Source organism: Heteronotia binoei, chromosome 4 (genome assembly GCF_032191835.1).
Source record: "Heteronotia binoei isolate CCM8104 ecotype False Entrance Well chromosome 4, APGP_CSIRO_Hbin_v1, whole genome shotgun sequence".
Classification (NCBI taxonomy): Eukaryota; Metazoa; Chordata; class Lepidosauria; order Squamata; family Gekkonidae; genus Heteronotia; species Heteronotia binoei.
The window spans coordinates 84,733,814-84,805,902 of NC_083226.1; positions in this window are offsets into that span (position 1 = coordinate 84,733,814).

Below are 72,089 nucleotides of genomic sequence, written 5' to 3' on the forward strand. Positions count from 1 at the left end.
TGCATCTTAAAGAGTCAGAGTGCTTTAGTCTGGTTAGTTTTGGACCAGGATCTGTGAGACCCATGTTTGAATAGCCATGCTGCCATTCTGGCTGACTTTGGGCCTGTCACACACTTCAGCCTAATCTATCTCACAGGGTTGTTGTGAGAATAAAATGGAGTGTAGAAGAAAAGAACTATGTAAACTGTTTTGAGCCCCTACTGGGGAGAAAGCAAGTATATAAATGAATTTAAGTAAATAAATAAATAATCTTCTTGAATATCTTACTGTGCCTTACTTAGGGATGAAATTAAGCAAAAGCATGATTTTGTTTGTATTTCAGAAAAATACAGACACAAAGTGCTTTTTAAACTAGCTTTTTTGCACACTGGAGGACTGACACCTTTTCCCACAGTGTGCTTATTGATTTTCTTTTGGAGTGACATTAATAAGGAAATATTGGTTTCAAATTGGCTGAAGATCTCTGGTCAAAGGAGCCTATTATTGCTAAAGGAAAGGAGTAAGGAAATACAAGAAATGGAAGAAGTAGGCCTAGTGTTACTTTGATGCTATTTAGCAGGATTTGAGAAGGAGTTGGGACTTCTGCTGCTGTTTTGGCTAATCTTGTTAAGAAATATCATTCTGCTTTGTTATATTGTTGATTGCTGGTTCAAAAGAAGAGCTAGCTGGAACGTTTGTTCCACAAGCCAAGGGTGGGGTGTGGGATGAGAGGGGATAACATTCAGGAGGATGTGGACCTAGAGAACAAAGTGAGAGAACACAGAACTATCAAAGCAAGAGCCTGAGGGAGATTCAACTGCTGTGTCAGATGGGGCATGTCAAATATAAAATGGCCCTCTTTGAGGTGGTAGGAAGAAAGCAAGTGAGAGGGAGGGCTGGAGGAAGTATGCAATATGACACCTGCAATATATACAGGTAGAGGCCCCAACAGCTGGTTTCTTAGCCCTTTTTCAGCTTTCCATCTGGCCTAAGAATCCCAGAAAGCTTGACATGAAAGGTTATATATATACTCACAACAGGCTTAATTTTTTTTTGATTCATGACACTTCAGGACTGAAAAACAACCTAAGTAATACAAGAGCTAAATTAATTGCCTCAGAATGAGCTGAAAGCTTTTGTGCATGATTCCTAAAAATATTTAATGAGCAAAAGAAAATAACAGGTCACACTGACATGATTTAGGGTTACTGTCACCTAGTTGGCCACACAGCAGGGGAAACTCCTTTACAAAAATAAACTTGCCATAATTACCAAGGAAGTGACACCAAGCAAGTAAATAGCAGCCTATTTTAAACCCATATACAAAGTAATTGTGTTTTCCAGGTTCAGTACAAAACAGAGCTTCTTTGTCCCCCAAGTTGGAATGAAGAGTTGGACATTCCTACCTGGCCCCCCCAAACCATGAGTGACCAGCACTTGCCTACACAACAAACAGGGTGGGAGGGAGGACCAATCTCAGCCTGGAGACTGAGGTAGGGGGCAGATGGAGCTGCTGCTATCACAGCAAGCCCCGTCCCTTCAAAAGCGCACACAATGGGTTGCAAAAGTCCCAGGGAGGCAAAGACGTTCCAGCAGCATAGCAGCGTGCTGCTGGCTGCTAGAAACAAATTGCCCCCCAAGTTGGAATGAAGAGTCGGACACAAGGTATTGGTATAACTAAGGGCCACTTTATTAAGTATAATAATAAATGGCAAGGGCAACCAGAACTGTGGCCTGGTCAGGGCCAGGGGTCTCAACAACCGCTCCCCTGCCATTAGCAGGCGAGAGACCCAGCTCCCCAGCCGGAGGCTGCTAGAAACGAATTATCTTCAGTGACTATGTTCCAGTAAGAATGGCAGAATATGAAGCTTCCTCCATACTGGGGCTGCAGAAATACAAAAGTTCTGACAGTCAAACTTGAACTTCCAGGCAGGATGAAAGACACAAGGGGGTTCTTGTACCTGCAAATCCTGACATGATAATATAATCTGCATCTTCAACCACTAACTTTCTAGTGTAGATGGGGTTTCTACAAGAACCTATAGAAACATTTAACAGCTCATAATGAAGATGCCTTGGCAAATTTGGAGATGGAGAGAGGGGGAACCTCTTATATGCTTGTTTATGAGCTTTGGAAAGTCTGTTTCTCCTCCTGCTATTCCTCCCTGCCTAGCTGAGGCAGAACCTGCTCAGCCAGAAATGAAGCTGGCAATGCAGACAGTGACCTGTGCGCAGTACCAAGCTGTGAAAGAAGCATCACTGAAAAGCCAGTTTATAAATTAATGGGTGAGTTTCACAGCCTGCTAGTTAAAGAGGAAGCCATTTTAGATAAACCAATGGATTATGCTGGCATGCCAACTCTAGACTGAAATTCTTGGAGATTTGGAGGCAGCACCTGGAGAAGGTCGAGTTTCAAGAAGGGAGGGATGAGAAGTTGCTGTTTCCTTTAGGGGACTGATCCTTGTAGTCTGGAGATCACTTGTAATTCTTGTAAATTACTTAATTTACTGTTTGGGTCAAAATATCACTTAATTTCAAGCCCTAAACCACAAGTTTTGCAGACCCACACTGAAAATATCCTTCAGGACCCATACTGTTTTCTTATGGTTTTCCCATATCTGATTTAACATGTTGCTCATGAAGACTGCTAGTTCTTTGAGGTAAAGTGCCACAGCGAGCAATATCCATAACTATGTGCCAATTGCATTCAATAATCTTCTTGATGGACAGAGACCTGAAAGAATAGTCAAATGCACATGTGATCCGTTCAGACTGGTTTCTGGATTTAACTGACAACAATTCCCTCCTATTCATGGCATTCACTTTTTCTTTAGCTTTGGCAATGAGGTGATCTGGGTAACCCCATTGCCTAAATTAATTAGTCAAAGTCTGGCATTCCTTCCAATAGTCCATTTCTGCAGTGTTATTATGTTCGATTTGTAAAAATTATCTGAATGTTAAGTTGTTACTTAAATGCGGAGGATGGCATGAAGAGTAATGTAAATAAGCATTTCTAGCCACACTTTTCCTTTGATTCCTGATGGCTAAGGTATCATTTACTGTGCAATATACTACGGTGTCTAAAAAAGTTAGGGAATGTCTGTCTTGCTGATATGTAAATCTTCTATTCTCTCTGTGGTAACTGATCTAAATTCACTATCTATGTCAAAAACTGTACATAGGATGTTCCAAGCAATCTCCTTGGCCATATCCAATGGAAACAAAATTTTGTTTGTTTGTCAGTACCCCAGGATGGCAGGCTGTCAGATATTTTAATGGAGTACTGAAGGTACTCCATAACTTCATATCCTAGGTCAGACCCTGGCTTTAAAATCCTCACCTAGAGCCCTATAAGTTGTTTCAGAACATCTCTTCAAATCATTAATTTTCTTCTAAAGAGAAGAAACCTCCTTAAGCTTAACTTTAAGCATTCGTAGTGTGTATTCATTAGAAACAGATGTTTACTAATCAAAATCTAATCCAAACTACATCCATTCATAAATTTATGTTCCTACTCGGAACATGAATAACAGGATTATTTCTGGTATTCAGGAGATGCAGTAAGCATTCTGATCCATTATGCCTTGCTGTCTGGTTTCATTTTCTAGTACTGGGTGAGATCACACAAGAGATTTGGCCCAACCTAGCCGCACCTCGCCTCCAGATTTAATGTGCAGGATGACACGTCTATATCTGCTCCTGTGTCCCAAACATATGTACCTCATCTTAAAATAAAAATAAATAAATAAATAAATAAATATTTTTTTTATTTATACCCCGTCCTCCCCGCCGAGGCTGACTCAGGGCGGCTTACAGGACATGGCAAAAGCCATGTTAAAACAATAAAACAAGATAATACAGTTAAGTACGATTAACAATTAAGCATTTAAATAATCTAAAAACAGTCTAAAAGAATATAATTTAATATTTTAGGATGGTCTGGGACCAGATTAAATAGCTACTGGGAATTTCCCAGCAATATACTGAGGGGAGGGGAATCTTTTAAAACCTTATATCTGAAGGACTGCTCCCCCTCTCCCCCCAATCACCATCATGTGAGTAGAGCATTAATCTGTTCAAAATTGCTTATCACTAAGCTTTGCTTCTAATATATTGGAAGCATCTCTGTATTGGTCTAGCACCCCTATCAGATTTCTGGCAATTCCAGCTTTCATTTGTGAAGGGAAAACATTTCTAGTCCTCATAGATGAAAAGATAAGATTCTCTCCTCTGGACCAGACATGTACTTCTAGTATAGCTAGAACTATAAATATGTCATGTAAGCCACTATGTTACTGTGACCTGGGGATGTCAGTCTTGTGTACACATTGCAAACAGAACTTCCTTTGCCTGATACTTCCTGCTACTTAAAATGCAGGAACGTTGAGTAGAGGCAAGAAGGCCTTTTCCTCCAAATCACTGCATGCATGATTTCTTCTTTAGTATCTATCTATCTATCTTACAGCCCTAAATATTCCTTTCCCATCTTCTCCCTGTAAGCAAGTAGGTCCCAAACTAATGTAGCTTTTTCCTCAAAGAACTCTGGTGTTTTAGCTGTTTTAATATGGATCACTGCTGCTGGGGAGGTTTTTTTGTCTTCTGTGACTGGCTTCTTCTACCCTTTTAATACTTTCAACAAACTAAATTTGCTTTATATGTACAGTCCTTTCCCCAAAAATACAATGCACAACTAGGTCTAAGAATTGGTATGTTTTGCCTGCAATATAGTAAACTCATATTTTATTTCAAAGATACCAGTGGACTGTAATAACTTGAAGCAAACTTTATTAGCAGCGTTCATTCTGTCCAAACAGCCCAGGCACCTAGACTACACCAGAACAACCAGAGGATCCCTCAAGAAATAACAAGACACACTATAAGACAAGATATTGAACCTGAGCTTAAGAAGAAAGAAAATGGGCCAGTTTTGGGTTGGTGCTGCTGCTTATGTCATCATTATCACTTTCCCTGCTAAACTGCATGTACAAACAATTGTTTAGGAAGACAAATTATCTGACAAGACAGAAAGTTTTTTCCATTCATCTACTTAAATGAGTTCAATTTTTTATTTATTTATTTATTTATTTAATTCCATTTATATCCTGTCCTCCCCACCGAAGTGGGCTCAAGGAATGTGTGTCACTGATACCTGTTGCCTCATTATCGAGGCATGCTAAGTAAGAAGTCTCTGTGTCTTTTGCCAATAACTACATATCAGAGTTACTGGAATTTCCTGGCTACACTTCCTCTTGAGCTGGAGCATCTTGTGTAGTGAAAGAACTTACAATAAGCAACTATTTAATACTGAGAAGGCACAGGTAAGATCACAAAACTGTACTTTGTTCTTAACATGACCTTAGTTTGTTCCAGAGCACGGCTTAGAGACTGCTGCTGCAAGATGTTTTAGATGTTGTTCATACTAAAGTTATTTTTAAGCATCTCCTCATTTGGTTAGTCTTTACAGTGGACCCAGAAATATTATATAATGAGGGACAGAATAAGTAGTGTGCTAGACTAAGCTGAAGGCCACACCTTTGAGAGGCTCTGAAACACCAGTTACTTTAGTCACTATCCCTATAGACAGAAGCCTGGCACACATGACAGTTGCCATGTGTTCACTGAATCCACAGGGAGGAAAAACAGGAAGGAGTACACTGGTCTCAGGGAGGCAAATGACCAGGTAATCTTGTGGAGCCAGGTGTTTATCCAGTCAGCAATCCTGCTCCTCCACCCCAGTTCAGTCTTCCACCCCAGTCATCGAGTGCATCAAACTTAATTCTTTGTGTGTTGTATTTCTTGGCCAGTTATAGTAAGTGCTCTAACTCAGAATTCTCCTTTTGGTCCAGCTTGAAACTGAGGTCCACCACAATTCTGCTATGCACTACTCACCCCCCCTCCCAGTCTGAAAAACTGCCCCTTGGAGTCCAAGTTTTCTAACATCCATCCTTAGGTATCTGACTGCTATCCAAGGACAATGCTAGCCTACCACCAGGGACAGCGTGCCTCAGTAGACCAGGTACAGAACCACCTAGTGCACCACCTCGCATCTGGGTGGGCCACACACTCTGCCACCCCAGTGCTCCTTCCCCACTATGCTCACCCTTGCTGCCACCCGCCAGGAGTGCTGCAGTCTGTGGGCAGGCAACGGGGAAGGGGTACCGGGGGCAGCATGGGAAAGCAGGTTCCAAGGAGCACAATTGCAGCAAGGGAAGGCAGGCTCCAAGGAGCACAAGTGCTGTTCCACCTATTCTTCCCAGGAAGGCAAGATCAGTAGGGCAGCATGGTGGTGAGTACATTCCTCAGAGCCTGCCTTCCCTTACAAGGGAAGGCAGGCTCCAAGGAGCACATGTGCCACTTTGTTTGCTTTCACCTTCCTGGGTCTGCGTAGACCTGGGAAGGTGAGAGTGATGTGGTGGCATGTGTGCTCCTCGGACCCTGCCTTCTCTTGAACCTGATTCCAATAACACAGAGGTTTCCCATTTGCACAATTGAAGATGCCCAGATAACTGTCAAGCGCGCTATTTTCTGTAATGTGATTTTCTTTCAGACAAAGAGCAGGTTACCAGCTCTCTTCTGCTCCCCCCTTATTTACAACCATTGGGCAAGTAATAAATCAATCTGGCCCAAGGATGTTTATGCTACAGCCTGGCTGGTAGTACTTTCAAGTTGCCTCTCCCACAGGTTCACACAGACAACTCTTATCTTCCAGAATAGGAGAATGGAAGATGTTTCTAATAGCCTAAATTCCTTAATAATAAAATAGATAGATGTTTAGCAACCTTTGAACCCGTGACTCAATGATGCATCTGTATGGTAACCTTAGGCTCCAAACTGAAGGGGGCTGCCAAGAGATGGTACGTAAGCTTGTATGAAACCTGGTAGCAGCTTTCCTACGAGCACTACTGACACAGTACGAAGATCCCTTGCAAGAGACCTGAGCAGTGACCACTCTGAGGGACCTATAAAGGGGTTCAAAGCCATGAGAGAGTATGTAGTCGAATTTCGGGCCAATGCGGCCAAAGTTCGAAGGTGGAATGAGCAGATGAAGATCTAGCAGTTCCAGAGGGGCCTGAATGCCAGCGTGCTGGATTGAGCCCTCCAACAGGTTCGCCCTACCATGCTAGTAGGGTGGGTGCAACTGGCAGGAAAGGTGAAAACCAACATGAAGAGAGTGGCTCTCCAGCATCAACAGTAGCAAGGGAATAAGGGGGAATGTGAGTCTCGGCCGAGGGCAAAACCAGAAGGGCGGAAGGCAGGTCAGTCTGGGGGAACAGCTAAACCATCCACCCCTAGACACTGCTTTCAGTGCGGTGACCCCAACCACATGGTGGCCAATTGCCCGGAGTGGCCTCAAGCCCTTCCCCCTCACCCCAAAGACCAGTGCACCCAAAGCAAAGAAGGTGGAGGGACAAGCAAAAGAACCAGCTAAGGGCAGCTCAGCATCCACAACCCCACAGGAGGAGAAAATCATTGTCGTTGACAAATTGGGAGAAGATGCCTGGGAAGACGAGTTGGCAGGAAACGAGAGCGACCTGCATTGAGAGGTGCTGAGCAGCAGGCTGTGGAACTAATGGTGCCATTGAGGGTGAGAATTGCAGGGACTTTATTTTTCATCCCACTGACTTCACTGAACCTTAGACTTAAATGTTTTATACACGCTCGAGCACTACTAGATTCTGGGTGTACCAGAGACATAATCACACCCAAACTTGTGGAGGCTCTCAGACTCCCTACGAGTCCACTGCAGCATCCCATACAATTTGAACAGATGTATGGGACACTAATGAAGGGGGAACCTTGCACAGAGCAAACCCAAGGGGTGCCAGTGGGGATAGAAGACCACTGGGACACGGAGATTTTTGTTGTGGCCCCTTCCTCGTCATTTGACATTGTCCTGGGAGTGGGATGATTGGCCAAACATGATCCCAACATAAAGTGGAGAGACCAAAATATAGACTTTAGAGATGGAGGGTGCGAGCCTCGTCAATGGAACGTAGAGTGGGGCCCGGAACTACCCCCTTTAAATGAAAAACTATGTCTCACTATAGAAGAGGTGAGATCAATTCCAAAAGAGTATCAAGACTTAAAACAAGTGTTCAGTGAAGAAGAAACCAATGAGCTTCCGCCCCATCGAGATACTGACTGTGCTATAGAACTGATTCTGGGGCAGAGCCTCCCCCGAGCTAAACTATACTCTATGGGGTGGGCTGAGAAAGCGGAACTTTGCAAGTTTCTAGACAAAAAGCTAAAGTGTGGGTTCATCAGACCGGCTATGGCCCCACTCACTGCCCCCATGCTGTTTAGGAGGAAGAAGGACGGGGGGCTCCGGATATGTACGGATTTTAGGGAGATCAACGCTATTTCGACATTGAATGCATATCCCATTTCCCTAATATATTGAGCATCGTATTGGAGGGAAAGATTTTCCCCAAGCTGGACCTAAGAGGCGCTTACTTCCAGGTACGCATAAAAGAGGGGGATGAATGGAAGATGCCATTTAACATGCTGATGGGACAGTTGGAATACTTAGTCATGCTATTTGGGTTGCAAGGGGCCCTGGGAGTTTTCTTGAACTTTATAAAGTTTTCATGAACTTTATAAAGTACTGCGAAGCATTTGTACCGAGGGGTAGTGGTGTACCTGGATGATATAATTATTTATTCCAAGGACCTCCCCTCACATGTGAAATTAGCAACCCTCTATGAGCACCAACTGAATGCAAAACTATCCAAGTGTGAGTTCCATAAGACAGAATTACCTAGGCTACCGAGTGTCGGGGAGGGGTTTGGCAATGGACCCAGCCCAAATACAAGCCATGCTAGATTGGAAACCCCCAAGGACACGTAGACAGCTCCAATCCTTCATCGGATTTGCAAATTTTTATTGTAATTTTATACAAGGGTTCGCACACACCATGCTCCCCCTGACAGACCTCCTTAAAACGAAAGGGAGAGGTCCTGAGGCCAAGTGGCCAGAAGCAAAACTACATTGGACAGAAAACTGTCAAGAGGCATTCAACAAGTTAAAGAGGTTGTTCACCAGTGAACCCATCCTGATTCAACCCAATGAGTTAAATATGACGCCAGCGATGTCACCGTGGGGGCAACTCTCATGCAACCAGATGAGGGGGCATCCCTAAAACCATGTGCTTACATCTCTAAAAAGTTCTCCCAAGACCAGAGGAATTGGTTGGTGTGGGACAAGAAAGCATTTGCTGTGATGTTCACATTAAAGACATGGAGATCTTGGTTAGAAGGGGTGAGGGTCCCATTTGAGATATGGATTGACCATAAGAACCTAGAAGCCCTGACCGGTCTCAGGAAGCTAACTGAGAAGCAGATCCACTGGGCGGGATTCTTTGCTAAATTCGATTTCAAATTGATAATGGTTGATGCATTATCTTGACTTCCCCAGCACACTAGCCAAAGGGAGGAGGTGATCGATTCACTCATCTCCCCCAACCAATTGGGGGGTAGTAACTACCCGCTCACAAGCAAAGCTTGAAAAACAAGAAGAGAAGTGGGGGGGAGAAAGACTGATTAAAGAGGTGGAAAAAGAAGAAAACGTAGTACCCAAGGGGGTAAAGAAAGGGGAAGGGGGCTTCTGGTACAAGGACAATAAACTTTACATACCAGAGAGCCTCCAACAGGAAGTGCTCCAGTTTTGTCATGACAGCAAACTATCTGGGCACTTTGGATATGTCAAAACCCTGCATCTAGTGAATAGACAATTCTGGTGGCCATTTGTGAAAAGAGACATATCTAACTATGTTGCTTCATGCCCCATATGCTTAATGGCTAAGAGGAGAGGGGGAAAAAAATCCCGGGTTGTTACAGCCACTGGAAACAGTAACCAGACCGTGGTCGGTAGTGTCATTGGTGAGGGATTATCTTTCGGAGCCCAACGAGTCACAAGGCTCCTTTGGACTACTGGGTCGTGAAAGAGGCGGTCTGGCCAGCCCTCTCCTCTGTGGCCAAGGTGTTCCTCTCATGCCCACCAACAAGCGTGCAGAGCGAGCGCGTCTTTTCACATATGGACCCACATCGCAATTGCCTACAGCCCTGGACAATTGAGCAGTTGGTCTTCCTGAAGGTCAACTTGCCTCTGTTCGGCTCCCCAAACGTAGACTTTGAGAGTAAATAAAGTGAGCACCTACTTGTGCCTGCATCCTCTCTTGGTCCGCACATGGAAGGTGGTTGTAAAATGCTCTCCCACTAAACATAGACTAGAGTCCAAAGACAGCCCAAAAACTCACTCACAAATTGATTGGCAGTGCACCCCTCCATCCTTCATCCATCCCCAAACCAAAAGTGAATGCTGATTTAAAATCTGCAAAGCAATCCAAATTTTTCCAGTCCCCATCCACACATGCCTAATAATACTGAAAGGGTCATTGCAGCCCCGAACTGTAACCGACAGCACCCACAGGCCCAGCCAGGATAACCCAGTTTTTTTTTCAGGGGCAGGAGGAAGAAAGAGGGAGGTGCCAGTGATTATGACAGGCAGCCAGCAGCCATACCAATGCTGAGGTCCCTCTAATGAGATAGTGATAGCTGGTGTGTTGCTGTTGAGCTGAGGGTATAATGGGGTCATATATTTGGAGATATATGGCTATTCCGAATACCGGTATTCGGATATATACGGTATTCTGAATATTTTGGCCCCGTATATTTCCGCATCCGATTACTTCTGAATTTTTTTTTTTTTGCACACCCCTAGTTGCCCCTGTCAAAAACTGTACATAGGATGTTCCTGCATTTTGAAACATTCTGCATCTTGGAACATAAATCATGGATTAGGTAGAAAATTCCAGAAGCCCCACTTTCTGAACATTTTGATATTTTCAATCATCCAGCAGATTCAGTTAGATTTTTCTTTCTCTTTAAATATGAAAGCAAAGGACTAAATATGGATATGAGAAAATTATTACTGCAGAAGGTGACAGAATGGATTTTTCACCTCAACATGCTTTCCCCTGGTGGTTTAAATTCAACACAGATCTTGTTTTTGTAGTTGGTATATTGGCCATGTTTAATATTATGTAGAGAAATGGTAAATGTATCTTTAAGCCTTCATGATTGGTTACACCTGTTCAGACTTTTAACTGGAAGGCAGGTTTTGAGAATGTCTTTATGGTGAAAATTAGAGACGTATTGTCTGTGTTGGAATATCAAGTTGGCAGGTAGATATATATTTTTGTATTAGAGCAGATTTTTCTATAGTGTTCCTATTTTAATAACCTTTGGGTTATTCAGCATAACAGAAATCATGTGAGAGATTTGGCTTGGTGATCAAGCCTTCAGCGAAACATGGCTTTATTGAAGCTAGCAAGTCTGTCCTTATCTTGAACTGGCTGTTTGAACCGACTTCAGCTCTAACATATATATGGAATCACTGAGTGTTTCAATGTATGGACTTCCATATCAGAAATAGAGGTTTTGTAGAAGGGAGTGTAAAACAGAGTTTCTGTTCTCTTTGTGGTAACTGATGTGCTTGGATTGTAAACATTACCTTCCTTTGGTGGTGTGAGATTGAGTAAAGATAAATTTGTATATAAATACTGGTATATTCATTTCCTCAGACCTCCCTCTGGGCCCCCATGCACAAAGAAGCCCTCCCTCTCAGACATTCCCTTGGGAGGCCCACAGGGGAAGTGGCAGATGGGGTGGGGAGGGAGTGAGACAGGTAGGAGCATGAAATTCTGCCTGTGTAGCAGAAACCAAGCAGGAGAGACAAAGTTGGGGCACAACAAAGACTTTATGGAATCAAGTGGGATAACATCCTGTGTGGAACTTAGAAAGGCTTGCTGGGTGTGAGGCTCTACTCCAAGAGGAAAGCTGGAACAGCTGACTGAGGAGAGAGAGAGTGTGTGTGTTTGTGTGTGTGTGGGATACTTGGAAGCCTCTCTGTTGAATCTCCACCTGCAAAACAGAGAAACGGATCCATGGCATCCAGGAAAAAGTGCCATGCCAGCTGTTGCCACAAATGTCCTGTCCTGACAGACGGACACAACTCCCTCCCCCAGCACATGATGGAACCAACCAGCTCACACTCGCTTATCCTGGATTGCTTATAATCCATTAGCCACGGTAGGTGCAACTCATGGCTCTGTCTTGGCAAGGGAATGATTTAAAGGGACAGTTGCCAAATTACCTCACCACAAACACCAGAGCAGCTGCCAGACACCCCACCACTACATAAGAACATAAGAGAAGCCATGTTGGATCAGGCCAATGTCCCATCCAGTCCAACATTCTGTGTCACACAGTGACCAAATACACACACACACACACACTGTGGCTAATAGCCACTGTTGCCACAATTGTCCTCTCCTGACAGACGGACACAACTCCCTCCCCAAGCACATGATGGAACCAACCAGCTCACACTCGCTTGTCCTGGATTGCTTGTAATCCATCAGCCACGGTAGTTGCAACTCATGGCTCTGTCTTGGCAAGGGAATGATTTAAATCACTACCACCCTGTGCCCTGCTGAGGGTGGGAACCAGGCAAAGGACAGACCATCCCATGGAAAACTGTCTCATCCCTTGCCTGAGCTCACCACTGGACTTGAGTGCTAGAAATGGTTTCACACCATTCAGCCTTGAGCTAAGGGAGTGGGGAGGCAAGTTTGGGGTGAATGGTCACATGCAACTGCCTTTGTGCATTTGGGTTATTCAGCACTAGGTACCTGTTGGGTACCGGAAGTCAGATACCTGTTGGGACTCAGAAATGGGAGAAGTTAGCCACAGAATACAGACCTTGCTCTCCCCCTTGCATGTCAAAGTGCTCACCCTGTACTGTCTAAGAGCCCTCTCTGTGCATCACCCACCACTGAAGTCTCTCATCCCTCGCTCTAAGTCTGCATGGCAGAGAGCTCCAAGACAGAGTCCCGTGCCATGCACCTACCTAAAGAGTTGTGCGAGGCCTGAGTGAAACCTTTTGTAGGATAGGGCCCCCCAAGATTGGATGCTGGGATGAGGCTTGGCCAGTCCAGGGTGCAAGAAGATTGGTACAGCATGTAGTTGGCTCCATGAAGAGTTTCAAGGCTAATCCAGCAGCAGCAGAAGATTTAATTTTCTTGAACCATGGGTGCCAATGAGGTACACCAGCTTGTTCCTTGTCATAACTTTCCGCCTCTCATGGGGAGCATTTTCAGGCTGAAAAGTCTTAGGAAGCCAACTAACTCTGGCCATGCCCCCACACGGCCCCCACCTATGCCAGTTTGGCCATCTATGCCTCAGCTGTGCCAACATGCCCCTCCACCAGCAGCTGTGGGTGGCTGGGTGCTCCGGCACCCCTGCACTGACGTACGTCCAATTTGCACCAACATAACTGGACTTAGACTGGCATAACTGGAATTTAGGCCAGTGTAAGGGTTAGTTCACTTCCAGAGCACTTCCTCCCCTCAGATTGCCCTTTAAATTATGGACTGCCTTGTAAATTATATAGTAGCATCCAGTTTACAGCAAACTATACATAGTAGTATAAACCATCGTCCCTAATAATTTGTCCAAATAACTTTGTGAATAATTTTGTACAATGCTACTGCATTGCCTTTCAGAGTAGGCTGAGTTGGAAGAAAGCCATTTTTGCAGCTGCATTAACTTGCTTCTCCAGTATATGGCACTTAACTGGGTAAGCAAGGGTTGGTGGAACTCTTTCAGTGGTGGAGAGCATAGTGTCTTTCAAGCTCCCCATCTTCCCAACCAACATTGCTTTTGTTTTTTTCCAGAGTTTTGTTTCAGTTTGTTCAATCTTAGCCAATTTACTACAGCAGCTAGGCAATTCAGGATTTCTACCAGGGGATTTGGATAAGGATGCATTTGCAGTTGACAAAACGGCAAAACCACCTGCAGCACAACCTTCCTTGGCCCCAGCTTTTTGATATTTATTACTTGCACTGTGGATGGGATGTACTAATTCCTCTGCAGACTTTCTAATTAAATCTGCAGCAGCTTGAAGGAGAATTAATTAACACAACCCAAAATTCCCTTTGGGAATTTGTCAAGCTATGACCTTCTTCAGGAACTCAGCTGAACTCTATAGGGTCCAACAGATGTTACAAAATGGGAGAAATCATACTTATTATGGATAAGATCGTGAAGTCGTTCCCTCCCTTTTCAGAGTAAAAGTCAAAGATAAATATAACTGCATGTGGTTTTTAACAATAAAAGCATTTGGAGGTTCAAGAGGCACAATATGCTTTTTTGATTCTGTTTTAGGATTGCCTCTTTAAAATATGCATCCCTTTAAATATGCATAAAACATTTATATGCACAAAAACATATTTATTAAAGAATCCTGGGAAATTGTATGAAGAATACTGGTCCCCAACAACCAGGAATTATTGTCATCCTCACCAAACTAATTCCCAGGGGGCACGAGCCACATATTTAATATAGCCTAATAAATACATCATATGCAATGAAAGTATATATCATATGCAATGTAGCTGCAATATCTCTTGTTGGAATTGTTGCTTTCACTTAATATGAGGAAACCATATAAGTTTGTTTATTTAGAAAAGTTTCATACTATCTCTCCAGGGGAAGCTGCCAGAGGTGACTTACAAAATAAAACCTAATAAAAAAGACAAAACATTAAATGTTAATTGAAATGCAGTGTGGAAAATACAGGGGGGGAAACATGTTTTGTTACAAGCAACATCTGTGTCTGGAATGAAGGTATAATGAAATGCTAGCTTCAAACAATTTTTATTTTAAAACCTGCCATCTTAACATAAATAGCTTCTTTTGCAACAATTTTAAAATCAGTATTAGAGCTGAATGGTCAATGGGATGTCTATGCATAAAAACAGTGTGATGAATAGGACCCAAAGATGCAAATAGAAACAAATGATTATATGCCATCCATTTATTGTCTACTGACCATATTGGTTAGGCATAATGTGGTTTCATTGTTTAACTCTTTCTTATATTAGATCTTATCAGACAATGCAATGTTATTTAAATTGTAGAATTAAGCACACCAGTCAAGCTGAAGACTACCCATTAGCTAAACAAAAGAAAAGAAACTCCCACAAAGATACCTTAGAATCAAAATTTCAAAGAGGTTTTTTTTTAAAAAAAATTCATAGCTGAACCTTAATGATATTATTTATTTAGGAAATTTGTATGACAAGACTGAGTCATTGAGAGCAGCTCAGGATTTCATGGCATCCATCACAAACATGGCCCCACATATTGTGCAGAGCACACTGTTGATCAAGAATTTTTTTCTGTGCAGAAAGAATGTTATATGAGAGTGGAGGAATTGAAGTTGATTCCTTTGTCATGGACAGATCACTGTTTGCATGGGCTTAGCTTTATAAGGCTACCACAGCTCTGCAGGGGTAGAGGATTTGTTAAAATGATCTACCCCTTGGAACCAGATTGATCCAAATGTCTTTCTGATGGCTCTAGAGGATTCTCCTGTTGAGATGGTCAGTGCTCCTCTTGATGCTCTAGCTGATCTCTGTAATGAGGAACTTACCTGTTTAGGATTGGGGAGGGACAGTGGCTCAGTGGTAGAGCATCTGCTTGGGAAGCAGAAGGTCCCAGGTTCAATCCCCGGCATCTCCAAAAAAAGGGTCCAGGCAAATAGGTGTGAAAAACCTCAGCTTGAGACCCTGGAGAGCCGCTGCCAGTCTGAGAAGACAATACTGACTTTGATGGACCAAGGGTCTGATTCAGTAGAAGGCAGCTTCATATGTTCATTAGGATTGCCTCCACCCATGGGAACGGGGATCCCTCACCCGTCATTTCCCACCAACTCTCAGGAGAAAAATAAAATAAAATAAATGGTAATTGGCTGATGGTATGATGTTTTCTTGTGATGGCATGCCTTTCTGGAAACTGGCAGAAATTAACCATACTGTGTATGGTAACCATATATGCCTTGCCATTTTAACATTATAGCTAATATGAACCCACCATCACAGAAAATATTGTTGTATGCAACTGTCAGAAATTCTACATAAAAGTTTGTAGTCTTCAATGTAAAATTCAATCTAAGTGGGACCAGAACGTATCTGCATGTACCACAATGGCTGGAGTCTGTGTACATGTATCTCCTTTCCCTCTGATGTGGTTAAGGCCCTTAATTCAGTGTTCTCTAACAGTCTCTTTAAAGTGTTGCTCAATTGCAAACAGGCCTGACACTGCAAATTGTTTTTTTAACTAGACGGCCAATTGAACTTGGCTTGCTTGAGACTTGCTGAACAGACATCAAACAGAGCCACGAGCAGCTTAAACGTGCTTCAAAAAAAGCACATTAAGATCTCATGCCTTCCAGCAAATTATAAAATAAAAGCTATGGTAAATGAAATTATGAATTACAAATGCTGTGGTGAGACTTCAAGGGAACAAAACCAGGGCAATTTCCCTATGAATACAAGGTGAGCTGACTTTGGCTGAAGATGAGAAAAACACTGCAGTTTGGGGGGTGGCTGGTTTGGAAGGTGGCTGGCTTTACAGGGATACCTGTAGACATCATAGATAGTTTATAGTTTTCAGCCTATGACCATCCTGAAATTATTAATTCTCAGCAATTATCAGAACTATATTTTAAAAAGAATCAGTACACATCCAACTTTTTTGTAGTGGTTAAGTGTGCGGACTCTTATCTGGGAGAACCGGGTTTGATTCCCCACTCCTCCACTTACAGCTGCTGGAATAGCCTTGGGTCACCCATAGCTCTGGCAGAGGTTGTCCTTGAAAGGGCAGCTGCTGTGAGAGTCCTCTCAGCCCCACTAACCTCACAAGGTGTCTGTTCTGGGGGAGGAAGATAAAGGAAATTGTGAGTTGCTCTGAGATTCTGAGCTTCGGAGTGGAGGGCAGGATATAAATCCAATATATAATTATTATTATTATATGTGTCAATTCAGAATTTCAAGCCTTCCCTTCACCTTTTATTCAATTTTAGCAGATGCCCAGCTTCTCCATCCACAGCCTTCATTCCTCCTTTGATTCATGGTGTCCTATGCAAATTTTAGAAATGTCAAAAGGGAAATACAGGGGCTGAAAAAGGCCTAAACATACTAGACAATGTGTGTGAGAACTGCAATTAGAGTTTTTGTTGTTATTTAGCAACCCTATCTGTTAATAATAATAATAATAATAACTTTTTATTTGTATCCCGCCCTCCCCGCAAGCAGGCTCAGGGTGGCTCACATCACATAAATACAGTATACAATAAAACCATGTGCAATCAATTATAAATTCATATACAATTCAATATAAAATCATCCTTAAAAACCTTAAAATTACATTAGAGTTAAGATTATGGTGCTATAGTTAAAATCTTTCATAAATTCCAGTGATTAGAACATAAAACATAGGTCGTATCCAACAGGACTTTCTGGCTCGGCTTATGTGAAGGCTGTTTTAAAGAGGTAGGTCTTACAGGCCCTGCGGAATTGATCTAAGCATCGCAGGGCCCGTACCTCCTCCGGGAGTTGGTTCCACAGTAGGGGGGCCGCTACAGAGAAGGCCCGATCCCGGGTGGACTTCAATCTGGCCTCCTTTGGCCCAGGGATATTCAGCTGGTTTTTACCAGCTGACCTCAGCGCTCTATGGGGTTCATGCGGGGAGAGACGGTCCCTCAAGTAGGCAGGTCCTCGGCCATATAGGGCTTTAAAGGTAATAACCAGCACCTTGTAATGAACTCGGTATGCCACTGGCAGCCAGTGCAGTCCGCACAGCCCCGGCTGTATGTGCTCCCATCTTGGGAGCCCCAACAACAGCCTAGCCGCTGCGTTCTGCACCAGCTGCAGCCGTCGAGTTCGGCACAGGGGCAGCCCCATGTAGAGGGCGTTACAGTAGTCCAATCTCGAGGTGACCGTAGCATGGATCACCGTTGCTAGGTCCTGGCGCCCAAGGAAGGGGGCCAGCTGCTCTGAAGTTTGGTGAAGAAGAACTGGATATCAGGTTGCTCAGTCCTTCCACCCCAGGCTGTTTCTCGGCTATGAATTGCCTCTAAAGCTACAAACAGTTCTGGAGGGAGGGTGGGGAGTGAAGGTGCAATAGCATTACTACAGTTAATTACAAATCTCTCCCCTGCGCCCGAAAGGATATATCACATTTTGCCCAAGGATATCTCACATATTGTTTAGCTTACTGTTAAAAAGAACTAGCCTCAGAGAACTGGTGGGGGTGGGGGGAGAACTGTAAGAAGAAAAATATCTTGGGCTTTGGCGTCTGTGGCTCCAAGAATGTTCCTCCTAGTTTAGGCACTAACAGGACTGGATCTACATGTTTTTTGAGGGGGGGGATTAAAAAATGACCCCCCCTTATGGACCTATTCTATCTTATGGACCCATAGAATAGGATGGACTCCATACTTAATTTGGTGCCCCCCCCCGCCAGTGCCTAGGGCAATCACCCCCTTTGCTCTCCCCTAGATCCAGTCCTGGGGACTAATGCTGCCTTCCTGTGTGCACAGTCCTACCTGTTGATGTGTAAATATATAGATATATATATAGGCACTATATGAGCCTGGGGCTCTTTTTCCCAAATGAGGGTGGCCTTGCAAAGCAGTAATGGTTTGTTACACTGCTCAAGGAAGTGAGGGACTTAAAACAATACTTAGGACAAATATGAATGAAGACTTGGGTTGAAGTTGGATAACAGGTATGAACTATGATCATTTCCTCATACAAGACAGTGAGGGAATATGAGGAGAGAGTCCAGGAAGCTGGAGAATATTGGTCAATTATTAGTAGTGGAATTTCCTTTGAAGGCTCAGTAGAATGTTCGGGTTAGAAACCATGACTAGGTTTGGCCTTTAGAATCGCTTCTCTGGTTAGGTGTTCCCTTTTGTCTTAATGGACCAGACAAAAGCATCCATAAAAGAAGGAAGGTCTCCAGAACACAATCATCCTCAAGATACTTCTCAGAGTCAGTGGCAACGAAACAGGTGGAGCAATGTGATAACCAGTCAGCCTTGGTATTTTAAAGCATGCACCTTTTGGTTATTTGTTGCAGGACTAAATTTTAAAATCAATGGATTGATTTTAAAATATAATGCATGATTTATTACATTACCATCATGTGTAGGGAAGAGAAATATCATTACTGCTTGAAAAAGAAGCATCAGAAATGGTTCATATTTCAAATACAGTCTTTTTGTGCTGGTATCCTCTATATTCAGAATATCAAGCAAAGAAGAATTTCCTTGGAGTGTGTTGAACATATATGAACATATGAAGCTGCCTTTTACTGAATCAGACCTTTGGTCCATCAAAGTCAGTATTGTCTTCTCAGACTGGCAGCGTCTCTCCAGGGTCTCAAGCTGAGGTTTTTCACACCTATTTGCCTGGACCCTTTTTTGGAGATGCCAGGGATTGAACCTGGGACCTTCTGCTTCCCAAGCAGATGCTCTACCACTGAGCCACCATCCCTCCCCTGTGTGTTGCCAGTTTGCAAGACAAATGGAAAACTATCAACACCCCTCCTCAATGATAATACAAGGACAGATATTTAGTGGCCTGGTCATTTATTAAGAAAGGGGAAAAATATTTTAATCCAAACTGCTGCTAGTCAGAAATTACCCCATGCGTTAGCTGATTTTGACAGTTTTGTATAACAATGAAAACATGACCTTCTTAATTCTCACAATGCTGCTATGAGTAAGTATGTAAAAGGGAATCCCCCATATATGGAGATCTAACCACACATCCCATTTCATGTTCACTAAGAATGAAATCCTACTGTTTTTAATGTTGCTTTCCCCAAGGAACTGTTCATAGAATTACAACCTTAGAGTATGAACAATTTGCTCAGAGATTTCTAATAAACAGATATGAGAAGATGGGGACTGTTAGGGTACTAATGGAGTCAATGGGCAGGAGATGATGGCAGAGGTTATAAAAACAAAACAAAACAAATATCTGGAGTGAAACAGGTAGCTTTTGTAAGCCTGATGCCATCGAGTCTCCTCAAGCATCCTGTCACTTGCTGGCAGTTCTGATGGGAAGAGAGAGAAATTAGAAGGCTGTAAAGGATGGGTATCAGGCTGTTGGAGGACACCATACAACAGTCCCCAGCCTTTTTGAACCTGTGATCATCTTTGGAATTCTGACACAGGATGGTGGGCACAACTTCAAAATGGCTGCCACAAGGGGCAGAGCCAACCTCAAAATGGCTGTGGCAAGAAAGAAAGCCACACACACCAGGGAAGCCCAAGTACAAGGGAGAAGATGAATAATTCGTTTTTTTTTAAAAAAAAAAAGGAAAAGAGGAGTGAGAGAGAGGAGTGAAGTTTTTCAGTCCTTTCTCCCAATCTCCACTGCTCTTCCTACTTTCTTTCCACACTCTTCTTCCCTCCCCTTCCCTCAACACTGGCCACCACTTCTTCCTCCTCCATTTTTCTGTCCTTAGTTTTCTTGATGCCCTATTTTTCTTCTCCCCTTCCAATCCACTTCACTGCTTGGGGGAAAAGAAGAAGCTAGTTGTGAGAGGTGGTCACTGAACACCAGCAGTGTTTGGGCCTGCTTCTTCTTTCCCTTGTGATGGTGGCAGCACCTATTGCCAGAAGTCTCCCCCTCAAAGCCTACTGACAGATCTTAGGGGTTACCAAACTCTGATGTTGGGAGGGAGTCCCCAGCTGCCAGGCCACCCACCCATCCCAAATGTCAGTGGTACTTAGTTCCTGCTTCCCCCAGCCAACTGTTTTTCATCCTGGGGACATCAGTAGTAGGTGCTACTGCCCAGCAGTTCATTTTGTCCCTGTCCCTGCTAATGCCTCTCAGGGTGTTGGTAGGCAACCCCATGGTGGCAGCTGAGACATTGCAACATAAGTTCAGGGATTTTTCTGTATAGGGAAGTGCATTTGGATATATCCAGTCTGAATATATATGCTCCTTATTAGTATTTTCTAGATATATGTGGGTCTCCGATGGTATCTGGGATTTTCTGGGATACTGGGAAATGGGACCCCAAATAAACTCAGAAATATTCAGGAGTAATCAGTAATGTCGAGATCCAGTGTTTTAAGGCTCTTCGGACTGGGTCCCCCCCATTGAATTTTGCTGTATGTCTCTGTCAATGTCTTTTTGACAGGGCTTGGTATCAGCATGCCAGGTTCATTCGCCTTAGATTCTGTGCTTAGAAATTAATTCTATGAGACTTGCAAAATTGTGTTCTTTGCCCATGTTGGTTTGTATTAGGTTTGTGGTGGATTCTCCATTTCTACATTGCCTTGAATTCTTATGTTGCTTATTGCCTTGGATTCTCTTTTTGCACCTTTTGGTATCACAACCATGTTCTTATTCATTTTGCTTGACAGATTCTCTGGTTTGACATTGGGTTGGATTCTCAGGTTGTATGTTCATTGTGTTTGGCTTGCCACATCGTCCTGTACTTCCATTGGGATTCCCTGGTTCTGCGTTGGTTCATTCGGCTTGTTGGTCCTGTCTGCCTTGAGAGGCTTTTGGTCAGTAGTTGCTTTGTGTCTTTGGCTATTTTTTGCCCTGGGGAAAGCATGGAATTTATTTTCTCCCATAGGAAATAATGCAGAATGGCCAACAGTACCTTGTTCAGGGACCCATAGAATTGAGCTTATTGGTCCAATTCACTTGAGACCTGGGAGTTCTTAAATGGACAGGCACCAGCAGCTCCTCTGTAATTGTGGGGCAATTTGTTAAAAAGCCCCAACAACCCTCCAGCCATTCATGAAGGTTTCCCATAGGGAATAATGGAGCCAAATAATATTGGAATCCCACCACCCACCACAGATCCAAATACCAGACTGGTATTTTGAAGCCCCATAACTGAGAATATCATTATTTTCCAGTTCCCTGATATATGGATCTGGAAAATAGTGATTTATTTTAGGTGCCCATCCATGTTTCTATCAACCCCCACTTTTAAATTTTTAAAAAAGATTTCCCTGTAAACCTGGGGGTTCCTCTGGGTTTGCAGGAAATCCTTCTCCTCTGTACATGCTGCCATTGTACAGATTTTTAAAATCTTCATTCTGGAACCATATGCAGAATTAGATCTATGGATGGAAAGTCAGTTCAAACAGGAGCTGAATCACAGGGTTGAATTAGGAGCCAGAAAGGCAGGGAAAGCAGAATCAGGCAGGACGAGGTTTTTATAGACCATGGCAGACAATGCCAGGGAATAACTAGATAATCTATGGCAAATGTTCTGTCTTTAAAAATAAGGCAATAAATAAGTGTATAGGTTTATTTCAATGTTTGATTAGCTTTCCTGACACTTGCCATCTTACTTATTAATTCTTCAATATTTGTTTTAAAACCTAACCACTAGTGAGTTTTTCCATTTTTCTTGGCAAGTACAGGAAACATGTTTCCAGAATAGTATGTTTTATTATGAGATTTTGCAAGAAATATGTGTAATGTAAACTGCATAAGTGACATTTGCATCCTACAAACTAGAATATAGAAGGACAGTGCTTCAGTTAGTTTCTTTTCTTTGGAGGGACGGTGGCTCAGTGGTAGAGCATCTGCTTGGGAAGTAGAAGGTCCCAGGTTCAATCCCTGGCATCTCCAAAAAAGGGTCCAGGCAAATAGGTGTGAATAACCTCAGCTGGACCCTGGAGAGCCGCTGACAGTCTGAGAAGACAATACTGACTTTGATGGACAGAGGGTCTGATTCAGTATAAGGCAGCTTCATATGTTCAAAATATACATTGCCAAAAAGGAATCCAGAATGAGTTCAGCAGGTGCCTTTCTTTCTCTTTTGAGGTTTTCAAAATTAAAATAAACCAAGATGATGAGAATTAGGATTTCCCTTTTGTGTAGTGTGTGTGTATGGTCTTTCTATTAATAAGATTAATCATTTTTAACTGACATAATAAGATTGGTTCTGGCTGTTTAGTTTTCCAGACTGCAGAAAGAGAAAACCTCAAATAAAGATGTGATGTTAGAAAAAATTAATAATCATTTGAAGTGCCTTTTGAAATGCAATTTGTTTTAAAATGCCAGCTGATCTCACATCAGAGAATGGGTTGCTTTTAGGGCAGAATGTCTGGCCTTATTCTGTCTCCAGGTTTCTCTTAGCAGGATTGATTCTCAGGTGTAAAGGCTTCAGACATTCTTTTTTACCTTTATAGGACTGCACTCACAGTTTCCACAGTTCATGAGTTTTCCATGGGACTGATGTCTGAAGCAGAATAGGAAGATGAAGGCTGAATTAATTTCACAGATGGCTTTGAACTAAGTAGCCTCTTGGCTTCTGATTTATCTTGATAGGAGTGCCAGGGCTTTCCAGACCCTCTATACAATTCCAGACAAAGATTTTTTTCTGCCCCTCCTCATACCATATTAAGACCCTGAAAGATCAGAACAGATAGGCTGTTACTATTCTTCCTTTCCTCACTGTCCCCATAGCAACTTGGATTCTTGGAAGTTTCCTTCCTTCCTTGCTTGCTTCCTTCCTCAACCAACTTATAGGATGATCAAGGCAACAGACATCCAGAGGTGATTTTTGCCTCTGTGTATCAACCCTGGTATTCCTTGGTGGTCTCTCATCCAAATACTAACCATGGCCAACCCTGCTTAGCTTCTGAGATCTGACTAGATCAAGCCATCCCAGGCTATCTAGTAGCCACATGCTTTTTATTGAGTACATTTGATTTTTGAATTGATTATGTGACCCTTCTTTGCTATCTGGTTATAGCACTACAAGACCTGGAGTCATCCTATTTCTCTTGCTAGTTCAGTGTCCCCCACCTTTCTTGCACACAGGATTTTCACTTTGCAAATATGGTTAACTATTTTCTTGTTGATTATATAACTAAGTTTGTATAGCCCTCTAAAGCTATATTTCTACACATTGCAATATCACAGCACTGGAGTTAAATGAATTAATGCCATTCATGGAACAACCCAGCTGTAGCTCCTTGATTAAAACCAATTGATTCTGGAAGTTCTTACATGAAAGTACAACATGAGCTAATATCAAAAGCTATTATGTCAGGTTACAGGTGGGGAGTTATGTGTCTGAATGGTCTGAAATGAAGCACCAAAGTAGCATCAAAAGTTATGGTTCTGAAACCAATGTTGCAATATGCCACAGTGGTGCAACAAACACTATAGAGTAACCATCCTTGGATGAGACCCATAAATGGCTCTTGTCAGTGTAGGACTGGAGATAACTCATGTACCATTCTAGGAGCCTATCAGACCCCACAACACTATGCATTGTATCTATTGCATAGTCATAATAAGAACCCACAACACAGTAAGTTGCACTTGCATCACTTGCTGTGCAAACAATGCAACTCTGGTGTAAATATAAGTGTATCTGCAGGACAGAGATGTTGGAAAGGCTTTTACAAGGAACACTACCAACTGAAGGAGGTTCAGAGAGATGAGTCAAAGGAATAACTCTTTGATGAACTGAAGACACATTAATTTTATTCAGAACTTTGAACAAGTATGTGATCTTCAATTTTTTCTGCCCCATCAACATAACTGTAAAAGGTTTTTAAGACAGGAAATCTGGAGTAAGGTACACTCATCAACAACACAAAAGTTGTGCTGGGAAAAGTCTGAAAGCAGAACAAGTTCAAGAATGAGAACATACCATTTTTAATGCTCTCCAGCTGCCTCTCCTTCCTGGAATTTTGCTTTATACTTTCTGATACATCTCACCAAAGATGACTGTTGCCAGATTTTTTCCCCCTTTGGCAACCCTGCAGTTCCCATCTTTGAAGCAGTAAAGGACCCAGCAACATTTTTTCTTTTACTGGTATGAATACATGAGCAAGGACAGAGAGCAGCACAGTATAGGAATTAACTATCCTGTTATAATTGTGCTGGCTTGTAATTGGCATGCTATCTTTGAAGGAAAAACGGTTTCATTTTAGTACTTACAAGTCCTTCAGGCATGGCAAGCAGCAATATGAGACCCCACCATGAAGCAGATGATGGTCTGGGACATAAGCAAGGCTTCATGACAACACACTGATTACAGCCTTCCCATTTTTGATATTAGCTTCATAAATCCTTTGGCCATCAAACAGTTTCTGACAGCACTTTCAACTGCCAGTGAATCACACACATATATTGATCTAAGGAAGCAAGGTCTATATAAAACTTTGTTCTTGGATCTGTAAGCTGTTGGCAACCATCCATTTTTTTTTTTTTAAGATGATGGATTTGCAGCAATCTTTTCAGATTATTTACATTACATTAGGCTACATTTCCTTTGGAGACAGATCAAGATGGGTAGCTATGCTAGTTTGTCTGTAGCAGTAGAAAATAGTCTAGTAACACTTTAAAGACTAACAGCATTTGTGGCATGGTATGCACTTTTGTGAGTCACTGCTCACTTCTTCAGGTATCTGATGCTCATTTGAGAGAGTCATTCTCCTTCAGGGCACTACTTGCTCCAAAAATCTCTGGTATTGATTGTGTTGGTCTGGTATGAGATGCTGAGGAGAGGTTGGCTATCTGGTTGGTATACTGACCACTTAACCCACCACGAGATACCCTGCCATGCCAGCTGGAGGTGATGGCAGGCTGGGGCTTGGAGTTTCCTGGACTTATAGTGTTGGAGGATTTCAACATCCATGCTGATGCCATTGCCTTACCACAGGCTGTGGACCTGGTGTCCTCCATGGCAGCACTGGGATTCTCCCAGGTTGTATCTGGCCCCACACATCAAACAGGTCACACACTAGATTTTACCTTTGGCATGGGAATAGATGTGGATCTGATTACTATTGATGGAGTGCTGTGGTTGGACCACTTTGCCCTGAAGGCCAATCTGGGTATCCCTGCCCCTTCCTGCATAGGCAGAGAGCTGATTTAGGCTCACTCATAGAGGCTTATGACCCATTTGGGTTTCAGAATGTTCAACAGGATCTGATGCTCCATAGCAATTCACTAGATGAGCTGACAGAGGACCAGCATTGCTGTCTCTCAGAAGCCATTGGTGAGATTGCTCCCCGACATCCTCTTCACCCTCACTCCAAACTAGCATCTTGGTATACTATAATATAGTGGGCTCTTAGGCATTGAAGAGGCAAGGAGGAAGTGATAACAAGCTCTTTATTGAGTACAGCATGGTAGGTGGCTGCACTAATGAGACTGGTGAATGAGGCCCACTTGGCCAACTATATACAACACTGGGTTCCTGCGCTAGCACATTATTGGGTCATTCAAACCAGCAGGAGGCCTGTGATTGAAGCAGGGCAGTTTGAATTTGGATCCTACTGCCCATTGTTCCTAAGTCCTCAAGCTCAGTACTTCAGGCTCCAATGAGCCAGGCAGGAACACCACTGAGAACAACATGGACTCTCATACATGACATATACCAGCAACTTTGGAGGATTAAATGAGAGCTCAGGTGGCTAGAGCAGATTTGAAGATGAACTCACGATGAAGCCACAGGAACATAGGATGTTTATGAGATCCTATGAGATGGCAGTAAAGGCCATGAAAAAAGGAATATTATGTGTGCTCAACTAGCTCTCGCCCAGCACAATTATTTAAGGTAACTAGGACTTTAATTCAAAATGGCACTGAATTGGCAATTAGCTGTGAAGCTTTTGTGAGCTCTTTTGTGGATAAAATCTTGTCCCTCCACCAGGATCTGTCTGCCAACATTGATACAGTATGAGAACTGGAGGACTCAAAAAACTCTTAGTGCACAGAACCCATTTTTACTTCAGAAACGACTTATATATTTCAGAGATTTCTGAAACTCTAAGAACAGTCTATGATGTGACCTGCTATGTCAAGAAGTTTCAAGTTTCACCATAATGATTTCTAAGTATATGTGGGTATGATGCTTCCACACACAGACACAAACATTGCTTATAATGAGGCTGAATTGCAATCTTAATGGGTCACTCTACATGGATAGAAAGGCATCCTGTATTGCTCTTATGGCAGAAGCAAACCTTGTATAAAGGTTCTAAAACAGCTGTAATTGACACACCTGGCTTTATCTGTTTTATAATAAAGATGGTTCTGGAAAGGTCTTGTGCTGATGACATAGAAGGTCACATATTGTTAAAAATGTTTAAACTAACAGACAAGGATGTCTTATTACTTTTTACAATTCCAAACTGATATTTGGAAGCCACTGGAAAGAGGACAGATTTAGAAAAGCTTCACTGAAATAAAACCCAATTGTTATTAAAAATAGAATAACTATAGTTAATGGATAAAGAACAAAGTTTGTGTTGCTTAACTTTTCATTAAAACACTTTTTTCCCTTTGATTAAAACAAACAAGATGTATTGTATTGTCCAAGAAACAACTGGTAAAACCACTTTACAAATCCCTCAGTTCTCAATGTACAATAACAACAAAAAGGGCAATATAGAATGATAGCATGATTAGTAAAGGTAACAAGTACTGAAGACCCTATTCTTTCGCTGCTTGAAACTCCTGGAGACCCCATTCTTTCACTGCTTACTACTTGGTCTTCCTCTACCACCTCCAAGGGTCAGCCCACTGGCACAACCCCAACAACCACCATCAAATCCACTGTACCCCCATTTCCTTGTTGACAGCTTCTGTCCCCTGAATTAAACCTCTGCCCCCCCCCCCACCCCACAGAAGCCACTGTGGCTCTTGCAAGTGAACTCAGAAGGCATTTAAATGCTTTCCTAGCTCACTGGAGGGTATGCTATGCCAATGGATAAATGGACACAAATCTGACATCAGGAATTACAAAGCTGAGAAACCTGTAGGAGAACACTTCAACCTTGCAGGACATTCAATGAGTGACTGCAAAGTTGCTGCTTTACTACAAAGGAACTTCAAGAAGAGAATGAAAGGGGAAATTGCTGAATTACAAGTTGTTATGAAACTTGGAACAAACACCTCCCCAGGACTGAACAGGGATATTGGTTTTTTATCTCATTACATGTGCTAAACCCATTCTCATCAAGTAGAGCTATACATCCACTGTATTTCTCTTTTAGAATAGTGTATCACAGGGGTGGCCAACGGCAGCTCTCCAGATGTTTTTTGCCTACAACTCCCATCAGCCCCAGCCATTGGCCATGCTGGCTGGGGCTGATGGGAGTTGCAGGCAAAAAACATCTGGAGAGCTACCGTTGGCCACCCCTGGTGTATCAGAATAATGTCTTTTTTGTATTGACAAACTGGAATAAACTGGTTGTTTATCTCATTACATATGCTAAACCCATCTTCCACTGTCTTTTAATATATTCTTTTTTTATTGGCAAACAGGAATGATGTTTATAATGCTATGCTACATATTAAAAAGTAAATTAGGTGGACAGAAATGCCTCTAAGAAAAAGTTGTTCTCAGTTGAACCCAAGCCTGAGGAGAAATAGAGCAGTTTACAGACTCTTCATTTATTGCCTTGTGATGTGTGGATTCTCAACACCATTCTCCAACTCTGACATGCTTATTGCCTTCGCTGTCTTCTCACACTGAAACTATCCAGACCAAATGTATTATTATTTCAATTTGTTAATTTCACTATATTGCCATTGGATTTTAACTTTGTACTATTTTGCATGCTTAACCACTGCCCACCAGCTGTATGGAGCACTACTCACTATACTCTATTTCATTGTCTGACAAAGTGTGCATGCATACAAAAGCACAGTCTGAATAAAAATGTGTTGGTCTTAAAGGTGCTGCTGGCATCCAACTTTGCTCTATTGCTTCAGAGTAACAGGGATGCCCACTTGGATCTATGAGTAAAAGAGTTAAAGCTGAACATTAATTAGAAATTCTCACTTTTTGAATTTCAGTAAGTCCTCCCCCCCCCCCCCATTTGTGTATTCTTAAGGCTTTTAGGAAAGAAGAAATCTTGACTTCCTGTTCCGGCTTCAGTGCAGCGACATCGAGGGGAAATCGCAGCGCTTGCAATCCCTCTCGAATTGGCGGGTTGAGGGGTCTGAACACCCGGATACCCGAAGAGATTCCAGAAAAGGAATCTCAAAGCATGGGATGCAACAAAAGCCAGGACTTTCAGCGGCAGCGGAGCCCTGGGACTCCTTGTTTATCCTGAAACCTCACCTTTGCAATCATCATTTTGTGTGGCACCAGCTGTAGCTACCGGTAACAGAACTGCTTGATGTTAAAGCGTTTTGCTACTACAACCAGCAAAAACCTGCCTTGCAAGTAAGTCTCTCTTGCAATGTTACCTACCAGCTAAACTTTCACTATACCAAGTTTGACTGTTCAGTGCGAGGGGGAAGATCCCCCAGGCAAGATCGGCTTTCAAACTTAAAAGAACAAATTTGCAACAACTGTTATTATTTTAAATAAGAGAAATTGGAGTGAATATTTACTTATGGATTGATTTGGTACAAAATTAAACAACACAGTATTGGGACTTACAATACAATAATATTATGAGAAAAGGCTTGATGTGACTTTTTAATGTAATAAATTTGTCTTGTGATCTGTCTGGACTGATCTAACTTCTATTGGAACTCAGGAGAAGAAAATTTTTAATTGGAAACTTGGAAGAATTTGCTAATTGAGACTTTGAGTTGGATTTCTGGTCTTAATTGTTTTGCTATTGGATTGTTACATATTAAGAAGACGGCATCTCAAATTGAAGTGAATACCCAAAAGGATTTCATGGCCACCATCTTCTCTATTCAGCAGGAAATTGGCTCTTTAACAGAACTCATATCAGATCGTATGCAAAAGCTTCTGGACAAATGTGGTGAAATCAATAATATACAGGATTTGACATCTCAAGGTGTACAAGAGATATCTTACAAATAGGAAGAGGCTGATATACAAGCATCTGAGAAGGTATTGTGCAAAGGCAAAATGAAAGAGGTTCCTGATCTTTCATGGCAACAAGAGAAAGCACAATGCACCGAGATAAGGAAACAGAAAAGCGACGTCAACATGGCTTGCAAGTTTGCTGTAATACTAGTCAGGATTAGAAGGAAGAAATGTGTGGATTCTAGCAAAGTAAGACCCAAGAGAATGAAATCCTGGAAGGCTTTTAGGAAAAAGAGACTATGATTGTTCTTTAACGAGCATAATACTTTGGGACTTAGTTTTTGGAACTGGATTTTTAAGGCACCTTCAAAACTCAAAGCAGGACTATTTGGTTTTTATTTTTTTTAAATGGAATGGGAAATTTGTTTTGCCTTGATGTTGATTTTTTGTGAATCTTAAGTCACAATGAAGGTTTAGCAATTGTTGCTAAAAATGAAGGGTTTTAATGATGTTAATAACCTGCAAAACATTTTTAAACATACCCCAATGTAAGGTTAAAAAGTTATGTTGTTCATATGAGATTTGGAGTATCATGGCTAGATTATACACACACAAAGGTATGCACACATATACAAGAAGGTATGTGAAAGGGAATATAAGGAAAGGGTGTACATACCTTGATTATTTTTGCTCTTTTAGAATGGTTGTTGAGGAGGTGTTCTGGTGCTTATCCCCATGCATTGAGATTTCTGCCAATAAATTAATCCACTAAGAGCTTTTTCTTTGTGTTCCAGGAAAGTTAGTGCAAGGGTTCCCTTTTCTGTGTAGTGTGATGTTGTGGGAACAATTGGAAATGGCCGTTGTTTTTTGCTCTGCTTTGTGTAGTTGGAGATGAGTGCTGCTGTAAAAACAGCATTCCATTGTGATTTTTTTCCTTTCTCTCCTTCCTTTCTCATTTCCCCCCCCCCCTTTTAGGAAACTCTTTTTGCTCATTAAGAGAGCTAACATTTCAAGTAGGTGCCTAAAGTTATCTACATTTGCTAATAAGACATGCGAACTATAATTGTACCCAGCTAACTTAAAATCCTTTTATGTTTAATGAGATGCTTGTTTTATTTTCAATAGCCTTGAGATTCCTTAGTAACTTAGATACAGAAACACAGCTGCTGTTGCTCTAAACTGAAATCTCTCGGTAAATAAGCTTGTATTGAAGACCAGAATCTGAATTCTTTTTTTCCCTTCCTTTTTTTCTTTCTTTGGTTGTTCTATGTCGATTAAAGATACACAGATTTGGTTTTGTATGATTATAGACATGATAGATAAGAATCTAGAATTTGCCATTAAATAGTTTGTAAAACAGTAGGATTTTATAATAATATTAAAAGGTCATAAAAGACTTGTAGAATTTAAAGGTAATATCTACGTACTAATTTTGAATACTTGCAGGTATAACGAATCATACTTTTTTCTTTGTCTTTTTTAAATGTAGCAGTAACTGTAATCTACTCTTTTATTTTCTGTACCCTATCCCTGATCCTTTCCCCAATTCCCCAATATTTCCTGTAAGACTTAAATAAAACTTGTTAAAACGAGAAAGAAGGAATCTTATGCAACATATCAGTTAATGAGCAATTATAGTTCTAGGGAAATTAGGCTTAAACTGATTAGAAGAAAAAGAATTGCAGATTTATACCCTGCCCTGCTCTCTTAATCAGAGACTCAGAGTGGCTTACAATCTTCTTTATCTTCTCCCCCCACAACAGACAGCCTGTGAGGTGGGTGGGGCTGAGAGGACTCTCACAGAAGCTGTCCTTTCAAGGACAACCTCTGCGATAGCTATAGCTAACCCAAGGTCATTCCAGCAGATGCAAGTGGATTACTAGATCTCTTAGACATTAAAGGATCTGAACATGCTTTTCAAATACTCTTGCTCATTAAAAAAAGATTTCTTATAAGTTATTCCACAAGGACCTGGTATTAGAAGTATTGGTATTAGAAGAAGAAGATTTTTTCTAGTATATCAAAGATACTAAATATTCTCTCTTCTTTTTTTCATAATGGAAAAAGAAACAATTGACATGTCATTATGCAGTTTTGCAATGCTCATATCTGATGTGCTCAGAAGGAATTTTTAAAAAGTGCTATTAAGTTGAGATCAGATAGTAATGTAACATATGCAGAGTGAAACTAAATCTAATTTGATCATCAGATCAAATGGGATTAAATGGATCTTGTAGCAAAGAAGAGAAAAAATGCAACAGCTCTGATATACATTTTTAATGTGAGGTTAGATCTTGTCTTATTCTCCTTACTGCAGCTATGGTTTATTTTATTTAGACATTTATTTCCCATTTTTCTTCCAACATCCTCTGAAACTGGGAAGAAGATGCATATGTTTCAATTCTGCATGTGGCTGAACTCCCATCTTAGGTCAGCCGTAGATGCATTTATGCAGAAGTGCCTTTCTTTCCTTTATGCAGCTCATGTTTCGAACACAGAATCAGTAAATACTCTTTTTATACATGAACAGTTAAGTGCACATCAAAATATACAAATGCATAAAGCTAGGTCAGAAAAACAGAACCACTAATCTATGGTAGCCAGTGAAGAATCTGGAAAGTTTAACATAAGCTGCATCCACATATTGCAAAATATTGTTTCATTGTTGTGCTATAGTAATAATTCACTATTGCATTTTTCTTATGCAGAAAAAACAGTTGCAAATGATTGCAATAGCACAGCAATATCCAATGATGAGTAAACAAACTACTTTAAGATATTTGGTGGCCAGGAGATTGTCTCATGTATAAGAGTACTGCATCAACCTAGAAAAATATGACTTCATGATACATCTGGGTTTGTGTTTTTCTTTTATTTACAGTACTATGAACCATGTAGGGAGTAATGCTGGCATCCTGAGATCCTGAGTACAGAAATCCTGTATATTGCTAGCAGAATTTTTAACATTGCTGATTTTTGTTGTTCTATTCTCAATCTTCTCAACATGGTAGGGGATCTATCAGCCCCCTTCAGTGCTGTCCCCCTTAATCATAGATAGGTAATTGATTTTAGCCACTGGTGACTACCAAAAAGAGGCACAAATGGGACAGGACGCTGGGATGTGATTGGATCTCTAAAGCATTTTGAACTGGAAACTGTATCCACTGGGAACCCCAATATGGATCAGAACTATAGTATGAAGGAAGAAGTTTAATCCTTCTTCCCCCCAGGGTGATATTGTCAATTAAAACTCCCCCTGTGTCTGATTTTAGCTCAAGAAAGTGGGGAGGAGACAGTCAAAGAGCCCCCTCCAAGGGCTAATAGCAGTGCAGGTATACATTGGCTTTGATTTGTGAAACTGTGTAGAGGACACATACACGAGCATACTGTTTCCACTGGCTAACATAAAGGGTAAATGTTTAAGGTCAATGGTTCTCCTAATATAAGAACTTAAGAGGAGCCATGTTGGATCAGTCCAATGGCCCATCCAGTCCACCACTCTATCACACAGTGGACAAAACCCAGGTGCCATCAGGAGGTCCACATGTATGCTTATGATGCACAAATAAGCAGATCTTAAGCAATGGCCAAATGGTCATGAGGAAGAAGACCACAGATTTATACCCCACCCATCTCTCTGAATCAGAGTCTCAGAGTGGCTTACAATCTCCTTTATCTCCTTCCCCCACAACAGACATCCTGTGAGGTGGGTGGGGCTGAGAGACCTCTCCCCAAAAAGCTGCCTTTTCAAGGACAACTCTTGCGAGAGCTATGGTTGACCCAAGGCCATTCCAGCAGCTGCAAATGGAGAAGTGGGAATTCAAACCCGGTTCTCCCAGGTAAGAGTCTGCACACTTAACCGCTACACCAAACTGGCTTCTGGAGGAAGAGTGAAAACCAGGGCTTTTTTTGAGCAGGAATGCCCAGGAAAGCAGTTCCAGCTAGCTTGGTGTCAGGGTGTGTGGCCTAATAAATAAATAAAATAAATATACAAATAAATAAAAATAAAAATAAATAAAATATAAATAATATAAGTCTGGGGAATGTGCTGATGTATGCACTGTTAGAGGTACCATTTAGAAACCTGGAGCGTTGGCAGCAAATTTAACCAATTCACCTGTGTAATTTCCTTCAATAATTCTTGCACAGGTGATAGTGTATTATTCTCCTGAGTCTGGGAGCAGAAATGGGTCTTCTAGCTTAAATACTCTTCAAATTACCAAGTTGGTTCATTGGGATCACTTTAGCCCCTGAATAGCTAAAAGTGATTTGAAATTAATGAGCCTAGCATGACATATGGTCCTTTTGTTATTTAGCTAATTTAAAAGAATGGTGATAGAGGAACATTTGGGTTCATTGTCATTTCTGCTCTCATTACATTACCTCCTCATTGCATTAAGAGATCACTCTTTATCAAGGACTAATATGGGATTATATAAGGGATATATGGGACTATATAATATGGGGCTAATATAAGGACTATACATTCTTTTCAGCAAGACATAACTCTTTCTCAAGGACTAATATGTCATGGATTACAAAAAATTTGGGGTTGATAACAAAAAAAAATAGAGATTCTTCCTAAAATAGGTGCAGATCACAATCCAATAATATGGTCTGCAAAGTATACTAAAAAGACTTTGAGATGGCGGATAAATGATTTGCTGCAGAAAAAAGAGGTAGTAGAGTCTCTGGAGAAAGAGACCAAAGCTTTCTTCCAACTAAATGAAAATGATGATGTCCAATATCAAACGGTGTGGGATACATATAAAGCAGTAATGAGAGGCATTCTAATTACATTGAATAATAAGGATAAAAAGGTTAAAGAAAAACAAATGATGGATTTACAAAAGGAGATTGGAAAGAAAGAGAGGGAACTTAAAAAGAGGCCAGGGAAAAAGAAAATCTCAAAGGAAATTACAATACTACAAGAACAATTAAGACTTTGTTAAATAAAGAAGTGGAATGGAACTTAAAAAGGCTTCAACAAAAATCTTTTGAGAGTGCTAATAAACTGGAAAAATACTTGGCCTGGCAAATGAAAAGAAAAAGGGAAAATAAAACTATCAATAAAATTATTTTGAGAGACAAAGAAATTGAAGATCAGGAAGGAATTAAAAGAGAATTTTACAAATATTATGCAAAATTGTTTAAAAGCCACATGGTGGATAAAGAAAGAATAGAGGCATTTTTACAGAAAATAAATGTAAAACCCTTAACTGACAATATGAAGAAAATTTTAAACGACGCAATTGAAAACGAAGAAATAGAGGCGGCAATTAATTCAATGAAATTGGGGAAAGCTCCTGGTCCAGATGGAATTACAGCAAAGTATTATAAAGTCTTTAAGAAGACTCTACTTCCAAAGCTTCAGAAATTGATGAATATTATAAGAGCTGAGGGGAAGTTACCTAATACCTGGAAAGAAGCAGTAATCCCATTAATACCAAAAGAAGACAGAGATGCCACAAATGTAAAAAATTATAGACCAATTTCATTACTTAATAATGATTACAAAATATATGCTAGGATATTAGCAGAATGCCTGAAGCAGCATTTGAATAATTTTATTAAAGAAGAACAAGCAGGGTTTTTTCCCAGAAGGCAGATCAGAGACAATATCAGAACAGTAATTGATATAATTGAATACTATGAGAAACATCCAGAAAAAGAAGTGGCTTTGTTTTTTGCAGATGCAGAGAAAGCTTTTGATAATGTACATTAGGAATTTATGTTTGCAGTAATGGAGAAACTGAGATTGGGTGAAGACTTTGAGAGAATGGTAAAAGTGATATATACTGACCAACAAGCAAGACTTTGCATTAACGCAGATTTGACAGAAAATGGTAATTAGTAAAAGAACAAGACAGGGGTGCCCTCTATCCCCATTGATATTTATAATGACTTTAGAGAGCCAGTTTGGTGTAGTGGTTAAGTGTGCGGACTCTTATCTGGGAGAACCGGGTTTGATTCCCCACTCCTCTACTTGCACCTGCTAGCATGGCCTTGGGTCAGCCATAGCTCTGGCAGAGGTTGTCCTTGAAAGGGCAGCTGCTGTGAGAGCCCTCTCCAGCCCCACCCACCTCACAGGGTGTCTGTGGGGGAGGAAGGTAAAGGAGATTGTGAGCCACTCTGAGACTCTTCGGAGTGGAGGGCGGGATATAAATCCAATATCATCATCATCATCATCATCATCATCATCATCATCATCATCATCATCATCATCATCATCATCATCATATTGCTTATGCAAATCCAAGAAGATAAGGAGATAGAGGGTCTGAAATTGAAAGGTTTTTCTTATAAATACAGAGCGTTTGCAGATGATGTAATGTTTATAAACGAAAACCCAACTCAAGCTACACAATTGCTGCTTCAAAAAATTAAAGAATATGGTGAATTGGCAGGTTTTTATGTGAATAAAGAAAACTCAAAAATTTTGTGCAAAAATATGTCAAAGAGTAACCAGGCAGAATTACAAAGCTTAACAAAATGTGAAGTGGTTTCTAAAGTAAAGTACTTAGGAGTAGAAATCACAACAAAAAATATTGATTTATTTAAAAATAATTATGAAAAGCTTTGGCGGAAAATTAATGGAGATTGATTAAAATGGAATAGGCTGAACCTGTCTATACTGGGTAGAATATTGGCAATTAAGATGAATGTACTACCAAGAATCATGTTCTTGTTCCAAACAATTCCAATAGTGAAAGAAGATAAACAATTTAATAAATGGCAGAGGAAACTTTCAGAATTCATATGGGCTGGCAAGAAACCAAGAATTAAAATGAAGATTTTGACTGATGCAAAAGAAAGGGGATGTTTTCAAGTGCCGGATTTAAAATTATAGCATGATGCAGTTTGTTTGGTGTGGATAAAGGAATGAATAATGTTATTAAATAATAAAATATTAACATTAGAAGGCCATGGAAATATTTTTGGTTGGCATGCATAATTGTGCTATGGGAAAAGTAAGATGGATGGTTTTTTCTCACATCATTATATAAGAAGTAATTTGTTAAAAACTTGGCTGAAATACAAGAAATATGGTGATGAGAGGAAACCGCTTTGGATTGTGCCGACAGAAGTAATAAAGTTATATTCTGATATTAAGGAAGAAAAATGTATAACATACAAACAATTGCTAAAAATACAAGACGGCAAGGTGGAATTAAAATCAGTGGAAGAATTGGATTATAAATATAATTGGTTTCAATTGCAACAAATTAAAAGTCTGCTTGAACAGGATATTAGAAATGAAGGAATAAGACAGGATCAAACTGAACTGGAAAGAATGCTGTTTGGCGATAATGAAAAAATGATTTCGAAAGTATATAAATTATTGTTGAAGTGGTCTACAGAGGAAGAAGTGATTAAATCTCAAATGATAAAGTGGGCAATTAACATAAATACATTCAGATGGAACAATGGGAATATTTAAGGAAGAACTCTATGAAGATATCAACATGTAATAATATTAAAGAAATTTGTTTTAAAATGTTATACAGATGGTATATGACTCCTAAGAAACTTTCAAAAATAAATAACCAGATGTCTGATCGATGTTGGAAATGTAAAAAACGTGAAGGATCTTTCTATCACATGTGGTGGACTTGTGAAAAGGCTATACAATTTTGGCAAATGATTCAGCAAGAAATTTCAAAGATTTTGGGTTACAATATAAAGAAAGCACCTGAAATCTTTTTGTTGGGATTACAAATAGAAAATTTTCCAAAACAAGATAGAATGGTACATGCTTTCGGCTGCATGGACATTATATGCGCAGTTGTGGAAGCAAAATAAAATAACAGAAAGATGGGACTGGATTATGAAAGTTATGCATTGGAGTGAAATGGACAAGCTTACTAGAACATTAAAACAGCTTGATCTAGATAACAAGGAATGGGAGAAATTTCAAAAGTATGTTGAAATACAGTGGAAGGTGAAAGGACATTTGGTGATTTTTAACAATGGTTAATTTTTTTTAATGTAAAGTGTTAACTATAGGTAAAGTAGAATTATGGAAATATACAGTGTTTTTTCATATAAGGATTGGGTTTAATGGACTATAATTAGGATCGATAACACTAAGAATTAAGTATAGCAATATTATAAATGGACTATTAATCAAGATAGATAATAATAGTAATAAGTAATTTTGTTCTTATTTGTATTCTATTATAGTCATTTTTTGTTTTTTTGTTTTTTTTAATAGGTTCTTTAAGGTTAATATTACCTTTTATTCTTTTTATAGTTTAAGTAGAATGCACTGGGGAAGTCACAAAAAGGCGGGAGGAAGATGGGAAATGTGATGCAATATTTTTGGTGTTTATTTTTGGATGATAACTGACTAATGTTGCTGAATAATAAAAATTTGTTTTACAACAAAAAAAAAAAGAGATTTTCTCTAGGAGTTGATAGGGCAAGGAGCAACATTTGAGCTCCTGACATGCTGCATAGCAGGTTAGTTTATAATATGGTGTTCAAATTGTTCATGTGATAGACAAATATGATTGCTTTTGCTGGGTTTTTTTAAAGAACTAACACATATTACAGTGGGTTGGGCTAAGATCTGAGGCTCATGTCTTTGTAAACACATTTCTCTTAATATTTTGAATATATTTTAAGCTACACATTTTTTTAAAAAAAATGCTACCACATAAGGGAAGGAAATGGAGGTTAACAGAGGTGAGAAAAAGTTTATGAGTTCAATGAATGTACTACTTTTTGGTCTATTGGGTAAAAAGAATGATTACCACTGAATCCATAGTCAAGTGAAGTCATCTTTTTTATGGCCCACAAGCCATATAACAGCAGAAAGAACATAGTTCAGACATTAGCTAGGATGTTCATGTTCATATATCACGGAAACCTCTGATAAACCTATTTCTGGTTAAAAAACCAAATTCAAATGCTAGTTTCACAGCCAGGTTTACAGTAACCTAACTAACCACATGCCCTCACCTGGACAGCCCAGGCTAATCTGATCTGATCAGATCTCAGAAGCTAAGCATGGCTGGCCCTGGTTAGTATTTGAATGGGAGGCCTCCAAGGAAGTCTTTAGGGTTGCAATGCAGTCCAAAATTGCATTTGCCTTTTTAGCCATCACATCACACTGTTGACTCAAGTTCAGTGTATGATCCACTAAGACCCCTAGATCCTTTTCGCACATACTACTGGCAAGTCAAGTCTCCCCTATCTTATAACTGTGCATTGGATTTTTCCTACCTAAATGCAGAACTTTACATTTATCCCTGTTAAAATTCATTTTATTGGTTTTAGCCCAGTTTTCCAGCCTGTCAAGATCATCCTGTATTCTGTTTCTGTCTTCTACTGTATCTGAAATTCCTCCCAATTTAGTATCATTTGCAAATTTTATAAGCATTCCCTCTATTCCTTCATCCAAATCATTTATAAAGATGTTGAACAAAACAGGCCCCAGAACAGATCCTTGAGGCACTCCACTTGTCATTCTTCTCCAAGAAGATGAGGAACCATTCAGAAGCACTCTTTGGATGTGAACTGTCAGCCAGTTACAGATCTATCAAACAGGATCCAAACCTGTTTGTAACAGGATCCAAACCACATTTTACCAACTTGTCATCAAGGACAGTATGCGGAACCTTATCAAAAGCCTTACTGAAATGACGATAAACTATGTCTAAAGCATTCCCCTGATCTAACAAAGTAGCAACTTTCTCAAAAAAAGAGATAAGGTTAGTCTGACATGACTTGTTCTTGAGAAACCCATGCTGGCTCTTGGTAATCACAGCCATCTTTTTGAGATCTTCAAGGACTGATTGATTGATGATTTGTTCTAAAACTTTTCCAGGTATAGACAACAAGCTGACAGGTCAGTAGTTACCCGGACCTTCCTTTTTCTTCTTCTTGAAGATGGGGACAACATTTGCCTGCCTCCAGTCTTCCAGCACCTCACCTGTTCTCCAGCAATTCTCAAAAATAATGGCCAGAGACTTGGAAATTACATCTGCAAGTTCTTTTAGTGCACTTGGATGCAGTTCATCTGGCCCTGAGGACTTAGTTTAATTTAAAGAAACTAAGTGTTTATGTACTACTCCTATGCTGACCCCAGATTGCAACTCCCTCCCACCATTATATTTTATGTTTTTGCTGTATTGAGCACTGTTTCCCTCACAAGAGGAGACTGAGGAAAAGTAGGAATTGAGCTGTTCTGCTCTCTTCATCACCTGTTACAATTTCATTTTCCTGTCCCTGCAATAAGCCTACCATGTCCTTTCTATTTTTCTCTTGCTCTCTGCAAGAACATAAGAAAAGAAGCTTTTTTTGTTTTGTTTTTAGCATCTCTCACTAACCTAAGTTCATACTGAGTTTTAGCTTTCCTAACTCTCTCTCTACAAGCACTGGATATTTGTTTATATTCATCCTTGGAAGACTGTCCTTCCATGGACTGTCCTTCTATTTCTTAAATGAGTCTTTTTATTTCTCAAGTCTTTAGAAAGCTGTTTATGGAGCCACCTTGGTTTCTTTAGGCTCCTATTTTTCTCATAGGAATAATTTGTGATTATGCTTTTTCAATTGTGCTTTATTTTCATTCAGACTTAAATAAATTGCAGGTATGTGCCTTTGAAAAAGCTTGATTATAACTTAATTTCTGAAGCCTCCTAAGCATTGGAAAATTGCCAGTATTCAAACCCACCATAGACTGATGTGTCAATTAGCAGCCAGACATAAATGGCACCAACTTCAGGGGCGTCACCATGCCTTAGAGCACTGGTTCCCAACTTTTTTGGCACCAGGAAGCGGTTTTATGGAAGACAATTTTTCCATGGACTGGTGGGGGGATATGCTGGGGTTTTTGCCATCCCAGGTTGCCCCATCCCTGCCCCCCAGGGGGAGTCTTTAAATGAGGGCTAGGCAAAAGTCACTGCTGTGGTGCCTACCTGTGATGCCTACCTGTGGGACCCAGGTAGATGAAAGAGATGGTGCTTCAGAGCTAGGCTGTGCTGCCTCTTTAGTATGCCCAGATCCCAGGCAGGCAAAAGGGGCATCGAGGCTGCTCTGCCTCACTCTATGGCCTGGTTGCTAATAGGCCACAGACCAGGGGTTGGGGACCCCTGCCTTAGAGCATCTGCCTACCATTTTTATCTATTAATTGTTGCCAGTCTGTCTTGTTTTATTCCATAATAGAATTATGGCCACAAAAAAAAATTAAGAAAGGCCATAGCTATAGCTTCAGGTTTGACTATCCCTAATAAACCTTGTTCTGACCCCCCCCTCTCCCTACCCCAGTCCTGTTTTGCTGGGTTTTTGGGATGATTCATACTGTTGGTTTCTACCCCACTACATGATACCTTCATGCTCATACATCTCCTTTCATGTGTACTTTCATGCGTACATCGTTAAAGTTCATCTTCTAAAAGATATGATGGATGCTGGTGTACTACTTTTCAACAAGCAACATTTCTGGAGCATATTGGGATCCTGCAGCACTTTGCACTTCACTTCATGTAATCCAGTTCTTCATGAAACTCACTGCACAGCACAGTACCCAGGTAAGATCATTGTGATGGGGAAGAAAAGAAACAGCATGTGAATCTTCTTTTTGCCTATTTAATCTCTCTTCTGTGAGAATATCCCCCCCCCCCCAAATATGGAAAACTGAACTCAAACATGCTAGATTACTGCTACCATTGTCATGCCTGGGAGAGATGAGGACTTGTGCAAGCAAAATCTGAACTATGCCTTTCCATGAATAAGCTTCTGTGGACACCACATGCATTGCAGAGCACTTGATTTCTCACCAGCTACTTGACAGTCAGCAGGCTTGGTAAGTGCAGTTCCAGACTTATAAACAGTGTATGCTGTCATTTTCAGAGGGTAGGAATTTATGTTTGGATAGCAACCCATTTCTTTCCTCCTGCAATTCTCTTTCTTTCTTCCCAGATGGCTAAATGTCAGTAAGTTGACAATAATAACTGCAGGCCAATATGGAGTTGTTAAATCAAGAGGAAATGAATGAAAAGCCAATTAAGTGCTCTTCTTCATTGCCATTTCCTTCAGAACAGGGGTCCATCCAAAGAATATCAGCTGTTTTGGCAATTACTTTTAATGTTACACAATATTACATTGTATCACAGTTTGTAGAGAAAATAATTTGCATTTATCTTTCATTTCATTTTGTTTTTCTTCGCATGAAATGAGCTGTATATGTTATTGTACAGATCTACCTTGCTTCCCCTATTTAAACATTTTATTTAAATGTCACTTTTAGTAAAATAATAGTAAATAACGGATAACTGTAAAATAAGCAGCAGATTTCTATGTGAAGAGAAGAATTTTTTTTTTAAAGTAATATTCCATGGGGAACAGTTCAGTTGTCACTGCTGTTTCATATTGGATTTAAAGTGGCTGATCAGACAGCAACATCTGCTTCCTAGTATTAACTCGTGGTAGCCCCTCCCCCAACAATCCTTCTTGGAACCGGAGTATTTTGTTACCTGCTCCTTTGTGGTGGTTTTTTTTGAGTTCTCTGGTTTCACCTTTTAGTTTCCCTGTCTGGATAGTTCTTGACCAACTTCCGGATGGTCTGAAGGCTGTCTTGGAGCAAAAGGAGCCTCAGACATCCGGTTTACGGTCGGCAATTTTTTTTTACTGCTAAGTGATATGCGCATAACCACATAATTTTAACCTATGCGCATGTGTGCATATGCGCATATTGTGCATATGCACACATGCACATAGTATGGACATGTGCATAACAGTGGAGGGAAAAACTGCATGGTGCCATTACGTGGACAGCAGAAGTCGGTTTCATCATGGAGTGATTCGAATTGCAGTATGGCAGTCTGATTGATAATATTTGGAACAAAGATATTCAGAACAGAACCGGGTCAGTTTAACCACTTTTCAGTTGCTTGATGGCTTTAACAGTCTCTTCTAGGGTGGGGATCTCATCCAACTCTGTTTTCACCGGTTGAAGTGGGGTGAGGTGGATTGCTGAATCTTGAACTACGCGGTTGGCACTGAAGAGAACCTGAAAATACTCCGACCACCAGTTCAGTATGGATGCCTTGTCTGTGAGGAGCACTTGGCCGTCTGCACTATGCAAGGGACTCTGAGCCTGATATGATGGACCATATACTGCCTTCAGGGCTTCGTAGAACCCTCTTAAATCACCAGTGTCTGCACACAGCTGGGTTCTCTCTGCAAGCTTGGTCCACCACTCGTTCTGAATGTCTCGAAGCTTGCGCTGGAGGTTGCTACATGCAGCACGAAAGGTTGCTTTTTTCCCAGGACAGGAGGGCTGAGCAAGATGTGCTTGGTAGGCAGATCTCTTTTTTGCCAGTAATTCTTGGATCTCTTGATTGTTCTCATCAAACCAGTCCTTGTTCTTCCTTGTGGGGAACCCGAGGACTTCTTCAGAAATCTGCAGGACGGTAGTTTTTAGGTGTTCCCAGAGTGCTTCTGGAGAAGGGTCTGTGGGGCAACTGGGGTCCTCAATTCTTGACTGGAGTTTTGCCTGGAAGGCAGCTTTAACTTCGGCTGACTGGAGGCTGCCAACCTGAAACTTCCTCCGAGGGATACCTCCTCTCCTGGGTGTGGGTTTAAAGTGAAGACGGAGATTGCAGCGTACAAGACGATGATCCGTATGACATTCTGCGCTGGGCATTACTCGGGTGTGTAAGACATCTCGAAGGTCTCTCTGGCGCACCAGAATGTAGTCGATAAGGTGCCAATGCTTGGACCGTGGGTGCATCCAGGTTGTCTTCAGACTGTTCTTCTGCTGGAAGATAGTGTTGGTGATGGTGAGCTGGTGCTCCATGCAGAATTCTAGTAGGAGGCGCCCGTTGTCATTGCAGTTGCCAATGCCGTGTTTGCCAAGTACTCCTTTCCAGGCTTCCGAGTCTTTACCTACTCTGGCATTGAAGTCGCCAAGGATGATCACCTTGTCCTCTGTAGGGGTCTTCCGTACGAGGTTGCGTAGATCAGCATAGAACTTGTTCTTTTCTGCAGGATCTGCTTGAAGGGTTGGGGCATACACACTGAAGAGTGTTGCATGCTGCTTGTTTTGAAGTGGGAGGCGCATGGACATGATGCGATCTGAGTGACCTGTTGTCAGGTTTTCGAGTTTGGAGGCAATGGAGTTCCTGACCATGAAGCCAACGCCAGAAAGGCGGCTCTCAGCCTTTGACTTACCCGACCAGTAGAGGGTATAGCCAGCACCGTGTTCTTGAAGACTACCTTCCTCAGGGAAACGGACCTCACTGAGAGCTGCTATGTCGATATTCAACCTGAGAAGTTCGTGGGCAACTAGAGCAGAGCGTCGTTCAGGGTGACCACTGCCTACTGTGTCAAGCATGGTTCTGATGTTCCAACACGCAAGCTTTAGTCTTTGCACACTTTGTGAGGCAGGTGCATGCCTTTTCTTTGTTGTTATTTTTCGACCGCAAGTAAGGATGCCCGTTGACCGCGGCTAGCCAACTGGGGTGGGGGAGACGAGCTTTGTTTAGGCCACCTTTTCTAGGCCCCTCTCCGTGTGGAGCAAGCAGTGCTGTCCCTAGATAAGGCTGCTTGGTCGTTCAGGGTGCTGCCGAAAAATGCTTTCGTCTCCGGGTTAGCATCAGGCGACCAATACCCTGAACCGCCTACATGCAGGATCGGGACTGCGGCTTCCAGTGGCACCTTCCACCTGCCGTTTCGCCCCTTGCCCATCGCTGCAGGACTTGATGCGTTGTGTGTTGTGTGTGTGGATATGCCCTTCAGGCCTGCGCAGAGGAATTTTTTAGGTGAAGTGCAGTGTGCGCGGTACTGGCTCCACCCTTTCACCTGGGGGTCATCTGCCATGGCCCAGTAAGCCGGGACGCCGGCAGCGAGTCCTCCAGGTGGTAGGTGTTACATTAACGAGCTCTATCTGCCCGGGTTTGATGTTAGAGTTTTCCTTCTCTTAGGCTGGCGAGGTTGGTGGGCCCAGCCTGCCCATCCGGTTATACCGCCGGACATTCGGTCGCACCATGACGTAGCAAACTCTGTGAAAACGGGGGGGACCAGCGAGAAGGTGTTGCTACGGATGCAGTAATGCAGGAGAGGCCATTGCAGTGACCATCTGCCAGGCATAGCCAGACAGTGACCACGCGGCGTTCACTACACCGGGAGAGGAGAGGCTATGTATTGCGCATGCACTTTCCCTGGGGGGGGTAGGATTCCCAGAGGGAGTCTTTTAATGTATTGTCATGTATTTTAAAAATAAAAATTTGAAACTGGAAAAAACACACACACACAATACCACGCTTTCAGCCATGGAGGACATGGTTATGGCTTAGATCAAGATGGGCAGATGTGTGAGTCTGTCTGTACCAGTAGAAAAGAGCAAGAGTCCAGTAGCACCTAAAAGATGAACAACATTTGTGGCAGGGTATGAGGCTTCATGGGTACTGCTCATTCTTCATGGTCATGGTTTGTTCTGGCCACATGCTTCAACTCCTGCAACCTCTTGAAAATCAGGATAGCTGATGCATATTATCACCGACCTTAACCAGAGTGAGTGCAGCTAAACAGTCATTCATGTACGTCATCTTACCAGTGGCACTTGTTTGTAATTTTGTGAGGACCTGCTGCATAGGGCATAGTCATTTGAATGTACCCCAAAATGCCAGTGAATGAAGAAGAATCTCCTGTAGATGAGAGGAAAAGATCTCTAAAACCTAGATTAATTATCTGTGTGATGCTTGAGGACAATTTTACGATGTAAGCACTCGACATTAAAAGAGAGACAGTGAGAGGGAGAGAGCATTTAAGGAAACTGTTACCACAAAATGACTCTAATAAATGCTAAGCTGCAGCCCTAATAAAATGGAGACCTGCAGAGAAACTAGGCTAAACACACACGCTGGAGAACAAATGAAGCTTTAAAGCATTTTAAGGTTTTCTTTGCAGCAATGTGTTTCTGAGAAACCTCAGATAATCCCGTACAGAGGTCAACTTGATAGCCTTAGATGCTTCAAAATAACATGATGTTCTTGTTCCCACCTACACTGTTTTCTTAGAGCTAAGGTTGATATAATTGTTGCAGATTTCTTATAACTGGATGCAGTCCAGTATTATAGATAATATATATTTTATTTGAAATCAATAAAGGCAGCTTCTGATTTTAAAAAACGCCAAATCTAATGTGCAACTATCACATTTAGAGGGCTTTATATATGACAGGAATAATAGTTACTTTGTCTGGAAAATGCTTAAAATTTCAGTGTTCCTCATAACATCTGTAAACAAATTCATCTTAATTGTGTAGTGGATGGTGACAGCTGTGCACATGTGGTTAACATGAATTAGGGATACTACATGTTCTGTTTGGTTAATTATTGTTTATAGAGACCATTATGGGTCTGTGCAGCATACAAATACACACACACATTTACATAATGCATGAAGCTGACCGTGGTTACTACCAATGAAGTTCTAAGAATGTACTAGATACTGATGGACCCTAGCCCTAAAGATATCTGGCTGTCCAACATGGTGAAACTCTCTGCCAAATACTATCAGGGTCCTGTGAGACATCTGGTTATCGCTGGCCCCAAGGATGTCTGTCTAGCCTCAACTAGGGTCAGGCCTTTTTCTGTCCTGATCCCAACCCAATGGAACAAGCTCCCTCTTGAGATTAGGGCCTGTGGCAGTTGTTACAATTCCACAGGATGTCCAAGACAGAGCTATTCTGCTGGACTTTCGAATGAGGTGGCAGACATCCAAATCCATTTTGGCCTCCCCTGTTGACAATGATGACCCAGGAGGAGGATGCGCTTGGCTGAAATGGAACGTGGAAATTGACCATGGAGCTTAAGTTTGTGATGTAACACATTTTCTTGAAATAAATTCACCACGTTGACAATAATAAATCAGAACCTCATTTTTTGGTGGTAAAGCTCTGTAACATACAATATATTTAAGGAACAGTTGCCCAGTAAAGCTAGAAAAGAGACAGATTGTTGCATAAGGTATTAAAGACCATATAGCACATTATATTGGGGATCTATGATATAATCCAATATATGAAAGCTGACCTTAAAAAGCAGATGCTGGAATGGGGAAGGAAATATGGATCAGGATCATAAGAGCATTAATTCATCCTTTTACCAAGTCCCTCTAACTACAACTGGTCCCCATGGGCCTACTTTAAGCCACAGTAGAGGGGTGAAATGTAAATGCAATACAGGTAACTGTATTAGTTTCCCTATGGGGATGAAAGTAGTCTGATAGGGATCCATTTCAATCAGGTAATGGCATGGGATTCCCCCCCCCCCCAAAAAAAAACAAAAAACCTGTAGTCATATTGTATCTTTTGGTGGCTGATTTTGAGGCTACATTACAGAGTGATCACATGTATATTCATTCACAGGCACATGGGTCATTTTATGTCACAAATCAGCACACTAAGACTGCAGCATAATAGCTGCATTGGAGACCTTTGGCTGGATCTAACTTGCAACTGCAGCACAATGGAAATCTTCATAGGCTGCCAAAGGTGAAAAACTTTTTATCTGACCCGAGGCAGCATGTCAGTGCCCCATAAGTATCAGCAAACAGTTATGTAAATTAAACAAAGGATGCAAATGCTTTTGAGTGATTTGTACAATGTGCGCAATACAGCTTTTCGGGGTCAGACTCAGGAATATAGGATATCTTAATGCAGAATTTTGATTTTTTTTTAAAGTGTGAAATGTTTTAAATGAAAAGATTTTTCTTACCTGAGCAAACTTCTGCTGGCCTGACTAGACAATACTGAGCTCCGTGGTCCAACTCAGTATTAGGCAATTTCATGATTTAAGAAAAAGAAAAAGATGTATTAAATGTTTTGCCTTTTGGATGCTTCTCTCAGTATGCATCAATTTGCAGCAGCTCCATAGAGAGAGCAGGTGATGGAAAGCAAACCTTTTCTTCGACTATGCCCTCCCTCTTTCTGTTTTTTTTTATACATCTGAAGTTTGCTGCGTGTTACTTTACATCACAAATGTATATAGAAATATCTGGAAGCCAACATGCTGGCACTGTTTGGACCTTCAGTCATTCACCTGATGCCAAAATGACTGATATTTCCTTTTGTTTGTTTGGTTTTTCTTTACTTTGGGATTAGTTTCCAGGCAACCAAAAATGAATGGAAAGATTTGAGTTTTTTTGCTGCAGCTACTGCTGTTGCTATGTGCATGTGTGTGTGTGTGTGTGTGTGTGTGTGAGAGAGAGAGAGAGAGAGAGAGAGAGAGAGAGAGAGAGAGAGAGAGAGAGAGAGAGTTAGCAGAACACAGATCAAGTAGCACCTTAAGGAGTAACAAAATTTGCAGCAGGGTATGAGCATTTGTAGAAGGAGCCCCATGGTGTAGAGTAGTAAGCTGCAGTACTGAAGTCAAAGCTCTGCTTGTGACCTGAGTTTGATCCTAGTAGAAGCTGGATTCAGGTAGCCGGTTCAAGGTTGACTCAGCCTTCCATTGTTCTGAGGTAGGTAAAATGAGTGCCCAGCTTGTTGGGGGTAAAGTATAGATGACTGGGAAAAGCAATGGCAAACCACCCTGTAAAAGGTCTGCCAAAAAAATGTTGTGATGTGACATCACCCCATGGTTCAGTAATGACTTGGTGCTCTTTTCCCCAGATTTTGCAGTGGCATCTTTGGAGTGGGGCTGTATGTTCCCTGCTTGCTCCCTGCCCTGCGCAAACTCAAGAGCTGAGAACGAGGCTGGGACAAAGGCTAATGTGGAATCGGTCTTGCTTTTTTCTACTGTTAGCAAAGCATGGAATGTGTCCATGACAGAGCTAATCCAATGATCTGATTTATCTGGTTACCAGATAATCATATGATCTCTTGGCTATACTACACACACTGCTATATGATAATTATTATTCCACTGATTTTGAACAATCATTGGATAATTTGTACAAAACAACTATGGAATGGATCTGTGCAGCTGGAAACGTCCAACTCAAGTTCTGACACAGACAGTGATGGATTGTAAACGTGTCAAACACTCCAAAACCAAAGACAGCTTTAAGAAATGACCATAAACTTTCCTATCTGGCAACTATTTTGGTGCCTTACTGTCTGGTATCATTTTCCTAGGCAATGGGAGGCACAAGAAGTGAAGACTCAACAGATACATTCTTGATGGGGCAATGTACAGAAAACAAGTGTTAGGAGGAGAAAAAAGTCTTTTCTGACCAAGTATTCAATGGGTGACCTCAAAGTAGCTGTTTTACTGCAAAGAAACTTCAAGAACAGAATGGAGAGAGAAATTACTGAGTTACAGATTATTATGAAATTTAGAACAAACTCCTTCCCAGGACTGAACAGGGATATTGGTTTTTTTTTTTTTATCTCATTACATATGGTAAACCCACTCTCACTGAGTATAGCTATATATCCACAGTATTCCAATGTATTTCTCTTTTAGAATTGTATATCAGAATAATGTTTTTTTGTATTGACATACTCAAAATAGGGATATTGGCTGTTTATCCCATTATATATACTAACTCATCTTCCACTATATTTTAATACATTCTTTTTTTGTCTAATGGCAAACTAGAATGATGTTTATATATGTGTTACATGTTTAAATTAAACCTCTGAGAAACTAACACCCTCATTTTAAACCCAGAGTTAACATTACAACAGACTCTTATTTATGGCACTTCACACTTAATGACGTAGACATCAATCTGCTATGATTTATATTGCCCCCTTGTTGATGCAGCCCAGTTAACATAAAATAACAGTCACCAGACCCCAAATTGTGATTTTTTAAATCTGCTAACAAACATTTCCATGATTTTGCATACTAATTCACTGCCCACTTTTTCTATATTTATGGCTGTTTGCCATTCCATTCTATTTTCTGATGAAGTGTGCTTCTAGCACATGAAAGCTTATATTCTGAATAAAACTTTGTTGGTCTTAAAGGTGAACTTGACTCCTACTTTGTTCTATTGCTTCAAACCAACACAGCTGCCCACTTGGATCTATCTACATGGGGTGGGGTAGGGAGTTACCAGGGAAAAGCAGAGGATGGGTTAAACTCCCCCTCAGGACATATGCTTGCTTCATTTCAGAACCTGAAGATTTGCTCCTAAGTTTGTATATACTGTGTAGTTCTGACTTGAATCTAGTTATGGCTGGAAAACTGGAGAGCTGACACACCACTGTCATTTTCTACCTATGTCTTAAAAAGTAATACTTCAGGTGTTACCCCAAATGATATAGAAGGCTTAAGGACTGGCAGTTACCACAGCAGATGGATCTAGGGTACTGTCTAAAAGTTTCATGTTTAAACCACAAAACTTATTCATATCTCCGTACCTTGTAAAAAGACAATAGTTTAAAAGAGGGCAATGAAATAATTTACAAGTTCTTCCCTGGGTGGCATGCCATGTGCTCAGCATGGGATCACACAGCAAACAATTTTTCAAATTATACTTTGCATGGGATGAACAACTGCAATTATAACAGATTTTCCATTCTCACCATAAAGAAATGACTTATTCAGATGTCCTTGATCTGGCAGAGTTAGAAGACTGGTTCACTGCTCTAGTGATCCAAGCAGCCATTTGGAATGCCAAGCATATGGTAAGAGGTGGCAAGTGTGGCTTCCACCTGCTGTTGTGGCCTGGGGCTCTTCCTCTGCAGCCTGCCTTGGACCCTGCCATGCAGCACAGGAGCATGAAAAGAGATGTACACCTTCCTTGGTATCACTGCTTCCTTGAAACCATCCAAGGTGAGCTTCCTCTGCAGCTACCCTGGATCCTGCCCCAGTGGAACAGCAGGAAAGGCCACCTATGCTTTCTTTCTTGCATCAGCTGACTCAGATCCATCCAAGCTGGGCTGCAGATAGAAGCATGGGGGTGGGGGGAGAGCATCTCATTGTTGCCATCAAGTCACAGCTGAGTTATGAAGAGCTCATTGGGTTTTCAAGGCAACAGATGTTCAGAGGTGGTTTGCCATTGCCTGCCTCTGCGTCACAACTCTGGTATGCCTTGGAGGAGTGGGGAGGGCAGTTTAATAGCTTGAGCCACCCAGCAGAGTTGGCAGTTTGCAATAAATGTGATGCTTCTCTGTTTTTTAAAGTCAGGTTTGTTGTTGTTTTTCTTTAAGGAGAGATTTTACTGGATTTGTAATATTCCTGAGGTCATGTGAGTGTGTGCCAGGAGGCAACAGAGTTCACAGTTCTGTAATTTTGTCAAGAATATCACCTCATGATGCAACTCAAGAGTAATGTGCCTGCTGACAGATGAACTTTGTACTAGGTCTGTATGGAAAGCAGAAAGTGCACATGACTCAAGCTGGCAAAATGCCAGTCACTTATTGCCCTTGTGATAATACAAATGTCTGTGAATGCTTTTGTCTCTGTTTAATTAATTTATGAATGTCAGATTAGTTTGCATTTTAATCCTAGAATTAGCTTGGGGGAAAGGGCCAGCAGAAATGTATGAGCACATAGCCTCTTACAGCTCTCTCTGTACCTGTTAAATACTGGGCTCGATGCATGAGGAGGCTCTTTATTAGTGATTCAGCATGTCTACTGAGTGACTACAAAAAAAACAGCTAAGCACCATAACATGTGGCAATATATACAGCTGGGGCAGGAGAAACCCAGTCCGCAAGAAGCAGAAACTCTTCTGTGATTGTGCCCTTTTTGGATCCTTCATTAGATTATGCATCCTCATTGGCAGATCCTAGGATCCTCTGATACTGCCTCCTGATTGGCCAGTTTGCATTATGCAGTCAATTGGGATGCAGATCTTTGTATCCTCTCAGTCTATTGTGTTGCGCCTCAAGCTCAGGATACTATACCCAACATGTCCAGGCATGCTTTCACATACATAACATAATTCCTGCTTCCCTGTCAGAAAGAACTCTGCTAAAGCTGACAATTGTCTTGAGACCCCTTCATATGAGGAAGTGGATGCTTTGGCCATTTTCAGTGGTTGGAGGACTAAGAGCTGCAGATTGACTGGTTGTTCCTCTTTGATCTGAGCAAGAACACCAGTGATGGAAGTTCAACCTGGCATTGTTTGGATGGAAGGTATACCTGTCAAACTGACATCCATGGATGTAGCCTGCCTCACTTCATTAATATGAGCTGCTTCAGGAGACAATTGTCTAAAAAAGCCAAATTTCAAGATAACAGATAAAAATTGTCAAGTTCGATAAGGATGTATATTGTCACCCTGCTTATTTAATATATATGCAGAGTACATCATGTGGAATGCTGGCTTGGATGAAGCACAAGCCAGAATTAAGATTGCTGGAAAAAACATCAACAACCTCAGATATGCAGATGACACTACTCTAATGGCAGAAAGTGAGGAAGACATAAAGAACCTCTTGTTGAGGGTGAAAGAGGAGAACACAAAGTAGGCTTGAAACTCAACATCAAAAAAACTAAGATCATGGCATCCAGCCCCATCACACCTTGGCAAATAGAAGGGGAAGACATGGAAGTAGTGACAGACTTCACATTTCTGGGATCTAAGATCACTGCAGATTGTGACTGTAACCATGAAATTAAAAGATGTTTGCTCCTTGGGAGGACAGCTATAGTGAACCTGGGCAGTATAATAAAAAGTAGAGACATCACCCTGCCAACAATAGTCCATATAGTCAAAGTGATGGTATTCCCAGTAGTAATGTATGGCTGTGAGAGCTGGACCATAAGGAAGGCCGAGCGCAGAAGAATAGATGCTTTTGAGATGTGGTGCTGGAGAAGACTCTTGAGAGTCCCTTGGACTGCAAGAAGATCCAATCAGTCAGTCCTAAGGGAAATCAACCCAGACTGTTCCCTGGAAGGTCAGATGCTGAAGCTGACGCTTAAATACTTTGGCCACCAAATGAGAAGGGAGCACTCCCTGGAGAAGCTCCTGATGGTAGGAAAGACAGAAGGCTAAAGAAGAAGGGGACGGCAAAAGATGAGATGGCTGGACAGTGTTACTGATGTAACAAACACGAATTTGAGCAGACTTCGGAGGATGGTGGAAGGCAGGAGGGCCTGGCATGACTTTGTCCACAGGGTCGCAAAGAGTCGAACTCGACTGTGCGACTGAACAACAACAAAGTTTGTCAAAAACAGAGAGCAGCAATGCAGTAACATTTATTTCAGGATAAACAGACAATTCAGATATTAGATAGGACAAAAGAAAAGGAAAACAAAACAAAACTAACCTACTCTATATAATATGGGAATACTCTACATTGAATCGAATCTCCAACAACATGGAAACTACTCTGTAAATGGAATCCCATAGATTCCATTACATGAATTCCTAGGTCTATGGGATGCAGCAATCATTGAGGCCCCTATTTTATCTTTTGGTGCAATATTAGAAATGCCTTTTTTATGTTATTATGAGACTTGTCTGATCACTCATTTTCTCAGATTTTCACCTCCGTTCTCCCAGATCTCTGGAATTTAAATCTCTGAAGGTGTGTGCTGTGTCTCATACATTTACAAGTAGACTGATGTGTATGAAAACTAAGGCTATATGTAGGGCACAGGCTATCATTCCATGTTCTATGGTTGCTCACATTCATTCATTCATTTTGAGCTACTGACAATTTATGTAGCAATATAAAAATATTTAACAAATGGATATGCACATTGTCTTCAACAATAATGCATGTTTCTCTGTGTGTATGCATTGTTTAAGGAACATATGACTTCACCAAAAAAGGTTATTTAAAAATGGACAGTTTTTACATTGTAAACAAATATAGGCGTGCCCTTTATGATACCAGGCCTATGGAAATTATATTTTACTCTACTGGTTTGAAAATAAAATCTGTAAATAAAAATAAATTTAAAGTTTTTACAGAGACTAAAGATCAAATAATATGTTATATTTTCTTGAATATTAAAAAGCTTAGGTAGGGGAAAGGAAGAAATTTGGATGAAGGCTGGGGTGGTGGTGGAAATTTGTAGTTACTTGTCTTTTCCTCCATCAAGATAACAACAGCTGAATGGGAAGAAACACTATAGGGATGAAGAATTAATACATGAATTAGGGGGGAGTAGGAAGCTCAGCCCTAGCACTATGGCCTCAGTGCAAACACATCCCTCGTGACCTCATTTTAACATTAAAGTCAGAAGATCTTCCCCTTAACATACAGTCTGATCTTCACTCTGTTAAGTCATCTTTATTATTTCCTGTTCCTCTGGATGTACTACTGTTAATACTGTGACTCACTAAAATATGTCAATGCAACTTGTAGCTTTCTATTCAAGGCACCTCCAGATGGGAGCTTTTGCTGGTCATGGTAGTAAAAAACAAGAAGTGGAAGTGTCTGTATGGGTGTGAGCACAGAATTAGCTCACGGAGAGATATGGGCTTGGGGCAGATGTCACCACCACCAATTTTTATGTTAAGCTGCTGTGCCACTTGTTGATATTGATAATCATCATGGGGAGAACAAATCAACCAGTAGCAAACAACAGCATGGGTTTCAATCATCCATTCATTCATCATTTCCTGAAATTACGTTTAGATTTCTCCACTTCTGCCCTGGCAATTTATGCAGATGAAACTGAAGTGCTTTCATTAGTAAGAATATGATGCATTTTTATCTTCTTTTGGATGCTCATCATTGAGTTTGCACCTATGTGTAACAATAAAAACTACAGAAGCAATGATGATGATGCCCAAAATTATTGATTCAGGTCAGAGGTTGTTTTGTAGAAAAATAGGTGGTGGAGCTCATTAGTATAACTCATTAGCATATCTCACTCCCCACCAGTCAAAAGCAACCTGACACAAGATATTGGATTGGATTTATTGGATTTATATCCCGCCCTCCACTCCGAAGAGTCTCAGAGCGGCTCACAATCTTCTTTACCTTCCTCCCCCACAACAGACACCCTGTGAGGTGGGTGGGGCTGGAGAGGGCTCTCACAGCAGCTGCCCTTTCAAGGACAACCTCTGCCAGAGCTATGGCTGACCCAAGGCCATGCTAGCAGGTGCAAGTGGAGGAGTGGGGAATCAAACCCGGTTCTCTCAGATAAGAGTCCGCACACATAACCACTACACCAAACTGGCTCTCCTTGGCTGGAGAACTCAGGGCGAGCAAGGCCTACTTGGGCTGGCTAGAGATCCAGCCAGCCCAAGCAGGCCTCACTCACCTGGGGCTCTCCTTGGCTGTCCCCCCCCCCAAAGTCAAAAGGACAGCAAGCCACCTGCTGCCCAAAATCACATAAGAAGTGGAGAAAGGGTGGTGTGGGCTTCTCCAGAGGTTAATGAGGGCTGTAGCAAAGCTCCTAGTGGCTGGCTGCCCGCTCTCTTAATCCAGGGATTGCTATACAGCCGCACCTACTATTCAGTGAACAAGGTAGGTGGGGAGGAGGGGTAACGCTCAGAAAGGTTCAGGAGCTGCGCTCATGTGAGCTCCTGCTGAATCTGAGGCCTGATTCAGGTGCTCGTTTTCTAGCTTTTCATGAAAGCTTTCCTCTCCACTTTCTACTGTCTGAAATCAGGCATCTAGTTGCATCAGAACTGCTGCCTTATGCAACATCATGAAAAACATGGACAGGCACAAACTGGCTCACAAAGTAAAGTAGTCATGAATTTTTGCCAATTCATGGTTTGTGATGTTCAAGGAAGAGCACTATTTGCGGCAGTTTGTGAGTGGATACATTTCCAGACAGACTGTCTCCTCTCAATTAAAATGTTTACAAAACCTGGAGTCAACAGTGGGGTGGAATTCTCCCAGTAGGAGTCCTCCAACAGTGGGGTGGAACACACCAGTAGGAGTCCTCCAAAGCTTAACATGCACTGCTGGCTGCCAATGGCAGAGTCCCCATTCTGCTCTTTGGGATCAAAAAGCTATATATATATATATATATATATATATATATATATATATATATATATATATATATATATATATATATATATATATATATATATATATATATATATCTGTTCAGTCAGCTCCATACCCATTTGTTTGTTAGCTGCTTGCAGAGAGGAAGGGAATTTGTTAAAAGCTAACAGAGCACATTTCAAGGAGGCAGTGTCCCAGGTGGTCTTAACAGTACTCACCAGTTTCAGAGCGTACTTCATGACCAGCTGAAGGGTGTGCCCTAGGCAGATGATGTCCTTAAGGTACACAGCCTTCACCTCTGCCAGCAGGTTGGTGCTGGTGTCCATTATCGTGTGCCATAGACAATGTTGTTGCCACCCACCCACTCCTTCAGGCTTCTTCATATCACATTGTGGCAGTGTGTTGCACTGTGTGGTCTGCATCTATCACCTACACATGGAGCTGAAGCACTTTGTAGAACTGCCGTCTTTGCGGGTCTGAGCTGTGCCCAACAGTCCTGGTGGCTGCTCCTGAGGTTTGCCATGTGGTGCACAGTTCTGTCTTGCATTTTGGAGACCTTTACCATTGCCACTGCAGCCTGTGAAAGGCTATATTCTCCATATGGGAGAAGAATTGTCCATCCACAGCAATCATCTTGGTACTGACAAGGTGAGTGACTGCTTCCTGGGCCCTCTACACAGCCCATTTGACCTCTTGGAGGGTGGCCCGACTTGATGTCCCACCCATGGCAGCCTGAGTGTGGGGAGCCTTTCTTGGAAGGCCCTCCTCCTCTGCTTCTCCCTGTTGAAAGGGAGTGGACCTCCTCTTCCTTCCATTGACTGCTACTTTTTCCTTTGTTTGGTGTACCCTTTACAGGTGCCTGCAGAGGATAGAGGAAGACAAGTGCTGGGGTGGTTTTGTGCCCCTCCAGACATGCATGTGGTGCACTTGTCACTCTGCCACACAGGGAGGGTGCAGAAATGTTTCCCAACTATGACCCCAGGATTGCAGAAGGTGGGAGGCATAGCCGCTTTCTGGTGCTGGGCTGGGAGGGACCACCAAGAAGTGTATGCAAGGTAGGAGCAGCAAAAGGGAGTTGGGATGTGGAAGGGAACGATTCTCCCCCCACCCTCTGAATTGCTGCTGTCAGTCCTCCTCTCCAGGGAGTGTTATCAACCACTGGTGTTTCTGGGCAGTGCTGCTAACAACTCTTTTGTCACTGCAGAGAGCCAGTTTGGTGTAGTGGTTAAGTGTGCGGACTCTTATCTGGGAGAACTGGGTTTGATTCCTCACTCCTCCACTTGCTCCTGCTAGCATGGTCTTGGGTCAGCCATAGCTCTGGCAGAGGTTGTCCTTGAAAGGGCAGCTGCTGTGAGGGCCCTCTCCAGCCCCACCCACCTCACAGGGTGTCTGTTGTGGGGGAGGAAGGTAAAGGAGATTGTGAGCTGCTCTGAGACTCTTCGGAGTGGAGGGCGGGATATAAATCCAATATCTTCTTCTTCTTCAGGACCAGGAGCAGATCACAGGCAGGAAGCTGTAACAACCATAGTGATGCCCCACTAGGGCCAAGCTTCAGTGGCCTGGCAGGATGGGTTTGCTGCCCAGGGGTGGGGAACTGTGGTATGCAGGGGATGGAGTACTTCTTCCTCCCATGACAAGCACTATTCACATCGTCACACCCACTTTCACCCTCAAGGCACACAGAGATGTTTGCACTCAGGAGGGGCGGGAGGGTATAAACGTTGGAGACCTTTTTGAGGGGATGGTAATTGGGACCCCCAAAATGTAATCTGCTCCCAACTTGGAGAGATTGTAGAGGAGCTAGTCCTAAAATCCAATATGGAAGCAACCCTAGAGGCACATCTATTATTTAGGAACATACTTGACATAATTCCATGCGTTATTTCTATGCATGAACACACAACAACACTTAAATCCATAAAAACATGGTTGGGCAATAAACTGTATAGTCTTTCATTATTATGCAAGACAGTTTGCATCACTCATCCCTTTATATGGAAAACTATGATTTTCACTGATCTGGTGTTGCTACCCACCAAGCTGTTGTTGTGGAGTAACTTTGGGGAGTCATGTCTGCTTTTCTGTCCTTCAAATCTGCCTTTGGAGAATTGTAGGTGACCTAGTCAGCCTGACAGGCATTTCATGTGCGGAGAAGAATATACTGTGATGTGTTACCCTTGGGAGGGGGGGTGCTGTGAGAGTTGTGGGCACTGGGCATGCTTCTCTTCCTTGTCCGGTGGGCCTGGGGTGCATGCCAAGCTGTCATTGTGGTGTAACTTTGGGGAGCCACTGTTGAAACTCTGGGGATGTCTGCCTTTCTGTCCTTCAGAACCTCCCTTTGGAGACTTGAGAAGCATGGGAAGGTGTTTGCTTTGCTTCAAATGTTAGGCTGCCGAGTGGTGTGAGGGGGGGGGGGGATGGTCTGCCCACGTAAGTTTCCCTGTGAGTTTGGTTATCACTGGCTTGTTTGTGAGCTAGTCCATAAACTCCTGGTTGTAATCGCAGCTGTCTTTTCCAGAGATGGCACTGGGAAGACCTATTTGGGAGTCCATAACCGGTACCCCAGAAATGTAATCTATCCTGAACTTGAAGAAATAGTAGAGAAGCAAGCAGCAGGATGAGGTTCCCTGTGCATTTGGGGTGTGTAGCTTGCAGGGGGTCCATTCTATACACTTTGAAGCCTGTGCTTGACACTTTCCCAAAAAGCACTTTCCTGGCTTGACCATAGTCCTGCTGGATTTACAGTGCCACAGGTTCTACTGAGCTTGCGAAATCTACCCCCCCCTTCAGTTTCTACTGCAGAGAGTCTCTGGGACCTTGATTCCATTCTGTAGGGCTTCTGTTGCCCTTGTTGTTGTTTGCTGGTTTTGCTGGGGACACCTTTTGGAAGGGGTTATAACTTACACCCTGTGAATTCAATCCTCACCAAACTTGGAGGGCAGGTAGATGAGAGTCAGCTGGAGATCCCCTGGAAGTTGGTGTCTCTAGTTTGTACAGGATCCATTCTATACTCTCCTGAACCTGCACCTGTCATTCTCCCAGAAAGCACTTTCCCAGGGACACCTTTGAGGGGCTGTACCTCAGATCCCATACTTACAATCATCACCAATCTTGGAGGGCAGGTAGAGGAGAGTAATCCAGACTCTCCCTACAAGTTTGGTGTCTCTAGCATGCTGGGGGGCTATTCTACCACATCACAGACTTAATGAAATGAACCAGTTCATCTAGCATCAAAAAATTCACGACGGTTCATGGTTCAAGAACTGTGCATGTCATGAACCACGAACTGAACTGTGTTTTCCTGGTCTGTACCCATCTCTAATGCAAAGTAATGTACAGTTGATGCAGGCTGATATAATAAGTACTCAGAATGAAAGCAAAAAGGACAGAGGTGTTTATGACCAAATCAACAGTAGAAATCCTGCTTTTTTCAGATTTCCTTCTAGGAAGCAAAAACTACGCAGCTGTGGCAATGGAGGAGTCTTTAGCTTTAACAGAAACAAGTGAAATGAAAGTGAACAGTTAAAGATCAAGGCAGGAAATTCCAGTGGCAATACTGAAAATTGCTGCCTTGTCTATCAGTTTTATCATGAGACTGGTAAGGAGGCTATCAAACTTGACTGCATGTAGGTCACTTGTGCTGATGCAAGCATTGTCCATAGATAACATGCATGAATTGTTCCACTGCTTAATGGCTGCCAGCACTCAGCAGTGATCACTTTCCCATGTTCTCATTCACATTTTGCTGATGTCACATTTTCACAGGTTGCATAAAATGATGGAATGCTGTTGTTTCTCTGGTTTATAACTTTGCATTATTAGTGCTGATTTTAGATACTGTGGGTCCGGTGCATCTGTGAGCATGTGGGGCTGCCACTGGGCTTAGAATTTGACCAGGGGTATGAGGAGACCTTGACTGCATAAACTGCAGCAACTATGTTCCCACCCTTATTTATACATGTAGATGTGATTCCAGTGGTTGGTTGCAAGCCTACCAGTGTTCATCTGAGGCATGACTGGATTAATAGCCATTAGTACCCTGCCTTTTTTGACACCTTTCTTACAATGTGATTATAGGATGCCTAAATTATGTTTCATGAGAAATCAACCTACTCAGGCCTCTAAGTCCTTAGACAATCTTGTGTGAGAGGACTGGGTGGGGTGGGGGTGGGGTTCTTCTCAATTGTCTCTGTGCAATTCCTCATAGACTGGCAGTTGTATTATTAGTGACTAGGAGTAAGACCCGTTGTGAAAAAAAAAATACAACGGGCTCTAGAAGGAGGCTCTGGGCAAGCTGCCACCCTTGCTGTCTTCCCACCCACCCAAGTGAAGGCATTAACTTCCCCCTCTTCAAGGGGAGCTTATCTCTGCTATCTAGAGGGCAGTTGTAAATCTGAGTGATCTCCAGTGGTTCTGTAGGAGGAAATGGCATTGTACCTGTCTGAGGTTCCACCCCTCCTCAAACCCCACCCCTTAAATATCCAGGAATTCCCTCACCTGGAGTTGACAACCTATCTCCTTCCCCTTATCTGCCCTTCTGACTTCAGCTTTTCATCTCCTTCCTCCTCCCTGCAGCTTCTACATAGGCTGTCTTTCACCACAGTGTGTGTAGGGGGGGGGGGGAACCAAAGCAGCTTACATAATTCTCTTCTGCCCTCTTTGATCTGAACAACAACCCTGTGAGGCAGGTTAGGCTGAAAGTCTGTGACTGGTCTGAAATCAGTCAGTCAGCTTCCACAGCAAGGAGCTGGGTCTGGCAGAACCCACTCTGAAGCCTTAACTCCTATAGCCTCCTCAAAATCCACCACAGAATCTCCAGGAATTTCTCCAGCCATAATCAGCACTGGGGCCAATGAGTTCTGCCCCAGAGGTCTGTAGTGAGACCTTTCAGACCAACAGTCTATCTCTGACAGACTGTTTAATAGGGAGGAGTCGTCAGCCATTACATCAGCTTACAGCATTCTCCTCTCCTCCTTTTGATCTGAACAACAACAACCCCATGAGGCAGGTTAGGCTGGTTTGAAATCACCCAGTCAAGCTTCTACAGCCATCACCTGGAGATTGTAGACTAGGAGGTAACCATGCTAACGAACCACAAATATCACAACAATAAGGCTGCTTAAATGCACTTCTAAGTAAGCATTTATATCATAGAGTCAAGCAATTGCTGATACTTTTTTAAGAACATAAGAGAAGCCATGTTAGATCAGGCCAATGGCCCATCCAGTCCAACACTCTGTGTCACACAGTGGCCAAAAAAAATTATATCTATCTATCTATCTATCTATCTATCTATCTATCTATCTATCTATCTATCTATCTATCTATCTATCTATCTATCATCTATCTATCTATCTATCTATCTATCTATCTATCTATCTATCTATCTATCATCTATCTATATACTGATGGACCTCTGCTCCATATTTTTATCTAAACCCCTCTTGAAGGTGGCCATGCTTGTGGCCGCCACCACCTCCTGTGGCAGTGAATTCCACATGTTAATCACCCTTTGGGTGAAGAAGTACTTCCTTTTATCCATTTTAACCTGTCTGCTCAGCAATTTCATTGAATGCCCACGAGTTCTTGTATTGTGAGAAAGGGAGAAAAGTACTTCTTTCTCTACTTTCTCCATCCCATGCATTATCTTGTAAACCTCTATCATGTCACCCCGCAGTCGACGTTTCTCCAAGTTAAAGAGTCCCAAGAGTTTCAACCTTTCTTCATAGGGAAAGTGTTCCAGCCCTTTAATCATTCTAGTTGCCCTTTTCTGGACTTTCTCCAATGCTATAATATCCTTTTTGAGGTGCGGCGACCAGAACTGCACACAGTACTCCAAATGAGACCGCACCATCGATTTATACAGGGGCATTATGATACTGGCTGATTTGTTTTCAATTCCCTTCCTAATAATTCCCAGCATGGCGTTGGCCTTTTTTATTGCAAACGCACACTGTGTTGACATTTTCAGTGAGTTATCTACCATGACCCCAAGATCTCTCTCTTGGTCAGTCTCTGCCAGTTCACACCCCATCAACTTGTATTTGTAGCTGGGATTCTTGGCCCCAATGTGCATTACTTTGCACTTGGCCACATTGAACCGCATCTGCCACGTTGACGCCCACTCACCCAGCCTCGACAGATCCCTTTATGAACATACATTCGATAACAAAAATGATGTACAAAATCAATGTATATACATCAACTCATACAAAAAAGCTTGGTCCACTGACTAACACAGACCCAAAAGTCCATATTTTGCCAAGGTGCCAAAGTTCATAACTCCAGAATTAGTAGTATTGTGACATGATTTTGGTAAAGTCATGTTTCGATGGCAACTCTTCTTCTGACAAAAATTACTCTTTCTGGAAACACAACTCAATACATTCAAAATGCATGTCAGTATCCAAGGTAGCAGGAGAATTGATAGTGCCATTTGTAAGTGATTCACCAGCAATTTGGCGTCTAGTTTCTGAGCACTGGTTTCAGGTTTGAATTACTATTTGTGGCTATGGCCGCTTAAGAGAACTGCTACCTTGGATACTGACATGTATGAGTTGATGTATATACATTGATTTTGTACATCATTTTTGTTATCTAATGTATGCTCATAAAGAAGTAGCAGCAATTGCTTGACTCTATGATATAAATGCTTACTTAGAAGTGCATTTAAGCAGCCTTATTGTTGTGATATTTGGTTCATTAGCATGGTTCTGATGACAACCCTCATCTACGGCTCCGAATCGTGGGTTTTATACCGTCATCACCTGCGACTCCTTGAGCGCTTTCATCAGCGCTGCCTTCGCACCATCCTCAACATCCACTGGAGTGACTTTGTGACCAACACTGAAGCCCTCAAGCAGGCGGAGGTTACAAGCATCGAGGCACTTCTGTTAAAGACGCAGCTGCGCTGGGCAGGGCATATTTCTAGGATGGAAAACCACCACCTTCCCAAGATTGCTCTGTATGGCGAACTTTCCACAGGCCATCGAAATAGAGGGGCACCAAAGAAGAGGTACAAGGATTCCTTGAAGAAATCCCTTGGCACCTGTCGCATCAACCATCACCAGTGGTCTGACCTAGCCTCAGATCGCAAAGCATGGAGGCACACCATCCACCAGGCTGTCTCTTCCTTTGAGAACGCATGCGTAGCTGGTCTTGAGGACAAAAGGAGATTGAGGAAGAATCGCACTGCTACAGCACCAACCCCAAATCAGACTTTTCCCTGCAGCCACTGTGGCTGGATCTGCCTGTCCCACATTGGTCTTGTCAGCCAACAGCAAGCCTGCAGCAGACATGGACTACTGCACCCTTCTTAAATCTTCGTTCGCGAAGTCAAGCCGAGAGAGAGAGAGAGAGAGAGAGCATGGTTACCTCCTAGTCTGCAATTTTCCATTGCTAGTCCCCTTTTTGTTTTGTCTACTGTGACGGTAATGAACGGGTTAACAAGAAAACTAAGGACGCATAGAGCCTGCGTCAGGTGATCTGAGGGTGGAGGCCAGAGTGCTCTGAACTCTCAGAGGTGATTGACAGCTAACGGCTGAGTGCAGTTAGTGTCAGACAGAGTCTGAGGGAGACTGCTGAAGAGAGCAGTTGGTCTGAGAAGGAGCTGAGACAGGAGCTGAGGAGAGTCTTCGAGAGAAGCAAAGCTCACTGTTCACTCTATAAAGACAGCCAAGGGGCTGTGTGTGACTAAAGGAGAGTCACAGTAAAAGTCCTGAGAGGTCACAGACACAGAGACACTTCTAGAAGTCTGAAGGGCTGGGAAATAGACACCAATCGACTTAAGGGACTTTGTGATAGCCCCCTCCTCCTCATATAACGTAGTTCTAGGAGTCAGATGGTTGGCAAAGCATGAGCCGGACATCCGTTGGGGGGACAAAACAATAGTATTCAATGATGAGAGGTGTCAGACCCATCAGTGGAAAAGGGAGTGGGGGCCGAACCCACCGCCCCAAAATGAGAAGGTTTGCCTGACAGTGGAGGAAGTTCAAGTGATCCCTAAAGCATACTGAGACTTAAGGGGGGTGTTCAGTGAGCAGGGAGCCAACAAACCCCCGCCCCATAGGGATACAGACTGTGCCATTGAGTTAATCCTGGGGTGGTGGTGTACCTGGATGACATAATTATCTATTCCCAAGATCTCCAATCGCATGTGAAATTAGTGCGGAACGTTCTCAGCATGTTGTTAAAGCATAAACTGTATGCCAAGTTGTCTAAATGTGAGTTCCATAAAACCGAACTTGATTACCTGGGTTTCAGGGTGTCCGGGCAGGGGTTGGCCATGGACCCGAGTAAGGTCCAAGCGGTACTAGATTGGGCTCCCCCGAGGACATGTAGACAGCTCCAATCGTTCCTTGGATTCGCCAATTTTTACCATACCTTCATACTGGGGTTTGCTCAAACAATGTTGCCCCTATCTGAATTGTTGAAGACCAAGGGGAAGGGTCATGCCAAAAAACCAGGGGCGAAACTAAATTGGACGCATAAATGCCAAGAGGTGTTCACTAAACTTAAGCGACTGTTCACCAGGGAGCCAGTCCTAAGTCACCCCAATGAACTAAAACCCTTCATTGTGCAATGTGACGCTTCCGACGTCGCTGTTGGAGCCATCCTCATGCAGAGGGATGAGGAAGGGAGACTGAAACCCTGTGCCTACATTTCCAAGAAATTCTCCCATGAGCAGAGAAACTGGTCGGTGTGGGATAAAGAGGCTTTTGCAGTGACCTATGCTTTAAAGACCTGAAGGTCCTGGCTAGAAGGCGCCAAGCTGCCATTTGAAATTTGGACTGATCATAAAAATTTGGAGGTGCTCACTGGCTGTCGTAAACTCACCGAGAAACAAATTAGGTGAGTGGGGTTTTTCTCTAAATTCGACTTCAGTTTGAAGCATATTCCGGGAACAATAAAATTTTTGGTGGACGCCCTTTCACGCCTTCCTCAGCACAATAGCCAAAAGGAGGTGGTGGTAGATTCCCTAATCTCCCCCTCCCAAGTAGCTGCCATGGTGACCACCCGTTCCAAATCAAAGCAGAATCTTCAGACAGAGAAGTGTGTGTGGGGGGGACATCTGGCCACAGAAACAGAAAACAAAGGGGAAGATTGGCTGGGGGAGGATGGGTTCTGGTACAAAGATGGCAAGCTATATGTTCCCAAGAGTCTTTGCTTGGAAGTGCTGCAGTTCTGCCACTCTAATAAACTGGTGGGGCATTTTGGGTATGTGAAGACGCTGCACTTAATTAACAGGCAATTTTGGTGGCCCTCTATGAAAAAAGACATTTCTGAGTTTGTGGTTTTCTGCCCTATCTGCCTGATGGCCAAAAGGTGGGGAGGGACCCCCCCCCCCCGGTCTGCTGAAAACTTTGGAAACAGCCACACAGCCATGGTCCAAAGTGTCCATGGACTTTATAGTAGAACTGCCAGCCTCGCAAGGGAAAACCATAATCCTGGTAGTAGTGGACACCTTTTCAAAACAGGCGCACTTCATCCCGTGTGCGCAATTGCCAATGGCCAAGAGGCTAGCCTATTTGTTTTTCCATCACATTGTGAAGATCCACTCATTCCCAGATAAGATAATTAGTGACCGTGGCCCACAATTCGTTGCCAACTTCTGGCAGGAGTTTTGCAAACTAATGGGTATAGAACAAGGCTTGAGCTCGGCGTACCATCCCCAAACAGACGGGCAGATGGAACGAGTAAACACGCTTCTAGAGCAATATTTAAGGTGCTATGTCAATCACCAACAATCCAATTGGGTGGATCTTTTGCCGTTTGCTGAGTATGGTTATAATAACAGTGTTCATAGCTCAACCAAAGCCTCCCCATTCCAAATCGTGAATGGGTATGAGGGCAAGCCCGCCCCATTGTTACCAGGGGAGAATGAACCAGAGACCCCACAACATTTGAGCAGTGGTGGGAGAAGCTGGGTAAAAGCTGGAAGGGAATTCAAGAAAACCTGGAAATGGCCAAAGAAGCTTATAAAAAACAGTATGACAAATCACACGTTTCTGTGTGGGATTTTAAAGTGGGTGATTCTGTATTTGTGTCAACCAAAAATTTCCCATTGAATCATCCCTCAAAGAAACTGGCTTATCGGTTTTTGGGACCATTCAAAATAAAAAGGGTAATCAATAAAGTGACAGTAGAACTGGAGTTACCCAAGATGTTCAGTAAAATGCACCCTGTCTTTCATTGCAGTCTTTTGCAAAGAGACCAGGGTGGTACTCCTTGGCACCCTCGACCACCAGCTCCACAACCTATCCAGATTGGGAATCAGAGTCATCATGAAGTACAAGAAATTTTAGATGTGAAATTGAAATGTGGAGTGTTGTATTATCTGATTAAGTGGAAGCATTTCCCAGCCAGCCAGAATGAATGGGTGGCCGAGCAAAATGTTCTGGCCCCTGATTTGGTTAATAAATTTTAGAAAGCCTTCCCTTAAAAACCCAGATGTTGATTAAAGGAGGGGAAGTATGGCAAGCATGGTGAAATTCCACTGGTAATTAATTGTTTTAGGGTCCTCCATAAAGCTGGTCTGTGAAATATCATGGAGGACCAAAGTATGTTAGCTCTGTTATTCTTTCCCCCTCCCCCTTCTTGCTTTATTGCTTGTGAAGTAGAATAGAGTGAAACGAAACTAACTCGAGAAAGAGTAATCAACACCTTCCCATACATTCCTGTCTGGGAGTGTGAGGCATCTGGGGAAAGCAAGGACAAGATACTGATAACATTGTGAGAATGTAGACATTTATGATAGTTTATGTGTTAGGGCGCATCCCTCACCCCCACCTTTGGGAATCCATTGAAGTATGCCTTAAAAGTATTGTATCAATGTATTTTTGGTATCACTCTCAAGAACCTGTACCAGGAGAGCTTATCAGTCTATCAATAAAAGTAGTTTTGTATTCACTTGACTCGTCATTGAAAGCTGCATGCTTGACAGCAGTTATTAAAACATCATGAAGCTGAAAAGCTCTACCTTGTTTTTTTTGTTTTTTTAAAAAAAGCTGTGTTCCAAAGCCCCTTGGAAGAAATCACTTTCCCAGACATGGGCCTGAGAGAACTCTTTTTGCAAGGATGTGCTTTTTGTTTTGGCAGCCAAAGTTAGATTCTCCAGTCTGGAGAAGGGCAACCTCCCTGAGTGCTTGCAGAGAACAAGAGGCTGTCTTCTTCATAATCGTCTGAGAACAGGCCACTGAAGATGCTAGAAAAATAGGATTTAATGTGGGAAAAGCGTGAATAAGAAACTATACGTGTTTGCAATTAATAATTAATGTAGCAGTGTTATTAGAATGGATGGCAGAACTAGTCATGCTTGTCTTGCAACACTTCCCCCGCCCTGTAAAACACACAGAGAGACACTGAAAAACCTTTAACACCCCCAACATAGTTTTTTTCCCCCAAAAGCACACTTTTGCACAAATGCCCAGCATTAGGGTTGCCAACCTCCGAGTGGGGATCTCCTAGAATTGCAACACACCTGTTTTTGAAAAGCTCACCCATTGCAAACACAAACCAGGGCCTTTTGTTCCTTACTCTCTGGAGCTGGATCTAACAGATAAAACTAAAACCTGATCTGTGCACTAAAATTTACCCAAGAAGTTTTCACTTGGTGATTTATGAATCATCCTTATATCCCATCAGTTTGGTTTCTTGATATTCCATCTTTCCACTGTTTAGATGTTCATTCTATGTTACATAACTTATGATCACAGAAGACCCTTACAATTTTCAGATCTGCAATTCAACATATTCGCAGTTGGCTATTTTGCTCCTGGAAGACAGCAGAATTCTGCCTCCAAGTATTCATGGATTCCACTGTTTATGATGTTCACAGATATGAAGCCCCTATGAATGGTGGGTCTGCTGTAATGAGGTCTTGTTACCAGTTCCTATAGGATAATGGCTTAAAAATGTTCACAAAATTCTGTTGATGGGGTTATCATTTTTCAGATGACACAGATTGAACTACTCTAGTTGGAATCAAATTTTAAATTAACATTTCACTTGGTTGCAAAGGTTTTTTCCATGATGATGCATCATGAATACCCTAGAATATATGATCTAATATGAAGTAAGGCAGCAATAAACTCTACCTCGTGTGTGACTGTACAAAGATCATAGGCCTTATTTAATTTTTTTTCAAAAGGAATGAAGTCCAACACATGACTTGGCTTCATAATGCAAACTTCCTCAATTTACAACACAATAAAAAGATCCAGTTTCCTGCACATGGGGGCGCAGACTGAAACCCACCCATGAGTTTTCACCTAAAGCTTCTCTCCAGATTGTCTTGAGATTGTATAAGATATCCAAATGGCTCTTATCTCACTTGTTAGGAGTTATTAGAGAGAGAGAGGCAGCCCAGTCCAAGTAATCTTACTGCTTAAGACAGAAAATTCCAGTGGAACTCCCAACTGCAAACATATCATAATGAACAATATAGCTCAAAATCTGTCATTTCAAACTTTCTGCATGAAGTCCTTCTGCCACAGTCCAGGGGAAAAGGCAGCCTGCACTTTTGATTATTTATATACTTCATTGATACCCCATTTTTCTTACAAGCTGCTTACATCATTGCCTCTCCTCCATTTTAGGTAGATGAGAGGTTTCAGTCACACATTCTGCTATACATGTCTATGTAATGTTGGAACAATCAAGTATGCAGTGTAGATGGACTCTACATGCATTAACTGGAGCTTGTGAATAGGGGAACTGGCTCTCCTTGATAGCTGTTTTCCCCTTGATAACCTGACGTTGGTCTAGATTTTAAAATTCTTTTCATTTTTGTCAGTATTTATTGTGATCATTTTCACTATTTTTATTTTACTTGTGATTTTCTTGTTCTATTACCTTTACATCCTTTAAAACCATATACATTAAATTTTATACAAAAACACAACAGATTTAACAGTCATATTTTTGCTGAATGCATTATTATGATCGGAGGAAAAGATCACAGCACTTTCATCCCGATCCATGTCAAGAACCGGGATTTTCAAACCAAAACACTGTGTTCCTGACATTAGATAACCTGGACCTAGGCTGGGCTGACTCTCCGTCTGCATTGCTAGGAGCTGCCCAAATCAGTCAACTGGTTCTATTTGCTGCTGCTCTGATCCTCAACTCTCCAGTCTGAGGCAGTAAAGGTTGATCTCACAGAACCCCCTAATGGTGGGGATGAGGTAAGGCAGGGATTCAGGCATACCATCTGACCACCACTATGGCAATCACAGAGCTGGCTTCACTACTAAAATGAAGACAAGCTTGAGGCAACTGTCTCACCTTACTTTGTGTGAACCACACTAGTGCTGCATTCCCCATAATGCATGCATGATGTTTAGGCAAAAGCACAGAACATGTGCCATTGCTTTCAGAAACAACCAGCCCCAAACCCAAATCAGTTAATTAGGATTTTTTCCCTGCTATAGAATAATGGGGAGGGGGGGGGGGCTGACACAAGCACATATGCATTAGGAATTCACTTTTGTTCAAGCAAAGCCAAATCTAAACTCTTTCGTTCTCTCCCCCCGCCCCCCCCCGCCCTGATGGCTTAAGAGGCAGACAAGTTACAACCCTAGCATTGACATGATTGTTAAACCAAGCCACCACCACCCATCTATTTTTGGAAAGTTTATTCATTAATTTGCATTTACTTAGCATATTTCTCTGCTGCCACTTCAGGGGCCAGCTCATCTGGAGCAGAACTTGCATACCTTGGTAACCAGTCCAAAGTTTAGCACAATTTACTGTTAAAATTAGAGCAAACAGAAGCCAGAGAAACCTGGTGGTATAATTAGCAGTGCTGTGGGGCTGCAACTCCAAGCTGTTGCCACAACAAAATTCTGTTGATAAACAGCAGGCCCAGCCCTGAACCGCAGCCAAAACAACACTCTGGAGCTTGCCTGGATTTGGAATTGCCTCATTATAGAGATAAGATTCTTAATGGGCTCCAAAGTGAACTATTTCAAAGCATGTTGCATGGGCTGCCTAAGGAGGTTCTCATTGATTTTAAGCAGCTATTAATCACAGCTGGCCAATTGGTGTCCTCATGCAACCCTCTAACACTGCCAGAATAATTCATCTCTAGACACCACAGTGAGATTTCTTTCAGATGTTGTGCCAGAAGTTCATGTACATATCCCTATTGCAAACAGCAATGCAATACAGAGACTTCAAAGAGTAGAGCCTGATTTGAAATATATGCATCCATTCAGAGGCGTCAGTAGGGTGGGTTGCACCCTGGGGCCAAGTGCGTGGGTTGCACCCTGGGGCCATGTGCGCCAGAGGGAAGCGACCCGAAGAAAGAGCTCGGCCGAATGGCGCTCTTTAAACTCTGCTTGCCTTAAAAGTGAAATCCGGGCTGTTTGTACCTTCTGGGCTCTGATGTCACCGCCTTCCCCTGCCACCTCTCCCCGCCTCTGCACATTTGCCCTGCTTCATAAGCCGGCCCTCGGCTGCCCGCCCTGCACTCCACCTCGCGGGGAACCACATTCTCTCCGAGCGGCGGCCGCCACAGCACCGCCTCGCCTCAGGTGCCTCTCGGCGTGAGCCCCCCAAACCCGAGGAGGGCTCTTCTCAGAGACTTTCACCTGCCTGTGGAGAGCTGCGCTTTCCTCTTCCCTCCCGGCCTTCTCTTGCTTCTCCCAACCTTGTCCGCAGTCGCCACTGCCTTGAAAGAGCCTCCCCGCGTCTCCCGCCAATAAAGACTGTTTCCCTCCGCTGTGATTGCTTGCCGCCTGCCGCCTTCAAAGAGCCCTAGGGGGGCCAATGAGAATGCTCTGGGGGAGGGCCAATGGCCCCCTTGGCCCCGCCCTAGTGACGCCGCTGCATCCATTCACCAATAATGTTGCATTTTGGACATAAAAGGTCCTCAAAAGGGGAAAAAATGTATATAATAATAATAATAATAATAATAATAATAATAATAATAATAATAATAATAATACTTTTTATTTGTATCCTGCCCTCCCCGCCAGGGCAGGCTCAGGGCGGCTCACAGCATACAAATATAAAAATACAATAAAACCATACATAGTAATTACAGTTACAATTATAAAATCATCATTGAATCATTAACAACTTACATTAAAAATTAACATTGTGGTGCTATAACTTAGGTCTTTAATAAAATTCAGTGGCTAAAACTGATGGTGTATGTGGAAACTGCTGAGGTTATGTTTGGGTTTCAAAAAAACATGTTCTGGGTACAGAGAAACTGCTGTAATTTTGAAACCTCATGGAATACAGAGGAAGATACCTAGAGCGCTGCAGAAAGCCAATCCTGGCCACTAGTCAGAATCACTCTGGACCCTACCTCAGATCACCTAAGCCCAACCTAAACATCCCATGAAAATAAGTCACATGACTGTTGGCAATAATAGGCTAATAATTGGTTATCTTTATGTGTAGCATAATTTTATTTCCCATTTCATTCTTCACATTTATATCCCACCCTCCTGACAAGGCATTCGGGGCAATCTATGTAGATCTTTATGTACTAAATGTGGTTTCCAGTTTCTCTTCACAACAGCCTTGCTACAAGAAAGACAGTGTCTGGGGTCAAGTTTACACTTTTGCCTCCTCTTCAGTCCCAACTGTCTTTTAAGACATTTCTGCAGAGCATACAAATCACAACTTGGAACATATAATGCAAGCTAAACACGGTTGGGTATAGATGGTACAGCCTTATTGATTCCCAGACACTCTTGTAAGATGACTCCTTTCCATAGACACTAGTTCTACCATTCACATTTGACACTAAAACACTGACTAGAGAGCTCTGGTAATACCATAAAATTTTGGTGATCCCTAGAGAGGACTGTTGTCACTTCTGGATTTCTCCTAGAAGTGATGTCACAGGTCTTTCCTACACTTCAATGTTGCTGCTGTTTCCTGGTGAGTTGAATCCCCCAGTTGATGCTCTGACTTTCCAGCACCTCTTCCACAAAAGGGCATTTATTTGGGGGGATTTTTTCCCTTGAATTCGTATCCAACCCTCCCCATGTAAAATGAAATGAAATAAATGTTGTGTGGCTGTGTTGTCATGTACTTCATCAGCATACTATATTTCAGGCCTTTGTACTTATTTTTGATCGTGAATCATTATTGCTTTTATTCCAATAAAGGTCTGAACTGAACTGAACTGAACTGAAAGGAACCTCCATATTTTTTGCACACACAGTAATGCTATGACATTACTACAGGCTGGGTGTATCATGGGGAACAGCATGGTTGCTGCCATTTCAAAGGTCCCTTGCTCCTCCTTAGTCGCTAACTAATAAAATGGCTGGTAATTGTCGAACTGAACTGGATAAACCAATTCATAATAATGTTATTTGATAATTATGAAGCATACTAAATGTGACCTCTTGTACTTCATCAGTGACAGAACCTCCTTCTTTGTATATGCAGTAATGTTATAACAACATAACATTGTAAAAAAGGGCTGGATGTATAGTGAGGAACAGCATGATTGCCACCATTTCAAAGATCCCCTGTTCCTCCTTAGTCACATACTAAGTAAATGGCTGCAGAAAATTCCCACAAAATCTTAATGAAAATCCTCTTTAGGAATCACCAGTCCTCTTTAGGAATCACCAGAAATGCTGGTTTTAATATCATAG